The sequence below is a fragment of the Helianthus annuus genome, chromosome 6 (genome assembly GCF_002127325.2).
Source record: "Helianthus annuus cultivar XRQ/B chromosome 6, HanXRQr2.0-SUNRISE, whole genome shotgun sequence".
NCBI classification, from domain to species: Eukaryota; Viridiplantae; Streptophyta; class Magnoliopsida; order Asterales; family Asteraceae; genus Helianthus; species Helianthus annuus.
The window spans coordinates 112,307,507-112,379,595 of record NC_035438.2 but is presented as its reverse complement, the minus strand read 5'-3'; positions in this window follow the sequence as shown (position 1 = coordinate 112,379,595).

Here is a 72,089-nt window from a genome sequence, read left to right as displayed (position 1 = left end):
TACTATCAGCTAATTTTACTACATGCTTATTTTACTAGAGGGGCGGGAGTCAGTCCTAACTGACGACTGAACCCTAAGGCACATAACTCCAATCGAAACAAGAGTCAAACAAAACAGAAGCTACACGAGTGTTGATCAAGTTGGTCAGCTCAGCTTGGGTCATCGCGATGTGACCACGTCCATGTCCTCGTCCACTCATGATTCTATGGGGTGAGAGGGAAAAGGTTACGAGTTGAAATGAGGTACAGGTCAAGTATCACATTGAAATCTACAATCTACCAAGTTTACACACAATAGGGCAGAACCCTTCCCATGCTCGTTAAGCCTCACTGGGACTTGCATGCACCTCGCGTTATTATTATGTGTGCACCCATAATAATAAGGCGATTTGCATGCTTATCTCAGTGCCTCTTAACTTGCGCTAAAAGGCTCCCCACATTCAAATAGCATGCGAAGAGTTTTATATGATCAAGAATCACAATAGTCGAAGGGTAGTGTCGCACTAACAGTTCACATAACAGGGGTTGGTAATGTAAGGGCTCATGCTGTTGTGCCAAGTGTGCATTCACGTGTAATGTTATACATAAGTGTACACTAGATATACTATGCAATAGTAAATGAGAAACGAACCTTGCAGTCTGAAGCTGAGTGTCATGGTCAACGTTTGGATCAATTCGGTTATAGTCTGGTTTTATGAAAACATTTTTAAAACCGAGTTCTCTATAACCAGTGGCTCTGATACCAAACTGTCACACCCCCAAATTACCACCTAGGGCGTGTCCCTGATGGAGGTGTAACGATTTAACAAAGAGCCACCAATCATATCAAACACAAGTCATAATGTATTGAAATACCCAATTGGAATAAATATAACGTTTGAAAAGTTTAACCAAAACCAAAGTATTGAGCGGAAGCATAAAAGTATAAATGTATAAATGTGTCGAAACCCAATCAATATAAATGTTTATCATGACCATAACCACTCCAGCAGCATCAGACAGCAAGTTCCCAAGTTCCTTCAGTAATTACCTACAAGCATGCAACAAGTGTGTCAGACTACGCTGGTGAGTTCAAGGTTTTGTTAACAAGTTATGTTACCATATGTATGTTAATACGATTTAATGTTGCGTTACGATGTTGCTCATGTTAGATACCCTAGGGAGTGTGCCCATAAGTATCCGGGGAGTGGGTACCCCTTAACGATCGTTTGCTATGTTGCCATCGTTAGATACCCTAGGGAGTGTGCCCATATGTATCCGAGGAGTGTGCCTCTAACAACCATAGCCATACCCAGATAATTAGTTCACGCCCGTCCTTACGGCCCGGTGTGAGGTTTCCCACCTAATAGCGCTATCAACTAATTACCCCCATTGCCCTCCAGGCAATACCAAAACCGATTAAGTTGTTTACCCAAGGTTTCCCTTCCAATTGTTTACCCGTTGTCCCAAACCACCGGGACACATGCTTGAGAAAAGTGCAGTGAACTCACCTTAGGTTTGCTCGGTTAGATAACTTTCTTGTTTATCAAAAATGATCAATCAAGTCCTATGATAATTGCACATATCAGTCAGTATGCATACAAGCTCAGCACTTACCATTCCACATCTATTCATCAAATAGTGCACATGACATACAAGTAGTGACATTCATCTCTTCGTACACGAGTTTATTCAGTTAAGCATGATGTATAAAAATTCATTAACCAAGTTCGGCTCAATAAACATATAGTCTAAACAACTACCGGCCCAAAGGAAACAAGTCTCATCCCATTTAACCGGGCCCATTAAACAGTGTCAGCACTTGGGCTGCTCGATCCGAGTCCAGCCCAAAACACTCATGCTGCTGTCCAATACTCACATACTCTTTTATTTGCACCGGTTCCATCCCAATGAAACCCATCCGAGTGGGCTTAAGTACCTGCGGCTCAACTAGACTACTCAGCCCATCAACTACCCCTTAATCAATTTATTTATTTATTTTATTTTTGGCGACTACTGATCCGCAGCCCAAAGATAGTGTTGTTACCCAAACCTCTCGGTTCATTAGTTTTCATAATTCAAAACTCACACATATGGGTATATATATCATCTAATATCATCAGGCCCACAACTAGTCACACAACACAATTACTACCCAACCATATTACCCGGTCCAGCCCACATGTATTTCACACAGCCCAACCGTCAAGACCCAGCACCACCCACAAGTGGGCTGTGACCCGTGCGCCCCATACAAGCCCAACCCAAATTCGGTGTTATCTTACCCATTAATGCAGCCCAATAGAATATACAGCCCAATTCATCTTTGTGTGCTACGTAATTCAATTAATTGGTCCCCTCAAATCACTTATCAGCAACTTCACAATAATATACGAAAAAACTCATCAGCTCTTGTAAATCATTCACATGCTTTTAAAGGTTGGAAACTTATTTAAAGTCAGCAGCTCTCTTTATTCAATTTAATAGATATCATGCTTTACACAATTCGTTTACTAGCATTCAATACCCTAAATCCATTCATCTTATTAATTCTGCATGTTAGTCGATGATTACAACCATCTATTCAAACATTCATACATCTACACATTGGCTAATCATATATCAGATTGTCATATAATTCACTGCTATCACAAGTATTATCACCCTTAACAAGATATGCAAACCATCAATACGCACATAAGAAAACGAGATGTCATTATAACTCACCAGGCTACGCAAGACTCCAAGAACGACCTCCAAGAGGAAGGGTTTCGACAAGGGGGGGGGGGGTTTCTCTGCTGCCGAACGTAGATTAGAGAGAGAGAGAGAAGGGTAGAGTTTGTTATGGATTTAAACTAGATAGAATTCTATTTGGAATATAATACGTATTCCCCATTTGAAAGGATTAAGGTGTTGGGCTGGTTACACCATCTAGACAATAGACAACAGTTGGGCCGATTACTAATCATTAAGGATCAATACATATGGGGCGTTGGGCCAGTTAACTAATCAACGGCCTGTTGGGCTTATTATTCAGACGATACAAAAGTTGGGCCGAGACTACAAGATATACAAATTGTGAAAACATGCAAGTGTATAGTGGGTTCCGGATGTTGTGGGCTGATGCATTAACAGATTTTAAATAGTGAACTTGCGGCCCAAAGAGGTGCGGCCCAAAATGCCAATACCTAAAATAACAAGTTATCGTACGAGTAGACTTAACGGAGTTATACGAACAGAACGTTTAATACAGAGAGAAAGGAGTTCGAGGAGTTAAGATAACAAGATTCAGCGTTACAAACCATGAGAGTTCGGGTTGTCACAACATTGCACATGATTCGATGTAAGTGATTGCAAACAATTAGGGTTTACAAGTCAGGGTTTTGAACTCAGCATTATACGTAAACTCAGATCCCTATATCACATACAACCTCGGACCTTACATATTAACCAAAGACCTGGATCATGCATATCAACAAAGAACTCGGACCATGTGTGTATGCATTACAAAATTCGGACAATCAAGCATTCTTATAAAAGTTCGGACTACATGCCTTAATATCACAAAAGTCGGACATGGTGCACATATGCTAAAAGGTCGGACCAAGGCTTTGTGTTTGTAGCCTAAAACTCGGACAAGGGGTTATTCCCCTCTCAAAAGTCGGATAAGGGGGCTTGTCCCTTTTAAAACTCGGACCCCCCCCCCTTTGTGCCCTCAAAAGATCGGACAGGGCTCCAAGCCCAAAACTCGGACACCCCAATATATATAAAAAAAAATATTCGGACATCCCTTAATAATCAAAAAGGTCGGACCCCCTTGTATTTGAACAAAAGTCGGACTCCACATCAACATAACAAAAGTCGGACAAGCTTCACCCTTTACAAAGTCGGACTCTTACAATATACATATAATTCGGACCCTTTTAAATCATATACAAGAGTTCGGACTATACACAATCCAAAAGGTCGGACCCTTATATTCTTTGTAAAAGTCGGACAACATCACAATTGAAAATTCGGACTATTATAATTTAATTTCATTCACAAAACTCAGATCAACAATCAGTCATACGAATATTCAAGTTCATTGGAACAGTTACGTTCTTACGATCAAGAAAACCCTAATTTTATACTTCTGTATTGCGCAGTAACCATCATCAATCAAACATTCTATCATATCATGCATCATAACATTCAACAAGTGATTACACAACTGATTATAACCTATTTCACAACAATCAGAATCAATCAAACACAAAACTAGCATGTGAAGAACTAGGGTTTACATGAATCACATAATCAAGAATGGATAACAACAAACAATCATTAAACAATTACCTTAGATTGATTCTAGATAAAGTGCGGAATCAAGAGTGATGAAGAGCTTGTGCCAATGTTGAAGATGATGATTGCCAGAGAGGATTAGAGAATGTGAGAGTACGTGTTTTGATTTTGTGTGATGATTAGTGAAAGGGATTAGGGTTAAGAATGATTAGAATTTCACTAATTACACTACTCATCCCTAAATATCATCTCTTACACAAAACACCCATCACAATATAATTTTACAGTTTCACCACCAAGTTCATGCATTTGTCAAATCTTTCATAAGTAACACATAACCATGCTCAAATACAATATACTTTATTGAATCAAAACGTTACAGTTTCACAGCAAACTAATTGTGCAAGTGAACAATTAAACAAACAGTGAACGTGCAATAAATGCGAAAATGGAATCTTGGAAACTCGAGTTGTCACATATATAACCCTCACGAGACCTACTCGTCCTCCCGAGCTATCTGGAGGTTTAAAAGGGCTTGTTGCATAAGCTAAATGCAACCGTGATTCCTACGAAAGTGAGTTAGGTTTGTTGTTATTGTAAATTAATTTTTCCACATAAATCAAAGTAAATTAACGTATGACTTAGTAATATTTTCATAAAAATGGTAGAACTAGGAAACTAACAAATTTTGATGGTTGTGAGAAGCATGTTTCTACACAAAGGTTGAGATTTGTATGTACATCGTGTTCGCGAGATGACCATTTTGTTGAAGGATGAAGAGCACACGAGGAATAAGCTCAAAAATCAGGTGCATAGTTTCCTTTTACTATTGATTCTTAGTCAGTAATAAGTGGATTGTAATTGTATTTTAGTTTCGGGGTGAAATTTTAGGAGGTTAGCCGTGTCACATCCCTTGTGCGTTTTGAAAATTCTAGTTCTTACACATTGAGGACAATGTTTACCTCAAGTGTGGGGATGCGGGAGTAAAAGTGTTCGATTTTTGACCCGTTCATTTAAACACTACACATTAAGGACAATGTTTACCTCAAGTGTGGGGATGGGGGAAAAATTTCAAAAATTTTTCAAAATGTCTTTGTTTGAAGCGATCTAAAAAGCACAAGTAACTAAGTTAACGAGGGATGATACAACCCATTTGGTCTTTTGTCATGGTCAAGTTCAAGTTAATTAGCATAACAGGTATTTAGCGGGTGGTTATTTGGGAATAATCCGCCTAAGAAACTAGCACATCATGCATGTCACATACCATACCCTTTATATATGTGAGATTTTGAGCCACTTTTACATCATAGAATTACATATTTATGTTTTCTTTGTTTGAGTGGACCATTAGTCACGTATTGTAGAACTTGAGACTTTTGATACGTTTGAGATCATAGACCGAATAAATGCAAAAGAATGATTAAGGCATTAGGTAAACCTTTTCCTTTTACACCATTTATCTATCCTTACCCAAAATTTATCCCTTAGTAGCCAACTTTGAGCCTAATCCTTTCGTTTGACAACCCAGTTACCCATAACCATAAGCCATTTCTTTTTAAACCAGTGTGATGGAAATTCGATTATAGTAGTTTTGTTTGTATAGTTGTGCTTTACTTTTTGCGAAAAAAATGGAAAAATTCAGAAAAGTTGTAAAAAAGAAGAGAAAAATTGTTGAGAAAAATACAAAAATATGAGTAGTAGTTATTGAATAAAAGGCGAAACTCGTTGCCTCTTAGCTTGATGTTTATAGTTAATCATGTTAGATTAGTTGTTTTGTAATAAAAATCGAGTTTTCATCACCTTCGCCACTTAAAAATATCCTATTCCATACCCTTCACCTAGCCCCGCTACAACCCTTTAAAGACCTTTTGACTTGTGCTTAGTATTCGTGTTCGGTGGTGGAGAATGATTGAATTGCAAGCCTATGCGGATATGTGTTCTAATCGGTTTGAGTGATTATTTCAAAAGCGCTAATGCATCAATTATTTGCCAATTTTAAACTGAGTGGAGAGAACATTGTGAGGGATGTGCATGATTTATTGGTTTCAAGGGCGAGTTAATCTTGGATAACCATTTTATATGTGATTATTCACTTTACCGTTAGATGTTTTGTAAATTGTAAAAAGTTTGAACCGGGTATGACTTTAGACCTTAACCTTAGTTTCGGGAATGGGACGTGTGTTTCTTATTCGACCCACGTGAAAGTGAAAAACAGATTTGCTTGAGGGCAAGCAAAAGATAAGTGTGGGGATGTGATGGGTTGGTAAATTTCCAAAGCTTAACGTGTTTAATTTTACTGATTTGTGTGAAATTGAGTTTTAGAATACACTACTTTGAGATGGTTTGTATTTTGCAGGCCTTGACATGCTTAAGGTGTATTTTGGAAGCTTAATGGAGCTTGGGAATGAAGTTAGGAAGAACGGGAACGAAAAACGGAGCTAAACGGCGAAAACCAGACAAAGACTTCAGAGACCGGCGTCCCAGACGCTGATCCCCAACGTGAATTTGGGGGAAACTTTAGTTAAAACCCAATTTTGAATACCTAGCAAGATAGACTCCATTATGGACTTCCATAGGCAATTTGGAGATATTTTTGAAGGTTCTATTTGATCCATTATCATATTCCATCAAGTTTTGAAGATTAATCATCAACCATGAGTGGCTAATTTCTTTAAGATCATCCCCGGGTGAAAGGTTGTGAGTTTCTAGGGTTTGTTTTTCATGTTTTGGTTTGATACAAACATTTGTTAATCTTTGATTGAAATTGTGTGAATCATTTGTTGGTATTGCTTTGAACTCGAAATTGCTAAGTTTTCTTGCAACATTGACATTGAGAGATGATTGATACCATTAAGTTGTGATTTATGCTAGGGTTTGGTTTTTGTTCTTGATTAATAAAGCATACTATTGTCTCATATTGTGATGGATATCTTGCACCGGTTGCGTATGATAGACGATTGTTGATGTCTAAGATTAGGATTTTAAATTAACAAACTCAAGAAATCATTGGTGTTCATAAAATAATCAAACCATTCATGTTAAATAACTCTAGATACTTATTAATCCGAAACCCAGGCGTGATTCGTTTTCTCATATAGTATTTTTAACTAATCAATCAAGTTTTGCAATTTTAGTTAATAAACCGTTGTTTTGGATAATAGAAATTTGTCGGTTCACCCCGAGTCTTTTTAAATCAAACAAACAAAGAAAATTAGCAAGTTTATAATTAATTTGTACATTTGTGTAAATAGTCTAACTAATCGAACAGGTCATGCAATACTAACCACATGCTCTTCGTGGATACGATACTCGACTTACCCTAGCTACCTAGGTTTATTGGGTTTTTGACTGATCAGGATGACACGGTCACATCACAGATCCCTTGTCATGACGAAAATGTTCATAGAATGCGGTGCCAAGCCGCATCGCTATGCGTATACCCATTTTCATACATAAGGCAAGTCTTCTCATCCATTGACCGATTGGATTCGACCGCTGTGTTCGTGCGTGCCCGCATGGACACAGATAAGTTCTTGCCGGTGGGGGTTTTTTGATAAGGGTAATGGTCACTCGCGGCCATGCTGGTGCGAGATCTGGGACCATACCCCTTCAAGTCCCCCTACTCTAGTGTTGTTTCCTCATGCAAGTTGCATGTGGTAGGAATACTGGACTATGAGGTTGAGTAGGTACTTTATAAGTTGGAGAAGATTCTAGGCCAGACCAATGGCTCCTACTTCAAGTAAATCAAGCTGGGGATCTAGTAGAGTCGTGTGACGTGTCTTCCGTACCAGTGAGTGTGTTCCGTCTAATGCGGAATTCCCAGCCGAGTATTTTGATCCGGTAGTATGGTCTACCTTTTTCTGATGTCATTAGGGTTGGTTGCCACCTGTTGGTGTGCCAAACCAAACTTTGAGACGGTGACTGAAGATGTCAATGTCCACAACTCTAGTTGTAACATCTGCGGTTGCGGATGCAATGCTGTAAGTGCCTTGCTATCGCTTTATGTTTATCAACTGGACATGGAACAATGATCCCTATTTTGTGGGGTATTCGTGTTCTTCCATTTTAGCTCTCAAGTAACCGCACATCCTTTGCGGTTACCTCGTTCCCTTACATTGTTGGCCATGTTTGGTCGAACAATGTGGGGCATTTGCGTCATTGTTGGTCGTGTTTGGTCGAACAATGTGAATCGTTCACTTGAACTATGGGCAAATAAACATGGTCATAGGCATGGTAGTGCCCACTATTGTTTATTCTATGCGGTCCATAGGTGGGCAAACAAAGTCATAAGCAGACTTGTTACCACTGTTGCTTGGCTTGTTGCTCAAGGAGATCACCTTGGATAGTTAGGAATCTGTGTGAAACTCGTCCACATTCGTTCTGTAGCCACTTTCCTTCACGCTTAGTTGGAAAGCAGTTTTTCAGGAAGTAGCTTCGCTTATCCGTGTGATGACTTAGTCATGGCTCTTCCGTAGCTAACGTTCGCGTAGTTACGTTTCACCGTAGCGACACATGTGTGTCCGTGGTTTGTAACAGAAGACTCGCTTTAAAACAGTGTTATGCTGTGATGTAGCTCTTGAAGGATCAGGAGTCAGGGTTGCTGATGTGCGGTCGCTCATCATACTTATCCTTTTCCCTATGGAAAAGCTGTTTGTGTTCCCTCTGTGGTTATGAACCGGACGCGAGGGATTTGAAGCTTGAAGAAGCTTTAAGGGAATACGGTTCACTTGTTCCTAAGAAGCGGTTTTCGCAGTCCAAAGAACAACGCTGGTTCTGGGTATCTGACACACTTGTGCGGGCTCGTGTGTGTCATCTCTGCATATTCCACGTGTGGCAGTGGATATATGAAGGTGTTCATTATTCCCCTTTACATAGCGTTAATATATATTTTTCTATTTTTTGAGGGGTATGCAAAAAACGACATGCAGTCTAGGTTATGGTTTAAGAAACCATAAGAAACCGCATGCCGTGTACATGAGAGTTCTCTTCACTTGTCACTTTTTGTAGACGTTGTAGACCGCACGTGTGAGTTGGTAGAAGTTGGTGAGATTTACCTGGCATGTGCTGAAACGAAAGGACATTTGCACTGCCCAAGGTAATCAATGCACTGTAGTAGAAGTGAAAAAGTCTCTTTTGTCAGGCGCGTGGCGGCCACGCGCGCGTGGTAACCGTCAGCGGAACCGTCGCTGTACACGTGGCGATGCATAATTTGTTCCTTTCTTGCACGACGTTTCGGTTATTGTAGTGCATTAATTGCGATGAGTATAAAAGGGGAAACCCCCAACCGTTTGGGGTTTCCCCTCACTTCTTCGAAATTCAAAAAATTTTCCGGCAAGAGAAAGTGAAAACCTTCGTCTTCTCCGATCAACCCTTTGTTTTTCCCGTGAGGTTTCTTCAAAGTTCCCGAACTCATCTTATATTTTCTTTCTTCTTCTTTGTGATGGCTGAACCATCTAACCCACATTCTACTCCGGGTGAAAACCCTAAACCCTCGTCGCCAGCGTCGGCGGCGGAGGAGGAAGGTAATGCTCCTGGGGAGAATTTGCCGGTGCTTAGATGGTCGAAATCGTTGTTCGAAAATATTATGAGGGATTTCTAGATGCCGCCGAAGTATGGGGCTATCTATCCACAAGAGTGGGACACCGCCGCTGATGCTCCGGCGGGGTATGTCACGATGTGGTCTGAATTTTTCGGCGTCTGTAATCTCCGTTTGCCGTTGACTGTGTTTGTGGCTAAGGTCTTGGAGTGGTATAAACTCCACATTTCGCAACTCAGTCCTTTTGGGATGATTCGAGTTCGAAACTTTGAGTGCACGTTTCGTGCTCTTGGTATAGAACCCACTGTCGGAGATTTCCGGCGGTTCTACCAGTTGTCTGTGTCGATGGGTTTTTACTCCTTCCGTCAACGGGACGACACCCCTAAGTTGATGCTACCTCCCAAGGGCATGACGAATTGGAAGACAAAATTCTTCTACATTAAAGCTGCTGCTATTACTGCAAAGTTGCAGTTTAGAAATGTGGCGGACTCGATCATCACAGAGAACATAAGTGTTCCTAGAGCAGATACGGTGCACTGGTTCCCAAACTTGCGGATCATTGAGTGGTTTAAGCTAGATAATACGCAGTTACGGGTACTGCGGATGATGTTAGGGAGGATGAGCAGGAAGGCATGGCCCGTGGTGCGGGAGAAAAGTGGTGGTAAGTGTCCTTTTTCCCTGTGCGGGTTTTTGCTTCCTTGTTTTTGTCACTGAGTTTTTATAAATGTGCTATCAGAGGATGCTCCACCCTTTGGAGAATGTTTTGCCTGGACTTCAAGGGCAAAGTTGTAGTATGTGACAACACGCAATTCGAACCTATTTTGTGTAACGATACATGCTTATGTGAACTATTATAATTATTGATTGTTATGATTTTGGTGTTGTGTGTAATGGAATGTTATTTTGTGTGTGTTGTGTTATGATTATGTGATTATGTTACTTGATCCGAAACCGCACAACATGAACCAATCGCACAACACTACACACAACTACACAAGCCGATTGGGCTTTGCACTAGTAATCGGACAAGGGGCAGCCCAAGTGAGGGCCGGCCGACTTCTCTTGTACGTACAAACACCCACCTCTAGGGTTGTTCTCCCATTTTGTTACAACACTCGTACACACAAAACCCTAGTGCTTATCCTCTCTCTCAACACCCGACGGCAACAACTCTTGGTGATCGAAGATCTTGCCCTTCATTCGGATCACTTTCTCTTGGCTTGATTCTATCTCAATCGGTTAGTGTTATATCCTTACTTGATTCTAGTATGATTGATACTTGGTGTATGATAGATTGAATGATGTTTATGTGTTGATATGGATGTAAATCGGACACCATAATATCCATCTAAGAACCGAAGGAATGCATGTAACTGGCCATATGTTGTGTGTGATTTATATGATGAATTGATACTTGATTGCTAAATTAATCAACTGATCAATTATGTTACACGTGAACTTGAGGGGGTTGTTGAATGGGTATCGTTGAATTGGGTTGGTGAATAGAATGATTAGGATGTCTGTTCTTGATTAAGCCGGTTAGGGTTCATATGAAATACATAACAAAAACCTTGTTTGATCGAAAGAATGTTAATCAAATAGATGGAAATTATGTTAATTGATTGAGATAAAACAGGAAACTTGCTGCATGATGTAACCGATTGAACATAATTTCCGGAACTTAAATACAGTCGCACAAGGTCACATATAAATGTTACTGGTTGGGCCGAACCAGCCCCAAACACAAACGCACAAACTGTTGGGCCGGACAGCCCAAGTGTCAAGTCGCACAAGGCAACTGGATCGCACAAGAGCCCAAACGTATAAGCTAGTCGACTGCACAAGCTCCCTAATCGCACAAGCCTTGTCAGTCGCACAAGGTGTTTTCACTCGGGTTACTGGACCGCACATGGGTTGAGGTCTGTTTAACTGTTGGGCCTTAAAAGCCCAAATCACTAGCACACCACTCAGTCCAATCGCACAACCTGATCCTCCGTCGCACAAGGTGTATGAACCGCACAAGTTTTACTTACCTGTTTAGTGATTGGGCCGTGTATATCTGTTGGACAATCTTAGCTATTTGGGCCGAGTATCATTGGGCCTCAACGAGTGACTCGCACAAGGCTGCTAAGACTTGTGCGAGCCCATTCTTATGAACCGCATAAATCAGTGATGATATATTTGACAATTGTGTATGTGCCATGAACTATGTATGCTTGTAACTTGTTAACTCTATGTAACCATGCGTGCTTTACGTGAACCAAACCTGACTTGTATGATAAACGTGCTAGGACGTGGTTGATCACATTGTAGCTTAACTGAACTCTTCGTGTATCATACCGAGCAACCCCAGGTGAGTTCATTGCATTTCTCAAGCATGCGTCCCGGTGGTTTGGGACAACTGGTAAACATTTGGAAGGGAAAACTTTGGGTAAACAACTTAATCGGCTTTGGGTATTGAACATGGAATCTATCATCGGGTTGCCTGGAGGGCAATGGGGGTAATTAGTTGATAGCGCTATTAGGTGGGAAACCTCACACCGGGCCGTAAGGACGGGCGTGAACTAATTATCTGGGTATGGCTATGGTTGTTAGAGGCACACTCCTCGGATACATATGGGCACACTCCCTAGGGTATCTAACGAAGGCAACATAGCATCGGTCGTTAAGGGGTACCCACTCCCTGGATACATATGGGCACACTCCCTAGGGTATCTAACGTGAATGACATCGCAACGCAACATTGAATCGCATTAACATACACCTGGTAACTCAACACGTTAACAAAACCTTGAACTCACCAGCGTAGTCTGACACACTTGTTTGCATGCTTGTAGGTCGTTAACCTTGGAACATGGACTTGCTATCTGGGAGTGCTGGAGTGGTCATGGATCGCAGCTATTGGATTACTTATAATTGATACATTGGTTTTGAGTTTTATTATGAAACAATTGCTAAACGACTTATCATATGCTTCCGCTATATAACTCTTTGTGAATTGATATTATGTTTGACATTTAATCTTGGCAATTAATGACATGTTTTATTTAAATATTTATCATTGGTTCAATGTGATTGGTGGCTCAGACTCTGATGTGTAACACGCCTCGCGGGGTTTCCGCAGGTGGTATTTTGGGGGTGTTACAGTTTGGTATCAGAGCCACTGGTTATAGTGAACTAGGTTTTAAAACGTTTTGTAAAACCAGACTATAACCAAACAACTTCGAAGATCGATCATGATACTCAGCTCCAGATTGCAAGGTTCGTCTCTCTCACTTTATACATTACTTGCTTAGCAGTCACACACTCACAACGTATATGAACTGAAACATTTAACACTATAGTGACTTGATAGTGTGACACTACCCTTCGACTCATGTGAACCATAGACCTGTGATACCATCTGTTGTGTTGTTTGAACGGGGGAAACTTTGAGCGCAAGCTAAGAGGCACCGAGATAAGCATGCAAATTGCCTTATTATTATGGGTGCACACTTAATAATAACGCGGGGTGCATGCAAGTCCCAGTGAGGCTTATCGAGCGTGAGAAGGGTTCTGCCTTACTATGTGCGAACTTGGTAGTACGTAAATATCAGTATGATACTTGACTTCCATCTCGTTTCGAATTTCTGAATCGATTCATTTCCAACTATAGAATCATGAGTGGACGAGGACACGGACGTGGCAACATCAACATGACTCAGGCTGAGTTGACTGACTTAATCAATACCCGTGTGGCTGAGGCCTTAGCAGCCTATCAAGCTGGTACGGAATGTACCAAGTACTCTTTACTCTTATGCCACGTACATGTCTTTTCACTTCTATAATGTGTTTCCTTCCGTCATTTAGGTCAGCAAGCGCAACCTCAACCTAACCAGCCTGCGTGTACGTTCAAAATGTTTATGGACTGTAAGCCACAGACCTTCACCGAGACTGAAGGGGCTGTGGGACTTCTGAGATGGTTCGAGAAAGCAGAGTCTGTGTTTGCTATCTGTAACTGTCCCGCTGGGGACAGGGTGAAATACGCTGCGGGTACCTTGGCAGATGGTGCCCTAACGTGGTGGAACGCCCAGGTACAGTTGTTGGGCATCGAGGCAGCGAATGCCACAACCTGGGAAGACTTTAAAGAACTGATCAGGGAGGAGTACTGTCCTCGGGATGAGGTCCAGAAGTTGGAAAACGAGTACTACGACTTGAAGATGGTTGGATCTGAAGTCGAAGCGTATGTGAAGCGATCGTATGAACTGGCCGACATGTGCCCGAATTTGTCCCGGCCTATGTCTCGGAGGATTGAGTTATTCATCAAAGGGTTGCCTCCGCGTGTGAAGAGTTTGGTCACTGCAGCCCATCTCAATGATTTGACACAGATCGTTCGTCTGACTCATAAGATTGTGGACCAAGAGGTAGAGAGCAATTCGTTACCCCCGCGCATTTCAGCCACTGCTGCTGCGGCACCCACTACTACTACATCTGCTAATGATAACAAACGGAAGTGGAGCGACTACGACAAAGCATCCAGTGCTGGTCAGACTCAGAAAAGGCCAGACAACAACAACAACCGCAGCATCAGCCAGTCGTCTTCTGTCAATCAAGGCCAGGGAAGTGGCCACAGCCAGGGTTCGTATGCAGGGAAGAAGCCACGATGTAACAAGTGTGGCTATCATCATTTCGGGGCGTGTAGTCGGATGTGTAACAGGTGTGGTAAGGCGGGCCATGAGGCCAGGGATTGTAGGGCCCCACAGCCCAAACACCAGCAGCAACAAAACCAGCAGAACCAGAGACAACAGGGACAACCGCCCCAGCAGAACCAGGGTTTTAGGAGGGGGTGCTATCAGTGTGGGGATGAGGGTCACTTTAAGCGGGATTGCCCTCAGTTAAACCAGAACGCTAACGACAACAACCGCCCGAATAACAACAATGCTGGAAACAACAACAACAACAACGACAACAATGGGGGAAATGGTGCTCGAGGCAGAGTGTTCCAACTTGGAGCAGGGGATGCCAGGAATGACGGCAACGTTGTAACTGGTACGTTTCCTGTTAACAATCGTATAGCTTCTGTATTATTTGATTCGGGTGCCGATTGGAGTTATGTGTCCCTAGAGTTTAGTCAACGATTAGGGATAACCCCAACACCTTTAGAAATTAAACAAGTAGTAGAACTAGCAGATGGTAAAACGATAGAAGCCTCGAATGTCCTTTTCGGGTGCAAACTAGATCTCGTGGGTCAGGTGTTTGATATTGACCTCCTTCCCGTTACGCTCGGTAGTTTCGATATAGTGGTAGGCATGGATTGGTTGTCTAAGCACCAAGCAGAAATTTTGTGTAAAGAGAAGATTGTGCATATCCCTCTCCCTGATAGAGAGTCATTATTAGTGCAAGGGCATCGTAGTGGAACGATGGTTGGTATTATCTCGGCCATGCGTGCACAGCAGTACCTACAAAAGGGGTATCCTGCACTGTTAGCGTTAGTTACCAACGCTCAGTCTGAAGAGAGTAAGATCGAGGATCTACCAGTGGTGCGAGAATTCGCTGATGTGTTCCCAGAGGAGCTGCCAGGGTTACCTCCTCACCGTCAAGTAGAATTTCAGATTGATCTTGCGCCGGGAGCGGCTCCAATTGCTCGAGCTCCTTACCGGCTAGCACCTGCAGAGTTACAGGAGTTGTCCAATCAACTACAGGAGTTGTTGGATAGGGGTTTCATTCGACCCAGTTCGTCGCCTTGGGGAGCCCCAGTTCTGTTCGTAAAGAAGAAAGACGGGTCATTCCGGATGTGTATCGACTATCGAGAGCTCAGCAAGGTGACCATTAAGAACCGCTATCCGTTACCACGCATCGACGACTTGTTTGACCAGCTGCAAGGGTCAAGCTTCTATTCCAAGATTGACTTAAGATCGGGGTATCACCAGGTAAGGGTTAGGGAAGAGGATGTTCCCAAGACGGCTTTTCGAACACGCTACGGACACTATGAGTTTTTGGTCATGCCGTTTGGATTGACCAATGCACCAGCGGTATTCATGGATCTCATGAACCGCGTATGTAAGCCTTATCTCGATGAATTCGTTATAGTATTCATCGATGACATCTTAGTCTATTCGAAGAACAAGGAAGATCACGAGCGCCACCTACGTCTCATCTTGGAACTTTTGAGAAGAGAACAGCTGTATGCGAAATTTTCAAAGTGCGACTTTTGGATTCGAGAAGTGCATTTCCTTGGGCACGTTGTTAACGAGAAAGGGATACATGTGGATCCTGCGAAGGTGGATGCAGTTAAGAATTGGGCGGCACCAAAGACTCCGTCTGAGGTGCGACAATTTCTTGGTCTCGCAGGATATTATCGGAGGTTTATTAGAGAATTCTCGAAACTCGCTCAACCTCTCACCTCGTTGACACAGAAGAACACGGTATACTCTTGGGGAACGAAGCAGGAAGAGGCCTTCCAGTTGTTAAAGCAGAAACTTTGCAGTGCACCGATCTTGTCGTTACCAGAGGGTACCGAAGATTTTGTGGTTTATTGTGATGCTTCGATTCAGGGTCTCGGTTGCGTGTTGATGCAACGCGAGAAGGTGATAGCTTATGCTTCTCGTCAGCTGAAGGTGCACGAGAAGAACTACACGACACACGACTTGGAGTTAGGAGCGGTGGTATTTGCGTTGAAGATTTGGAGGCACAATCTGTACGGTACCAAATGCACCATCTACACCGACCATAGGAGTCTTCAGCACATCTTCGACCAGAAAGAATTGAACATGCGACAACGGCGATGGGTTGAATTATTGAACGATTATGAATGTGCCATCAAGTATCATCCGGGCAAGGCGAACGTCGTAGCTGACACCCTCAGCAGAAAGGATAATGCACCTAGGCGTGTACGAGCATTGCAACTCATGATCCAGTCCAATCTTCCTTCCCAGATACGAGACGCTCAGTTAGAAGCGTTGAAACCAGAGAACGTCCAAGCTGAAGCTTTACGCGGCTCAAGACAACGACTAGAGCAAAAGGGAGACGAAGCTTACTACGTAACCGGACGCATTTGGGTCCCATTCTTTGGCAACTTACGGGAACTTGTAATGGAAGAGGCACATAAGTCACGTTACTCCGTACATCCTGGATCAGATAAGATGTACCATGACTTAAAAACTACGTACTGGTGGCCTAGCATGAAAGCTCATATATCAACCTACGTCAGCAAATGTTTGACTTGTGCTAAAGTCAAAGCGGAGCATCAAAAGCCATCAGGTCTACTGCAGCAACCAGAGATACCCACATGGAAGTGGGAACAGATCGCTATGGATTTTGTGACAGGATTACCCAGAACTCAGGCCGGGAACGATACCATTTGGGTGATTGTTGATCGCCTCACGAAGTCAGCACACTTCTTAGCAATCAAGGAAACAGACAAGTTTTCTCAATTGGCAGCAATCTACCTTAAGGAAGTGGTTTCTAGGCATGGGGTGCCAACTTCTATCATTTCAGACCGAGATCCGCGTTTCACTTCAGAGTTATGGCAGTCAATGCATAAGTCGTTCGGTTCCCAACTCGACATGAGTACCGCTTATCACCCGCAGACAGATGGTCAAAGCGAGCGCACCATCCAGACACTTGAAGATATGCTTCGGGCATGCGTACTCGACTTTGGGAAAGGATGGGAGAAGCACCTACCGTTGATAGAATTCTCCTACAACAACAGCTACCATTCAAGTATTAAGGCAGCCCCGTTCGAAGCACTGTACGGACGGAAATGTCGTTCACCTCTCTGTTGGCATGAGGTGGGTGATAGTCAGATCACAGGCCCTGAGTTTGTTCTTGAGGCATCAGAAAGCATTGTGCAGATCCGAAACCGTATGGCCGCAGCTCGCGACCGCCAGAAAAGCTACGCTGACAAGCGTAGTAAACCGTTGGAATTTGAAGTTAATGACCGCGTTATGTTAAAGGTTTCACCCTGGAAGGGTGTGGTGCATTTTGGGAAACGCGGAAAACTAAACCCTCGTTATGTAGGACCATTCAAAATTTTAGAACGGATTGGAAAGGTGGCCTACAGGTTGGAATTACCTGCTGAGTTGGGTAATGTCCATGATGTATTTCACGTATCGCAGCTAAAGAAGTGTTTGGTTGATGAAACACTAGTAGTACCATTTCAAGAGCTGAAGATAGACGACAAATTGCAGTTTGTCGAAGAACCAATTGAGATTATGGATCGGGAAGTTAAAGTTCGGAAACACAGCCGTATACCGATTGTGAGAGTTCGTTGGAACTCAAGACGCGGTCCAGAGTTCACGTGGGAACGCGAGGACCAGATGAAACTTAAGTATCCACATTTGTTCCCCAAAGATCAGGCAAAACCTAGCAAAATTAATGCTGATGCAACTTGTGAATTTCGGGACGAAATTCCCATTCAAGTGGGGGATGATGTGACACCCCAGGAAAACTAGTGAACGATATAGATTACGTTAGTGAGTGCATACCAAATTTCGGGACGAAATTTCTTTTTAGTTGGGGATACTGTGACAACACGCAATTCGAACCTATTTTGTGTAACGATACATGCTTATGTGAACTATTATAATTATTGATTGTTATGATTTTGGCGTTGTGTGTAATGGAATGTTATTTTGTGTGTGTTGTGTTATGATTATGTGATTATGTTACTTGATCCGAAACCGCACAACATGAACCAATCGCACAACACTACACACAACTACACAAGCCGATTGGGCTTTGCACTAGTAATCGGACAAGGGGCAGCCCGAGTGAGGGCCGGCCCACTTCTCTTGTACGTACAAACACCCACCTCTAGGGTTGTTCTCCCATTTTGTTACAACACTCGTACACACAAAACCCTAGTGCTTATCCTCTCTCTCAACACCCGACGGCAACAACTCTTGGTGATCGAAGATCTTGCCCTTCATTCGGATCACTTTCTCTTGGCTTGATTCTATCTCAATCAGTTAGTGTTATATCCTTACTTGATTCTAGTATGATTGATACTTGGTGTATGATAGATTGAATGATGTTTATGTGTTGATATGGATGTAAATCGGACACCATAATATCCATCTAAGAACCGAAGGAATGCATGTAACTGGCCATATATTGTGTGTGATTTATATGATGAATTGATACTTGATTGCTAAATTAATCAACTGATAAATTATGTTACACGTGAACTTGAGGGGGTTGTTGAATGGGTATCGTTGAATTGGGTTGTTGAATAGAATGATTAGGATGTCTGTTCTTGATTAAGCCGGTTAGGGTTCATATGAAATACATAACAAAAACCTTGTTTGATCGAAAGAATGTTAATCAAATAGATGGAAATTCTGTTAATTGATTGAGATAAAACAGGAAACTTGTTGCATGATGTAACCGATTGAACATAATTTCCGGAACTTAAATACAGTCGCACAAGGGGACCCTAATCGCACAAGGTCACATATAAAAGTTACCGGTTGGGCCGAACCAGCCCCAAACACAAACGCACAAACTGTTGGGCCGGACAGCCCAAGTGTCAAGTCGCACAAGGCAACTGGATCGCACAAGAGCCCAAACGTATAAGCCAGTCGACCGCACAAGCTCCCTAATCGCACAAGCCTTGTCAGTCGCACAAGGTGTTTTCACTCGGGTTACTGGACCGCACATGGGTTGAGGTCTGTTTAACTGTTGGGCCTTAAAAGCCCAAATCACTAGCACACCACTCAGTCCAATCGCACAACCTGATCCTCCGTCGCACAAGGTGTATGAACCGCACAAGTTTGACTTACCTGTTTAGTGATTGGGCCGTGTATATCTGTTGGACAATCTTAGCTATTTGGGCCGAGTATCATTGGGCCTCAACGAGTGACTCGCACAAGGCTGCTAAGACTTGTGCGAGCCCATTCTTATGAACCGCATAAATCAGTGATGATATATTTGACAATTGTGTATGTGCCATGAACTATGTATGCTTGTAACTTGTTAACTCTATGTAACCATGCGTGCTTTACGTGAACCAAACCTGACTTGTATGATAAACGTGCTAGGACGTGGTTGATCACATTGTAGCTTAACTGAACTCTTCGTGTATCATACCGAGCAACCCCAGGTGAGTTCATTGCATTTCTCAAGCATGCGTCCCGGTGGTTTGGGACAACTGGTAAACATTTGGAAGGGAAAACTTTGGGTAAACAACTTAATCGGCTTTGGGTATTGAACATGGAATCTATCATCGGATTGCCTGGAGGGCAATGGGGGTAATTAGTTGATAGCGCTATTAGGTGGGAAACCTCACACCGGGCCGTAAGGACGGGCGTGAACTAATTATCTGGGTATGGCTATGGTTGTTAGAGGCACACTCCTCGGATACATATGGGCACACTCCCTAGGGTATCTAAAGAAGGCAACATAGCATCGGTCGTTAAGGGGTACCCACTCCCCGGATACATATGGGCACACTCCCTAGGGTATCTAACGTGAATGACATCGCAACGCAACATTGAATCGCATTAACATACACCTGGTAACTCAACACGTTAACAAAACCTTGAACTCACCAGCGTAGTCTGACACACTTGTTTGCATGCTTGTAGGTCGTTAACCTTGGAACATGGACTTGCTATCTGGGAGTGCTGGAGTGGTCATGGATCGCAGCTATTGGATTACTTATAATTGATACATTGGTTTTGAGTTTTATTATGAAACAATTGCTAAACGACTTATCATATGCTTCCGCTATATAACTCTTTGTGAATTGATATTATGTTTGACATTTAATCTTAGCAATTAATGACATGTTTTATTTAAATATTTATCATTGGTTCAATGTGATTGGTGGCTCAGACTCTGATGTGTAACACGCCTCGCGGGGTTTCCGCAGGTGGTATTTTGGGGGTGTTACACAGTATTTCCTTGTGAGGATGGTGAGGAAAGGTTCAACTACACCATCCATGACAACTTTCGGTTGCCTGAACGGGACGCAATGGAGGCGGTGCTGCAGCAAGGAAAAGGTATAATAATGAATTCTTCCCTTCGTGTTTTTGTAAACGAGTTGTCCTTGATAAATGTTTGTTGATGGTCAAAATGCAGGGGGTCTTGGGGCCTTGGGAGACCCTAATGCCACAGGTGTTCCCAAACAGCACGTGGAAAAACATGGTGATAAACGGTTTCGCAGACCGAAGAAACCGCATGTGCCGGTTGTTGTTCCTCCTTTGGTGCCAGAGGTGGCAGGTATCTCTCGTATTCGTTTACGCAAATACGATGATTACGTGGTAGTGTCTGACACCCTTGAGGGTTTGGGTGTTAATGGTGGTGGTGCGGCTGCGGGTGGATCATCTGCGGGTTCTAAACCCGCTGATGATAAGAAAAGGAAACGAGATGCCCATGCTGCTGGTGGGCAAAAAGGTCCTAAATTGAGAAGAACTCGGGGGGTTGCGATCTCGAAGCCAACACCTGCAGTTACAACTGGTATGTTGATAATTTTTTATACAAGTGTTTTGGCAGTTGTAACTGATGTTTTTTTTGTTTTGTGTAGAATCCCGGGGAGAACCAGAGTCTTTGTTTTCCACCCCTCCATCTTCCCCGAAAGCGGTGGATGTGGAAGTCCAGAAGGAGGATAGGAGGAGTCCTTCTATTGAGCGGGTTAGTCCACCACCTGTTCATGTGGAGGATACCGTGAAGAAGTCTGCGGGTGTATCTATTGCTGATACGTTGGATTCGTCCAACAACTTGATTTATCCCAATGATGCTGAAGTTCAGGGGGGCGAGAAGCCGAAGTCCCCTGTTACTGAGAAACCGAAGTCCCCCGTTGCTGAGAAGCCAAAATCCCCCGTTGCCAAGAAGGTTTCTGGTTCGACTGCCGCGGGTACAGGTTTTGAAGGTCAACATTCCATTCAGCCTGGTGAGACTGAATTGGAGTTTTATTACCGTTCTTATACGGTAGACCAGGGTTTGGATTATCATCGCCCTCCTTGGATTGTTATGCAAGGGGATGATGTTTCCAACGATCCCTCCGCTTGCAGGGATATCTTAAGCGGTTTGGGCACTCCTTTTGAGGTTCTTCGTGCCCGTGGTTTGCCTCGTGAGAACCGGATAAACCAGCTCCCCTCTATGCTTGTTGGAAGTTCTATAATTGCGAATGCAATTATGGAAGACTACAAGGTGTTGGGTCGCAAGGAGGAGGAAACCGTTCGCCTGCGGGCTGAAGCTGAGGCATTGGTGAAAGCTGCTCGGGAAGGTGCAGAGCAGCTAGAAAAAGATAAGGCTGCTTTTGAGAACCTGAAGCAGACTGAGACTTGTTACGCCCTAACCCGTTTTAACCTAAGATTCGCAGCGGAAACTACATACCTAGAAATTTCCTTCATGATATTCTTTCTTTCATTTAAATACATTAATCTCTTTTATAATTTAATCCAAAAACTAACATACATGTCTCAATTAAGTGACTACGTACACACCCACAAACAATCCGTGTCTTGACTCGATCTTCAACCGCGTACGCTTCTAGATGAAACATCCAAACATGTATAGCCTGCAGTCACCACATTCAAACACATTATTAGCAACCGGTGACATAATACAAAAATCTTAACACAAGCATAATAACGCGTCAACATTTCATGCTTTTTCTTATACTAGCCCCTTCATCCATCCATTCGATTACTCGCATCGGATTGTGGAGTCAGCCTTCACATCCTTTGTTATCATACCTATACTTCACATTAATTCTCAATAGAAAAACGATTAGTACATTAGCTTCCATTTATATGATCATGGCCTTAAATATACATAACTCATCTTATTCATTCAAGCATAATTTCATTATGTAAGTTCCCTTTCTTACCCAAACCTAATCGAATCTCTTTCTTAACCACTTCCAACCCATTCCATTAAAACTTAACTTACTACTTGCATCGATCCATATCTCCTTATATTGCATTCAACAATTAACACATATCATAAATACATTACCAAACTAAAGGGGTAAGTTCGGAGTTCACTTACCTTTGCGTGTTCGTATTCTCGTTCGCTTACTTGATTGAGTCTTCTTAGCCCGTTGCCTTCATTGCTCCCATCCATCTTGACATGATTCCTATACACTCATGTCATTACATTCACATTCTTATTAGCATATATGCTCATACATATGAACAACCATATCAAATTCACATCTAACATACGACCTACATGAAGCATACTCAACATCATTAATTCATTTAAACAAGCATAAGGTATACTCGAAATCATCCCTAGACAATCTTCACATGAACTATATCTATTTACCCATTTCTTGCATACAATTTCACTTATTATTGTCTTTTAGACATTTCATCAAACACCTGGCGCGCGTATCGCTTTCTAAGCGTAATGTACAAGTGCTTTAAGCATGTTCTTCCTTATTTCATTTTATGAACCATTACATTCAAGCAAAAATCTCACAATCATAAATTCCACATCAAGTTTATCTATCTTAGCCTATCATACAACACCCTATACATCACAAGATCACACTATAACATCTTCAAATTCATCACGATCATCATCTTCACACTCATGCAATGGGTTTTATGCTAAATCACCCAATTACTTGAAATTATTCATAACACAAGTTCTATTTGGTGTTTCTAACACCTCTACATACTTAATTTCATACAAATTCTTGGATTGATCATAACCCACTTCAAACAAGATCATCAAATCTGAGTTTTAAGACATACTTATGATCCCCTTGTGAAGGTGATCGTTAATTCATGTTCGGTTGTGAATTTGGACTTCATTCCACCCTTCAATTTGAAGATTTATCAAGAACAAGGGTTTGAACCCTTGTTCTTCTTCTTCTTCCTGATCGTCCGACGCACACCCAGTGTGTGTGTGTGTGTGTGTGTTTTTCCTTTATTTAATAAATCATGTTTCCCTTTTTAACGGTTTTGGTCCCTCAAATTTCGTTTCAATTAACAATAAGACTTACACTAATTATCTTGTTACTCAGATACATGTCACCACTCGGTTAAATATTCCTAGTCAACTTTTATTTACGGTTTCGCTTTTACCCCAAACGGTATTTTACCCGATTCCTTTATATTAACCGAGTTAAATTATCAAACCCATTTTGGGGTGTTACAAGACTTGGGCTACAACTGCTGGCCTTAAACAGGTTTGTACTCTTGCAAAATTGCTTTTTGATGAGGGCAAGGGTTGGAGGGAAGCTTGTGCTCGAGAGAACGAAAAACTTTTCCGTGTTCGCCAGGAGTTGAACAATCTCAGGGCCGTGAATGCTGCTTTGTTGAAGGAAAAGGCCGCAGCCGAAGCGGCTGCAAAAGAGGCAAAGGAGGCGGAGGCACGCGGTGCCAAGGCGCTTGAAGAAGCGGATGCTGACCGCAGTAAGTTGAACATAGCTGTTGAGGAATTCCAGGTATGAACTCTGATTACACACGAGTTGTTACTTTGTTTCTTGTATGTAAGATGTTGCCTGTTAATACTTCTTTCTGCCGATTGTCAACAGGCGGATGTGCAAAGTCGTGCGGCCATCCTTGAGGAGGTGACTGCCCGCGTTATTGAGGTTGAAACGCAGGCTAGGTAGGCTGAAGAGACTAGAGATGGGTTGACCACCTCTCTAAATCAGCTTAAGGCAGATCGTGATTGGATGCGTGATCATGGTATTGGGCATGTAAGTACCTGGTGTCTTTCCCCTCCTTAGATTTGCTTTTGTTAACCTTGTCACTTGTATTTTTGCAGATTGTTGGAACCATTCTTGATGCGCCTGAGAACACAGCTGCCGTTAATACGCTAAAGGAATGTGCACGGCGGGCTGGGTTTAAGGCTGGTTACAACGAGTGCATTGCCCATGTAAACCCCTTTTTTCCAGAGCAGATTTACTAATGAAAGATCTGGGTTCAATGGCATAGATACTGAAGGTTTGTATGCCGCAACTGTTGACGCATAAAACAACTTGTCCCTTTCCGCCATTGAAGATAATGAGAAATGCTTAGAGGCGGAAGATTACGTGGACCGTTTGCGGTAGTTGTATGAACGTCCTGAGGAGGAGGAAGCGGATGGTGGTGCAAAGGAGGATGCGGGCACCAGTGGTACAAAAGAAGACTAGGTTGGCCTGCATGCCCTTTTTGACTTCCTTTTTGATGTAAATGTTTAGAGGAAAAAACTTATGTAAAATTTCTTATGCACCGCATCGGTGTAGAAATCTTTTGGAATATAAAGTTTTATCCTTTTGCTCAATTTGTACAAGTGTTTCTACTTCTTGCTTTTTTGAACATGTGCGAGTTAATATTTTGTAAGGCCAATGTTTAAGGCCTTTGCAAATAACATTAAATCTGAATTTGCCATTTGCATGTCTAGGTGATATGCAAGTACGCGTGGCTCAAAGTGTGTAAGTAAAGAACATTTACTTTGTCTTTGTGTGAGCGCGGGTGAAATAGTGTTTATTTAAGGCCAATGTTTCAGGCGCATGTAAATAATACTAAGTCATTATTTGCCATTTGAATGTCTTGGCGACATGCAAGTATATGAATGACTCCGTTTTTATCCCGTTATGGTTTAGGAATTATGTAGGCTTTGTAAAAACCGTATGTGCGTATCCGGCCGGATAGACATTGATGTTTTGCCTTTGCTAGCCTATTACAATATTTGTGTGTGGTCACCACTTTGTGTGGGTATCGCGAATGAAGATTTTGCCAATCTGGTTTTGCAGATACCGCAAAGTGGAACACGCATTTGTAATAGAAAGGAAAAACAATATTGCATTGAATTGTTCATTTATTTATTAACAAATGGCCTTCGGGCCAGTAGGTTACATAGAAAATGTAAACGTAGCTTACATGTAACAGCGTCGAAGTTGCTGTGTGTTCCATGTTCTTGCGAAAGGTTCTCCTTCTAACGTTTGTAGTTTGTACGCGCCTTTGCCCAAGACCTCTTGGATGAGGTAGGGTCCTTCCTATTTGGGGGCAAGTTTCCATGGGCGTTCTGCGTTAGAGGCCTCATTGTCGCGAAGGACATAGTCTCCCGGGTTGAATGTGCAGATGCGGACGCGCGCGTTGTAGTATTTTTCCAGTTTTGTTTTGTACTTGGCCTCGTTGATTGCTTCGTTTTCACGCCTTTCTTCAAGGAGGTCCAAGTTAAGCCTGCGCTCGTCACTGTTGTCAATTTTGTTGACAGCTAACATTCGAGGTGAAGGGAGACCTATCTCAGCGGGGATCACCGCCTTAGAGCCATAGACTAGGCTGAAAGGTGTCTCCCCATGACTTGTCTTCGGGTTAGTCCTATGGGCCCATAGGATACTTGGGAGTTCATCGACCCAGCCGCACCTGGCTATTCCCAATCGTGCCTTTATGCCTTCGACTAAACTTTTATTGATGCTCTCAACTTGGCCATTCCCTTGCGGATGCGCCACTTAGGAGAAGACGTGTTCAATATTTAGTTCCTTTAGCCAATTTTGGAAATCCTCGGCAGCGAAGTTAGTGCCGTTATCGGATACGATGCACATTGGAAGACCGAAATGGCAGATGATGTGTTCGCAGACAAACTTCCTTGTTATCATAGCGGTGGTAGAGGCTAACGGTTTTGCTTCTACCCATTTGGTGAAATAGTCGACAGCCACTATGATAAACTTTACCGCACCTGGTGCGTCTGGAAATGGTCCCACCACGTCGATGGCCCGTTTTGGAAAAGGCCATGCGGTGGTGACAGAGACGAGGTTGTTCTTTGGGCGCAATGTCTTTGGTGCGTGTCATTGACAATTAAAACACTTGCGAAAGATTTTAACCCCCGTCTAGGTGCATGCCGGGCCAGTAATACCCAGCGTTCATGATTTTGGCCACTACCATGCGCGGGCCCGCGTGTATGCCACATATTCCGTCGTGTATCTCTCTAATTAGATACGTAGCGTCTTGAGGGTCGACGCATCATAGGAGTGGCCCCAGGTATGATTTGTGGTATAAAATACCATCCCCCATCTGACAGTGACACGCCTTGTATTGTAGTTTGCGTGCCTCTGCTTTGCTCTCGGGGGTAACACCTGATTGTAGGTATGCGATTATTGGCGTCATCCAGGATGTTGTACTGTATTGGATGATGTTAACTTGGCGCAGGGGTACTGAGGGGTTTTGTAGGATCTCAATATGTATTTCCTTTGCCAGATGCTGGAAGCTGGTGGATGCGAGTTTCGAAAGTGCGTCCGCGGGTTTGTTTTCACTCCTATTGATATGACGAATATTTAAGGAGGTGAATCGTGATTTTAGTTGCTTGGCTTGTTCGAGGTAGAGGATCATGATATATCCTTTTGCGGCATAGTCGCCCCGGACCTGCCCCGCAACTAATAATGAGTCAACTTGTGCTTCCAAGTGTTGGGCACCGAGCATGACTTCCAAGCGCAGTCCTGCTAGTAAAGCCTCGTATTCTGCCTCGTTATTTGTACTCTTGAAATCGAGGCGGGTGGCGTAAGTAAGCTCTTGACCATCAGGGCTTACGAGTCGCAGACCTGCACCCGCACCGTTTTCGTTGGAGGCACCATTGGTGTGTAGTGCCCAGATGTCTGATGAGGACGGTGGAGGTGTAGGGGTTGTTCGTCTTCGTATTCTTGAATGTGATTAACCGTACTTCCACGATGAAGTCAGCTAAAACTTGGCCTTTAATTGCTGGGCGTGGTTTGTAAATCAATGTGTGCGCGCCCAGTTCAATGGTCCATTTTTCTAGTCTCCCTGAGATTTCGGGCTTGGAGAGAATTTGCCCGATCATGTAGTTGGTTAACACGGTGATGACGTGATCTGCAAAGTAACGGCGTAGCCGTCTGGATGCGTGTACCGGTGCGAGTACCAAATTCTCCATGATGGAGTATCTTGTTTTTGGATCATTGAGCATTTTGCTGACATAATAGATCGGTGTTTGAACTCCCTCTCATTCCACTATGAGTACCGCACCCACCGCGTTGTCTGCGGCGGATAGGTACAGGATGAGTGGTTCTTTCTTGCATGGTGCGGTGAGAGTTGGGAGTTGGATCAAACACCCTTTCATTTCCCGGAAAGCGTTTTCTGCCTCTGTGGTCCATTGGAATTGTTCGTTTTTTAAGCAGTTCCGCAGAGTACTGATAAAAGGGTAAGATTTAGCCGCGTGGTTGGCTAAGAACCTGTTAAACGCGGCTAGCCTGCCGGCCAGTCGTTGCATTTCCTTCATCGTAGAAGGCGATGACATGCACTCGATCGCCTGAACTTTTTCCAGGTTGACCTTGAATCCATCTTTTATGACGATGAATCCAAGGAACTTGCCTTCTTCCATTCTAAACGAGCATTTCCCTGGATTGAGCTTCATGTTGACGCTTCACAGAGTTTGGAATGTTCTTTCGATATCTGTGAGCATGGTATCCTCCTCCATGCTTATGACGACTAGATCGTCCATGTAGATTCCGGGACTTTTGCTGATTTGATTGCCAAAAGTATCGTTCATCAGTTTTTGATAGGTTGCGCCCGCGTTCTGCAACCCGAACGACATTTTTATGTAACAGTAATTTCCCATTGGGGTGCGGAATGCCGTTTTGTCTTCGTCTTTGATTGCCATCTGCATTTGGTGATAGCCTTTGTAACAATCGAGGAAACACTTCCATCGGAATGGGGCGAGGTTATCGACTTTCTCGTCGATCTCTGGAAGTGCGTAACAATCTTTGGGGCAAGCTTTGTTGAGATCCTTGTAGTTGACGCACATGCACCAGCCTCCGGTCGCTTTTTCTACCATGACTGGGTTGGACAACCAAGTCTAGTATTTGACCTCTCGCAGTATACCTGCGAATAGCAGTTCTTTGACCTGCTCGTTCATCGCCTCGTTCTTTGCGGATCCAAGGTGGCGTTGGCCTTGGATCACCGGCTTGATACCTGGTAGGGTATTCAAGAAATGTTGCGCGACTTTACGTGGTACTCCTATCATGTCTGCGGGTGTCCATGCGAAAATGTCTTGATTCCTGAAGAGGAGTTGCTTTAGGCGCACTCTTGTGCTGTTAGACAAGGTGTGACCCAATGTCATCGTCTGTTCGGGGTATCTCGCGTTAAGTACCCATTTTTTTGGTTCGGTGTTGGGGGTAAGCCTTGCCGTCTTGGTCGGACGCAGTTCGTCCGTAGACATAACCTCTCTGCGGGTATAAATTATCGCGACCCCCGTCTCGGTTGGGAAACTGATTGCAGAATGGGGGACAGACGTAATCATGTTAAAATCACCCTGGGATTCCCAGCTGAGAAATACGTTGTACCGATCAGGTGTGGGGTAAAACCATAAAGTTTACCTACTCGGTCCGCATGTGCTTACCGTTGGTAAGGCACACGGGAAATGTGATTTGGCTCGGGGGAAAACTGTTTCCCCCGCAAATCCGGCCAACGGTTAGTCTACCGGCTGCAATCGATCTTTATCTTATTGATCGAATTTGTTGAAGCATTGCTCATAGATGATGTCAGAGGTACTGCCCGGGTCGATAAATAGACGTTCCGTGCAGTAATGAGCTAGGTAGCTGGTGATTACGACGGCGCACCTGTCGCGCGGTCCGCCTCGAAATTTGGGGAAAACGACCTGTTCGTCTTTTCAATCGTTATCCCCTCTTCTTGCCGCCTTGCACGGCCTTCCATGGCCTCCATTGATCATGTGGGTTGAGGCCACATACATGGTCTTTTTGCCTGTGGAGGTGCACTCGTCGTGGGGGGTGATGCGCTTGGTTTGCTTCTGTACGGCTGTCAGCAGATGCTGCAGCTTCCCTTCCTTTAGGGCTCGTTCAATCACCAACCGGAGATTGATGCAGTTGTTAGTTCAGTGGCCCGAGTCCTTGTGATACTCACAGTAAAGAGTGAGATCTTAGTTCTTCTTGGACTTCATCGGTTGGGCCGATCGTAAGAATTGTGCGTTCGTAAGGAGGACGTCTCTTGGCGACTTGTTGATCTCGGTCAAATTGCGGTCCCGAGATTCCTTCTTAGATGCCCGTTGTTCGCGTTGGTCGTTGATCGTCGCCCTTGCGTCGGGCTGGTAACCGCGCGGGACGTAAGGTTTGGAATCGTTGCCATGATTCCATGTGTCCCGGTTGCGCTTGTTGTTGCGCTTGGTGTCTTGGCGGGAGGATTGACCTTCCGCCTAGGGCTGCGTTTTGCTAGTGTGCGGTTTGAGAGACCGCTGACTTTGGGCGTACGTCTTGACCACGGCCATGACGTCGTCCCATTTTTCTGGCAAGCCCTCCTTGCCTGAGATGGTCATTACCATTTCATCATCCTTGACAGCCCGGATGAAATGGTTGCGGGCCATTTGATCTGCGATCCCGCCGATCTCGAGGCACTCTTTATTGTAGCGGATAACGAAAGATTCCAGGCATTCGTTTTCTCTGCGCCAGATGTTCATGACGTCCATTGAATCGCATTTGTGACGTCGTTGTTGGCTGAAATGTGCAAGAAATTTTGCTTGTAGTTGTTTAAATGAAGCCAACGATCCAACTGGAAAAGAATCGAACCAGGCCCTCGCTAATCCGGTGAGGGTCTGGGGGAAAAATGGCACCATGTAGCCTCGTCCCACTTACCCATGCACCCAGCGCCAGTAAAAACATTCATGTGGTCGTCCGGATCGGACAAACCACTGTATTTCCCAATCGTAAGTGGGAGTTTGGTTGTAGTTACTTCGGCGTGGGCGATCTCCGGTATGAATTTGGAGTTTTCGACCGCGGACCTTGGCCTGTAGGGTTGGGCTTGTCTGCGCTTTGCAGCGGACGTATATAGTGCGGGGTTGAGTGGGAGGAATGTAATTATATCCTCCCGGTCGGCTGTTAGCCGAGTGGGATTTGTTGGTGCATACATCTGTCGACTTCGTCTTGTATCGAGTCCTGTTCTAGTTTGATTAGATCAGGGCACGTTGTTCGAGAAAATAGGAGGTTATATAGATGATTTCACTTGAAAGTGTAATTGTATGTGATTCCGCTTGAGCATGTTCAAGCGAAATCAGATTGTTTTATTTCCGCTTGAGTGGTTTCGCTTGAGATGTTATTTCGCTTGAAGTTGTTTCAAGAGGAATCTAAAGTCTATAAATAGGGTTTCGAGCGAAATCAAATGTAACGATTGTAGATTTGGATACCGAGGTGCTGCCGGTTTTTCCAGTGAATGTAATCAGTGTTATATCAATATACAAGAAGTTTAAAGTGATTTGCAAGCTGTTTCGAAGTCTGTTTCTTAGTTTCCGCCTCCGAAACAGATTAAAACTCCTCTGAACGACTCGTTTGGGTCGCAACACGATCCCACAAGTGGTATCAGAGCTCAGGAGGAGGAGTTCTTACCGATTCAGCTCAAAATTTCTGTTTTCTACACCTTCTTTTCAAAATCAACAAGTTTTTACGGTTAAAATCGGCTAATTTTATCACATATAGTGTAAAACTGCATTTTAACAAACCCTTGAAAGTTTCAGACTAAAATTCGGCTTAAAAGTGGCTAAAATGGACTAAAAAGGTAATTCCGCTTGAACGATTATCTGTGATTCCGCTCGAGATTGATATTTCGCTTGGCTAAATTCCGCTTGAAATAGCCTGATTCCGCTTCAAAGTTGTAATTCCGCTTGAGAATTTCAAGCAAAATCAGTGATTTCGCTTCAATCTGATTCCGTTTGAAAATTGCTGGTGATTTCGCTTGAAACAGTAAGTTGGTGATTCCGCTTGAAGACATTATTCCGCTTGATTTGGTATTTCGCTTGAAGAGAGTATTTCGCTTGAACTTGATTCCGCTTGAAAAGTGCTATTTTTGAAAAACGTGTTACCGAATCATGAGTGAAGAATTTTACAACGCATTCGCCACATCTCCGACTACTCCGGCTGCCATTGCTCAAAATATGAATTTGGAAAACGAAACTGGAACAATGCAAAAACCCCCAAAACTAATGAGCATTGAGGAGTATTACGGATGGAAAGATAGGTTTGAAAACTGGGTTCAAGTTAACCATCTGAGATCATGGGAGTGTATTTTGAAGAAGTATGTTCTACCACGTACGGATTTGCAAGTTGAAAAAGAAATCTCAGAATTCAATGACAAAGAACGTGACATGTACAAAGCTGAAAAGATGATGATCAGTCTACTTCAGCAAGCCATCAAGGAAGACATCTTTGTATTGCTTCAACATGACAAAACTTCAAAATCAATTTGGGATGCACTTAAAATCAAATTTGAAGGAAGTGAGAAGATGATTAAAAGTAAAAAGGCATTATTTAAGAAAGAATTTGATCTTTTCACCAGTTTGCCCGGGGAAGATACAAAGAAATTAATTGAAAGATATTGCCATTTAGTGCGATCCATGTCAATGTTAAGCATAACCAAAGATCGTGAAGAATGGGTTGACAAGTTAGCTGACGCTTTACCTCAAAAGGAGTGGGGTACTTACTTGATGATCTTAAAGAACACTGGAGTGTATGATGGTTTGACAATTTCTCAGTTCATCGAGAAAATTGAGGGTCAAGATCTTGAACAGCAAAAGATTGCAAGGATGAATAATCCGAGTGGTCAACAAGACGTGAAAATGTATTACAAAGGCAGTGTTCAAGAGGTTGAAAGAAGTCCGAAGATTCAAACTGCGTTTCGTGCTGGAAATTCATCTGAAAATGTTGATCAAGGTTCAAACAACAGCAGTGGATTTTCTTCATATCCAAGTGTTAATCCCAAGAGTTCATCATCAAGTCTTCATTCTCAAAGTACAAAAGGTGGTGGTTGTGTGATACAGTGCAATATAGCTTTGAATCTTCCAGAGGGTCAAAGTTTTTCTGAAGAAATTGCAAAAGATCACATGTCTTTACTTGCAACTGTGCTACAATCCTATGAAGGTTTGGTTGCAAGGAGGATTGGGAATCCTATGCTTACTAAAGAGGATTACGATCAGATAGACGCTAAAGAATTGGAACTAATGGACATCAAATGGTGTCTAGCTAGTGTCCTGAGAAGAGCTGAAAAGTTCAAGATGATTACCGGAAGAAATGATTTTCTTGATGCACATGTTTCTACATTAGGTTTTGATAAATCTAAAGTTACTTGTTTTCGATGCAGGGAGAAAGGTCATTTCAAGAGGGAATGCAAGAATAGAGAAGCAAATGAAGCAAAGAATCCGTTTGGGAAAGATGATTACTACCGGAAAGCCATATATCAACAAGTTGGTCAACAACAACAACAAGAACCACAAGTGGCTCATGGTAGAAAAGTGATAGAGGATTCTTCAAAGAGAGCATGTTTAGTGAATCAAGAAAATTTTAGCTGGGATAAATACATTTCATCCGACAGCAAAGCGTACTTAATCAATCAGGATGATGAATGGTTACCTGAAGGTTTTAGCTGGGATATGTTTGTGGATGAGAAAGGAGAGTTTAAAGCTTTCATTGCTAAAATTGTGAAAGAACCAGATATGTTTACCGAGTGGATGAAAGCTATTGGTGTTAGTATGAAGAATGAAGAAGAAAAGTCTGTTTCATCAGATGATAGCTCACAAAGTTCAGATGAAAGTTCAGAAAAAGAAACTGTTTTTGATCAAACACCATCTGATTCTGAGTTTTTAGATGATAGTTCTGATAAATCAATTGAGTTTGATCAATCACCAACTGATGACAGTGGTGATGATGAAGAAGAATGACATAGTAATGTTGCAAAAACTCATTTATCTCCTGAAAGTTTTCATTTTTATTTTGCAGATCGCTTGGAGAAGCTGAAGGAGAGACGAGCAGCAAAAGAACAAAGGCAAATGAAGTCTGAAAGTGTTGTTCAAAAAGATGAGACTGTTCAAAATGAAGAAGTCAAAAGTGTTGCTGAGGAGATTGTTGAAACAGAGAAGGTGACTGAAGCTGAAAAAGTTGTTGAATCAGAAAAGGTTATTGAAGTAGAAAAAATTGTGGAAGTCATCAAGCCTTGTTTAAAGTGTCTAGAATCTTGCAAAGAATGTGCAGCAAAAGACGAGAAGTTGGCTGGGCTTGAGAAGATGAAGGAACAATTACTGTTCAATCTTAATTACGTGAAGGAATTTTATGATATATTGAATAGAACAGTAACTGGTCTTCAAAAGACAAATTCTGAGAGAGAAGACGCTTTGACCATGATGAATGCAACGATGATGACGAAACAAAAAGCTATAAACTATTACCTTGAGGAATGTGCCAAGCTGAAACAAGAGTTGGAGACTGAGAAAATTGAGAATGAGAGAATCAGACGTTTATTACAGAGTTATTCTAGTTCTGATTATCTTATTGATCGAATTTATCCAACTGTTGCAGGTTTCGAAGCATTTCAGGATGAGAAGCCAAAGAAGAAGGATACTGGTAAGAAACTGAATGTTAGCTATAACAAGTGTCCGCCTCCGATCTGGAAAGGTTATTCTCCCAGAAAACCAAATGAGGAGCAAGTTCAAAAGGCAGTCAATATAAAACTGAAGTCTGATATAACCGATGAATTACCAGAAAACATTGACGTTACTTTCACATCGTCTGACACCGATCATGAGTCTGAGTGTCACACCCCAACCGACGGCGGAAACATCGGAGTGAGACGAAAACTAGATTGCAAGAGACTTCATAACGCTATTTGTGTCAAGTATTTAATAATTACTTCTTTTTTTATTGATTGAACTAGAAATACCACAGGTTTGAAATAAAAAAAAATATATACAACAAGTATTCAAGTAAATAAATTTCATGATAATAATTTATTACAAGATTGGAAACAAAATACAACAGGTTTGAAAGTAAACTACAATTTAACACGTATTTAAATTTATATGTGTTTCTAGGTAATCCTACTAGATTCCTTGCATCATCAAACCTGCAATACATGTTAAAGCATAGTTCAATACAAAAGGTATTGGCGAGCATACAAGTTTGAGTATAAGTATAAAAATGTTTTAAATAGATTTTTCATGGCAATGACTAAGTACAAGCATATGAATTTAAACACGTAAGATTGCAAGTATGACACGTAAGATTGCAAGTATAACACGTATGAACAAGTATAGAGATTATTTGTATAAAAGGATTCTAGCATGTTGGTGTCTTTGATTCAAAGTACAAGTATTGCATCCCAAAGGAAATAAAGCGTAAAAAGGGATCGAGTATGCTCACAGTTTTCCGTAGAAAATACACGTAAACCGCGAGCGAAGTTGATAGAGTCTTGAGATTACCATCTTTAGGAATGAAGATTCCTTGTAAAAAAAATAACGCACGAATAAAAATTGAGAAACCGAAAGAACGGGAACGATTATCTTAAATGATAACGATATTGTTAATTTTCATAAGTTAAGTATAATATTTTTAGGTTTACAAACTATTTAATTAAGTATTATAATTATCTAATTAGTTAGTATGTATTTATGTTAATAATAAATTTAGAGGTTTGATTATATAGAAAGATAAAAATTGATTATTATTTATTAGATTTCCACCCCAATTTATATATGAGCCATCGAACCTACTCGAACACTTATGAGTATTGAATTGAACTAAAAAAAATAACAATAACTTTAACGTCACTCTCAATATGTGGGACAACCTAAATATGAATTTATTCAACACAAATGACATTTCAGCTTCATGGTCGTTTTGTATTGTATCAATTTAGGATTTACATTTAAATCACTAATGTTGAAATTGGAAGTTTAAGAAACATTTGTTAGCTGAAATATGTAAAATTGAAACATACACTGTGTAGGTAATTTAAACTATATAAAATTTGTGTATGCAAGCTAAATATATAATTAGTAATTTAAAAATCAAAAGTTAGCTTATATTAATTCAAGTTTATGTTGGAATTTCTAATTGGGCCAACAAAATCCAACGAAGACTTTATCCAAAGGTTATTATTTTCTTTTTCCCATCTATTTAGTCTTTTCCCACTAATTGGATTAAAATTAGTTAAAACCAATAATATCAGTAGATCATACCAGGAGGTGTAGAATAACAGTCATGTTCATTATTATAATAGAATGACAAGTACTGTTTGATTTAGAACTCAAAGTTTCAATCAGCTTTCTTTTATATCACTTTAATACATGTTCCACTATAACCACTTCTAAAAAAAACAAAGAAAACCCAACTGGTTATCCACTTGATTAAGTGATGAAATAAGAATGTGACAATTTTTAATTTGTGAGAAGGGGTTATCTTCCCTATTAAACAAAACCCAGTCAACTACTGTTCTTCTATTGTTCTTTGTTCCAAAACGGGATTGCAGAACTCCTTCCCCAAATAAGATAACTAACAAGAAAATAAAATGGATTCACATGAAAGAAAAAGTATACCGAAAGATGATGAGGTTCCCGTCACGTCCCTGGTACGTCTCCGGTCGTCTTCTCGATCTCCGGCGAAGCTCTGGTTGTCTGACAAGAGTGCGAAGTTATGTGAAAGGTGCTTTGGTAGTTGGGGGGGGGGGTGTTGTGGGTGTCTGTCTCGTCGGAGAACTCGTCGCCGGAAGTCGGTTATACATCAGCGGAGAGGAGAGGGAAACAAGAGGGTGGAACGGCTGAAGAAATGAGGATAGATTTAGGGTTACTTAGTCTTTTATAGATAGGTTTTATTTAGTTAGTGGGCTTTGGGCTTGGGCCAAGGCCAACAAGCTAAATCCCCGGGTTTAAGTGGCTCGTAATTCCTACGAGACCCGTTATTAAAACCCGAGCTCCATGAAACGTTGTAAAATAAAATTTTAGATTCAAAATATTTAAAATAATGTAGGTAGCCATTGTTGTCGTGTTTGCACGTCGGTCCCGTAAAAAGCGCTTAAGTTTTGTCTCGTTCCCCATTTTAATTCGTTTTATGATCCGGTTTCGACTGTGATTCCAAAAATAGAAAAAGAACATGTATTTTCTAAAAAAAAACATGGAAATACGGAAATATGAGACGTTACAGTCTCCCCTACTTTATGAAATTTCGTCCCGAAATTTATTTAAGAGAAAGACTTTTGGAGAAAGATGGTATTCTCGAAGTGTGTTTTAGGTAACCGAGAAATAGGTGGTGTGTGATCAAAGTTTGCATTCAATGAGGTATGGGGAAACACCGAATTTCTCATGGCACGTTTTTACGAAAGTTTGGTAATATGGTAGGAACACTTATATATAGGAAGTACCAGCGGCGTATCCACCATGTTCATATCATGTTACGTCCGTTTCGCGACTCGGTGTCATGTTACGTCCCGTGTTATGGTACACAGTAGAACCTACTATGGTTTTCATGCATCTACCAATATAATCACGTATGCATCCGCGATTATTTTGGTATGTGCATGATCCGCATAGTTTGTACTAGTAGTGTACGGGTCAGGGTACATTATCGTATTACGAGTATGAATGTGTGCGTGTGATAACGTATAAAGATTTAGGTATGTAAGCATGATTGTGTTAAAGTATGAGAGAGTATAGAGTAGGAGTGAAATCTTTGAACAATCACATGATATACTTAGTTAACCAAGATTAACGCATTACTGGCATGTGAGTAAACAGGTCAAACCATCGTGTACCGCAATGTTGACTACCCCACATCGTCGCAACGTAAAGGGTGTAATGTTGTTAACTTAACATGACCACTAGAATACGGGCGGTGCGCTGCTCCTATAGCGCTACACAAGCGCTATACATGTTAAGGTGTGGCTTCTTGCGAAGTTAATGACAGGTTTATCACATAAGAATGTTCCAGAAATCCCGAATCAAGTATAACTAGCATTAACATATGTAAAAAAAAATCATTGAACAATCCACACGACATACTTTAGTTAATCAAGATTAACGCATTACTGGCATGCGAATAAATAGGTCAATCCATCGTGTACCGCAAAATGTCTTAACATGACCTCAAGAATACGGGCGGGCGCTACTCCTATAGCGCTACACAAGCGCTATACATGTTAAGTTGTGGCTTTGATCAAAGTTAATGACTAATTGTCAATCCATCGTGTACCGCAAAATGTCTTAACATGACCTCAAGAATACGGGCGGGCGCTACTCTTATAGCACTACACAAGCACTATACATGTTAAGTCGTGGCTTTGATCAAAGTTAATGACAAGTTTATCACATAAGAATCACCCAGTAATCCCGAACCAAGTATAACTATTAGTATGTATGTATTGAATGGTTGGATGATAAATCGATTCTAGTATAACATTGGTTTTGAAATGAACGAGATAACAAGTATTAAATCGCATAGATATCGAGATAACATAAAAGAGGGGTTTGATAAAATATTGGAATGTTTCGGGTTTAGAAACTTCGACTATTCCAAAGTGACTCGTAAGTCCTTTCGAATTACGAAGACATGCTTTGGCCTAATAGGTAAAATACTCTCGTCGACAGGCGAGTAGCGGTATTTTACCCTTCTAGTTAATACATGTCCCTAATTCGATCGAAAATACGAAACTTTGGCGACATTGAAAATCGAAGAATGGAACCAGTCATCAAGGTGTGGATATCAATCCTAGCTTGACAATTTCGTCCCCAAAATGTGGTTTATTGAACGAAACAAGATATGATCTTGAGTCGTCAACAGGGATCCACAAGAATATGAAGTTGAAATTTCCATCAAGATAGGGATGTCACTCCTGACTTGGTGGTAAATTTCGTGCAAAATAACATGATGGATAGATTGAAATTCGTCACCAAAGGGGGATTCACCCCTATTTTGATGAGTCGTTTCGATTGTGGAATATGAGCATCTTCAAGTCCTTAGCGTGTAATTTGCGTATAATGCCTTAGGATGAACAAATCGTTTAATTATGACGGAAAAAATAGAAGAAGCAAAATAGGAAGAATTTGAGTGTCTTAAAAGCATGAAACAAGAATGGTCAAGTATAGGTACCTAAACTATAGACTAGGTCAAAAGCATAGCAATTTTCCTAATTCCCTATAGTTATGGCTCTGATACCAATCTGTCACACCCCAACCGACGGCGGAAACATCGGAGTGAGACGAAAACTAGATTGCAAGAGACTTCATAACGCTATTTGTGTCAAGTATTTAATAATTACTTCTTTTTTTATTGATTGAACTAGAAATACCACAGGTTTGAAATAAAAAAATATATATATACAACAAGTATTAAGTAAATAAATTTCATGATAATAATTTATTACAAGATTGAAAACAAAATACAACAGGTTTGAAAGTAAACTACAATGTCACACGTATTTAAATTTATATGTGTTTCTAGGTAATCCTACTAGATTCCTTGCATCATCAAACCTGCAATACATGTTAAAGCATAGTTCAATACAAAAGGTATTGGCGAGCATACAAGTTTGAGTATAAGTATAAAAATGTTTTAAATAGATTTTTCATGGCAATGACTAAGTACAAGCATATGAATTTAACACGTAAGATTGCAAGTATGACACGTAAGATTGCAAGTATAACACGTATGAACAAGTATAGAGATTATTTGTATAAAAGGATTCTAGCATGTTGGTGTCTTTGATTCAAAGTACAAGTATTGCATCCCAAAGGTAATAAAGCGTAAAAAGGGATCGAGTATGCTCACAGTTTTCCATAGAAAATACACGTAAACCGTGAGCGAAGTTGATAGAGTCTTGAGATTACCATCTTTAGGAATGAAGATTCCTTGTAAAAAAAATAACGCACGAATAAAAATTGAGAAACCGAAAGAACGGGAACGATTATCTTAAATGATAACGATATTGTTAATTTTCATAACTTAAGTATAATATTTTTAGGTTTACAAACTATTTAATTAAGTATTATAATTATCTAATTAGTTAGTATGTATTTATGTTAATAATAAATTTAGAGGTTTGATTATATAGAAAGATAAAAATTGATTATTATTTATAAGATTTCCACCCCAATTTATATATGAGCCATCGAACCTACTCGAACACCTATGAGTATTGAATTGAACTAAAAAAAAATAACAATAACTTTAACGTCACTCTCAATATGTGGGACAACCTAAATATGAATTTATTCAACACAAATGACATTTCAGCTTCATGGTCGTTTTGTATTGTATGAATTTAGGATTTACATTTAAATCACTAATGTTGAAATTGGAAGTTTAAGAAACATTTGTTAGCTGAAATATGTAAAATTGAAACATACACTGTGTAGGTAATTTAAACTATATAAAATTTGTGTATGCAAGCTAAATATATAATTAGTAATTTAAAAATCAAAAGTTGGCTTATATTAATTCAAGTTTATGTTGGAATTTCTAATTGGGCCAACAAAATCCAACGAAGACTTTATCCAAATGTTATTATTTTCTTTTTCCCATCTATTTTGTCTTTTCCCACTAATTGGATTTAAATTAGTTAAAACCAATAATATCAGTAGATCATACCAGGAGGTGTAGAATAACAGTAATGTTCATTATTATAATAGAATGACAAGTACTGTTTGATTTAGAACTCAAAGTTTCAATCAGCTTTCTTTTATATCACTTTAATACATGTTCCACTATAACTACTTCTAAAAAAAACAAAGAAAACCCAACTGGTTATCCACTTGATTAAGTGATGAAATAAGAATGTGATAATTTTTAATTTGTGAGAAGGGGTTATCTTCCCTATTAAACAAAACCCAGTCAACTACCGTTCTTCTATTGTTCTTTGTTCCAAAACGGGATTGCAGAACTCCTTCCCCAAATAAGATAACTAACAAGAAAATAAAATGGATTCACATGAAAGAAAAAGTATACCGAAAGATGATGAGGTTCCCGTCGCGTCCCTGGTACGTCTCCGGTCGTCTTCTCGATCTCCGGCGAAGCTCTAGTTGTCTGACAAGAGTGCGAAGTTATGTGAAAGGTGCTATGGTAGTTGGGGGGGGGGGTGTTGTGGGTGTTTGTCTCGTCGGAGAACTCGTCGCCGGAAGTCGGTTATACATCAGCGGAGAGGAGAGGGAAACAGGAGGGTGGAACGGCTGAAGAAATGAGGATAGATTTAGGGTTACTTAGTCTTTTATAGATAGGTTTTATTTAGTTAGTGGGCTTTGGGCTTGGGCCAAGGTCAACAAGCTAAATCCTCGGGTTTAAGTGGCTCGTAATTCCTACGAGACCCGTTATTAAAACCCGAGCTCCATGAAACGTTGTAAAATAAAAGTTTAGATTCAAAATATTTAAAATAATGTAGGTAGCCATTGTTGTCGTGTTTGCACGTCGGTCGCGTAAAAAGCGCGTAAGTTTTGTCTCGTTCCCCATTTTAATTCATTTTATGATCCGGTTTCGACTATGATTCCAAAAATATAAAAAGAACATGTATTTTCTAAAAAAACAAGGAAATACGGAAATATGAGACGTTACAGTCTCCCCTACTTTATGAAATTTCGTCCCGAAATTTATTTAAGAGAAAGACTTTTGGAGAAAGATGGTATTCTCGAAGTGTGTTTTAGGTAACCGAGAAATAGGTGGTGTGTGATCAAAGTTTGCATTCAATGAGGTATGGGGAAACACCGAATTTCTCATGGCACGTTTTTACGAAAGTTTGGTAATATGGTAGGAACACTTATATATAGGAAGTAACAGCGGCGTATCCACCATGTTCATATCATGTTACGTCCGTTTCGCGACTCGGTGTCATGTTACGTCCCGTTTTATGGTACACAGTAGAACCTACTATGGTTCTCATGCATCTACCAATATAATCACGTATGCATCTGCGATTATTTTGGTATGTGCATGATCCGCATAGTTTGTACTAGTAGTGTACGGGTCAGGGTACATTATCGTATTACGAGTATGAATGTGTGCGTGTGATAACGTATAAAGATTTAGGTATATAAGCATGATTGTGTTAAAGTATGAGAGAGTATTGAGTAGGAGTGAAATCTTTGAACAATCACATGATATACTTAGTTAACCAAGATTAACGCATTACTGGCATGTGAGTAAACAGGTCAAACCATCGTGTACCGCAATGTTGACTACCCCACATCGTCGCAACGAAAAGGGTGTAATGTTGTTCACTTAACATGACCACTAGAATACGGGCGGTGCGCTACTCCTATAGCGCTACACAAGCGTTATACATGTTAAGGTGTGGCTTCTTGCGAAGTTAATGACAGGTTTATCACATAAGAATGTTCCAGAAATCCCGAATCAAGTATAACTAGCATTAACGTATGTAAAAAAAATCATTGAACAATCCACACGACATACTTTAGTTAATCAAGATTAACGCATTACTGGCATGCGAATAAACAGGTCAATCCATCGTGTACCGCAAAATGTCTTAACATGACCTCAAGAATACGGGCGGGCGCTACTCCTATAGCGCTACACAAGCGCTATACATGTTAAGTTGTGGCTTTGATCAAAGTTAATGACTAATTGTCAATCCATCGTGTACCGCAAAATTTCTTAACATGACCTCAAGAATACGGGCGGGCGCTACTCCGATAGCACTACACAAGCACTATGCATGTTAAGTTGTGGCTTTGATCAAAGTTAATGACAAGTTTATCACATAAGAATCACCCAGTAATCCCGAACCAAGTATAACTATTAGTATGTATGTATTGAATGGTTGGATGATAAATCGATTCTAGTATAACATTGGTTTTGAAATGAACGAGATAACAAGTATTAAATCACATAGATATCGAGATAACATAAAAGAGGGGTTTGATAAAATATTGGAATGTTTCGGGTTTAGAAACTTCGACTATTCCAAAGTTACTCGTAAGTCCTTTCGAATTACGAAGACATGCTTTGGCCTAATAGGTAAAATACTCTCGTCGACAGGCGAGTAGCGGTATTTTATCCTTCTGGTTAATACATGTCCCTAATTCGATCGAAAATACGAAACTTTGGCGAGATTGAAAATCGAAGAATGGAACCAGTCATCAAGGTGTGGATATCAATCCTAGCTTGACAATTTCGTCCCCAAAATGTGGTTTATTGAACGAAACAAGATATGATCTTGAGTCGTCAACAGGGATCCACAAGAAGATGAAGTTGAAATTTCCATCAAGATAGGGATGTCACTCCTGACTTGGTGGTAAATTTCGTGCAAAATAACATGATGGATAGATTGAAATTCGTCACCAAAGGCGGGATTCACCCCTATTTTGATGAGTCGTTTCGATTGTGGAATATGAGCGTCTTCAAGTCCTTAGCGTGTAATTTGCGTATAATGCCTTAGGATGAAAAAATCGTTTAATTATGACGGAAAAAATAGAAAGAAGCAAAGTAGGTAGAATTTGAGTGTCTTAAAAGCATGAAACAAGAATGGTCAAGTATAGGTACCTAAACTATAGACTAGGTCAAAAGTATAGCAATTTTCCTAATTCCCTATAGTTATGGCTCTGATACCAATCTGTCACACCCCAACCGACGGCGGAAACATCGGAGTGAGACGAAAACTAGATTGCAAGAGACTTCATAACGCTATTTGTGTCAAGTATTTAATAATTACTTCTTTTTTTATTGATTGAACTAGAAATACCACAGGTTTGAAATAAAAAAAAATATATACAACAAGTATTCAAGTAAATAAATTTCATGATAATAATTTATTACAAGATTGGAAACAAAATACAACAGGTTTGAAAGTAAACTACAATGTCACACGTATTTAAATTTATATGTGTTTCTAGGTAATCCAACTAGATTCCTTGCATCATCAAACCTGCAATACATGTTAAAGCATAGTTCAATACAAAATGTATTGGCGAGCATACAAGTTTGAGTATAAGCATAAAAATGTTTTAAATAGATTTTTCATGGCAATGACTAAGTACAAGCATATGAATTTAAACACGTAAGATTGCAAGTATGACACGTAAGATTGCAAGTATAACACGTATGAACAAGTATAGAGATTATTTGTATAAAAGGATTCTAGCATGTTGGTGTCTTTGATTCAAAGTACATGTATTGCATCCCAAAGGTAATAAAGCGTAAAAAGGGATCGAGTATGCTCACAGTTTTCCGTGGAAAATACACGTAAACCGCGAGCGAAGTTGATAGAGTCTTGAGATTACCATCTTTAGGAATGAAGATTCCTTGTAAAAAAAATAACGCACGAATAAAAATTGAGAAACCGAAAGAACGGGAACGATTATCTTAAATGATAACGATATTGTTAATTTTCATAAGTTAAGTATAATATTTTTAGGTTTACAAACTATTTAGTTAAGTATTATAATTATCTAATTAGTTAGTATGTATTTATGTTAATAATAAATTTAGAGGTTTGATTATATAGAAAGATAAAAATTGATTATTATTTATTAGATTTCCACCCCAATTTATATATGAGCCATCGAACCTACTCGAACACTTATGAGTATTGAACTGAACTAAAAAAAAAATAACAATAACTTTAACGTCACTCTCAATATGTGGGACAACCTAAATATGAATTTATTCAACACAAATGACATTTCAGCTTCATGGTCGTTTTGTATTGTATGAATTTAGGATTTACATTTAAATCACTAATGTTGAAATTGGAAGTTTAAGAAACATTTGTTAGCTGAAATATGTAAAACTGAAACATACACTGTGTAGGTAATTTAAACTATATAAAATTTGTGTATGCAAGCTAAATATATAATTAGTAATTTAAAATCAAAAGTTAGCTTATATTAATTCAAGTTTATGTTGGAATTTCTAATTGGGCCAACAAAATCCAACGAAGACTTTATCCAAATGTTATTATTTTCTTTTTCCCATCTATGTAGTCTTTTCCCACTAATTGGATTAAAATTAGTTAAAACCAATAATATCAGTAGATCATACCAGGAGGTGTAGAATAACAGTCATGTTCATTATTATAATAGAATGACAAGTACTGTTTGATTTAGAACTCAAAGTTTCAATCAGCTTTCTTATATATCACTTTAATACATGTTCCACTATAGCTACTTCTAAAAAAGACAAAGAAAACCCAACTGGTTATCCACTTGATTAAGTGATGAAATAAGAATGTGATAATTTTTAATTTGTGAGAAGGGGTTATCTTCCCTATTAAACAAAACCCAGTCAACTACCGTTCTTCTATTGTTCTTTGTTCCAAAACGGGATTGCAGAACTCCTTCCCCAAATAAGATAACTAACAAGAAAATAAAATTGGTTCACATGAAAGAAAAAGTATACCGAAAGATGATGAGGTTCCCGTCGCGTCCCTGGTACGTCTCCAGTCGTCTTCTCGATCTCCAGCGAAGCTCTGGTTGTCTGACAAGAGTGCGAAGTTATGTGAAAGGTGCTATGGTAGTTGAGGGGGGGGGTGTTGTGGGTGTCTGTCTCGTCGGCGAACTCGTCGCCGGAAGTCGGTTATACATCAGCGGAGAGGAGAGGGAAACAGGAGGGTGGAACGGCTGAAGAAATGAGGATAGATTTAGGGTTACTTAGTCTTTTATAGATAGGTTTTATTTAGTTAGTGGGCTTTGGGCTTGGGCCAAGGCCAACAAGCTAAATCCCCGGGTTTAAGTGGCTCGTAATTCCTACGAGACCCGTTATTAAAACCCGAGCTCCATGAAACGTTGTAAAATAAAATTTTAGATTCAAAATATTTAAAATAATGTAGGTAGCCATTGTTGTCGTGTTTGCACATCGGTCGCGTAAAAAGCGCGTAAGTTTTGTCTCGTTCCCCATTTTAATTCGTTTTATGATCCGGTTTCGACTGTGATTCCAAAAATAGAAAAAGAACATGTATTTTCTAAAAAAAACATGGAAATACGGAAATATGAGACGTTACAGTCTCCCCTACTTTATGAAATTTCGTCCCGAAATTTATTTAAGAGAAAGACTTTTGGAGAAAGATGGTACTTTCGAAGTGTGTTTTAGGTAACCGAGAAATAGGTGGTGTGTGATCAAAGTTTGCATTCAATGAGGTATGGGGAAACACCGAATTTCTCATGGCACGTTTTTACGAAAGTTTGGTAATATGGTAGGAACACTTATATATAGGAAGTACCAGCGGCGTATCCACCATGTTCATATCATGTTACGTCCGTTTCGCGACTCGGTGTCATGTTACGTCCCGTGTTATGGTACACAGTAGAACCTACTATGGTTTTCATGCATCTACTAATATAATCACGTATGCATCCGCGATTATTTTGGTATGTGCATGATCCGCATAGTTTGTACTAGTAGTGTACGGGTCAGGGTACATTATCGTATTACGAGTATGAATGTGTGCGTGTGATAACGTATAAAGATTTAGGTATGTAAGCATGATTGTGTTAAAGTATGAGAGAGTATAGAGTAGGAGTGAAATCTTTGAACAATCACATGATATACTTAGTTAACCAAGATTAACGCATTACTGGCATGTGAGTAAACAGGTCAAACCATCGTGTACCGCAATGTTGACTACCCCACATTGTCGCAACGAAAAGGGTGTAATGTTGTTAACTTAACATGACCACTAGAATACGGGCGATGCGCTACTCCTATAGCGCTACACAAGCGCTATACATGTTAAGGTGTGGCTTCTTGCGAAGTTAATGACAGGTTTATCACATAAGAATGTTCCAGAAATCCCGAATCAAGTATAACTAGCATTAACATATTTAAAAAAAAAATCATTGAACAATCCACACGACATACTTTAGTTAATCAAGATTAACGCATTACTGGCATGCGAATAAACAGGTCAATCCATCGTGTACCGCAAAATGTCTTAACATGACCTCAAGAATACGGGCGGGCGCTACTCCTATAGCGCTACACAAGCGCTATACATGTTAAGTTGTGGCTTTGATCAAAGTTAATGACTAATTGTCAATCCATCGTGTACCGCAAAATGTCTTAACATGACCTCAAGAATACGGGCGGGCGCTACTCCTATAGCACTACACAAGCACTATACATGTTAAGTTGTGGCTTTGATCAAAGTAATGACAAGTTTATCACATAAGAATCACCCAGTAATCCCAAACCAAGTATAACTATTAGTATGTATGTATTGAATGGTTGGATGATAAATCGATTCTAGTATAACATTGGTTTTGAAATGAACGAGATAACAAGTATTAAATCACATAGATATCGAGATAACATAAAAGAGGGGTTTGATAAAATATTGGAATGTTTCGGGTTTAGAAACTTCGACTATTCCAAAGTGACTCGTAAGTCCTTTCGAATTACGAAGACATGCTTTTGCCTAATAGGTAAAATACTCTCGTCGACAGGCGAGTAGCGGTATTTTATCCTTCTGGTTAATACATGTCCCTAATTCGATCGAAAATACGAAACTTTGGCGAGATTGAAAATCGAAGAATGGAACCAGTCATCAAGGTGTGGATATCAATCCTAGCTTGACAATTTCGTCCCCAAAATGTGGTTTATTGAACGAAACAAGATATGATCTTGAGTCGTCAACAGGGATCCACAAGAATATGAAGTTGAAATTTCCATCAAGATAGGGATGTCACTCCTGACTTGGTGGTAAATTTCGTGCAAAATAACATGATGGATAGATTGAAATTCGTCACCAAAGGCGGGATTCACCCCTATTTTGATGAGTCGTTTCGATTGTGGAATATGAGCGTCTTCAAGTCCTTAGGGTGTAATTTGTGTATAATGCCTTAGGATGAACAAATCGTTTAATTATGACGGAAAAAATAGAAAGAAGCAAAGTAGGAAGAATTTGAGTGTCTTAAAAGCATGAAACAAGAATGGTCAAGTATAGGTACCTAAACTATAGACTAGGTCAAAAGCATAGCAATTTTCCTAATTCCCTATAGTTATGGCTCTGATACCAATCTGTCACACTCCAACCGACGGCGGAAACATCGGAGTGAGACGAAAACTAGATTGCAAGAGACTTCATAACGCTATTTGTGTCAAGTATTTAATAATTACTTCTTTTTTTTGATTGAACTAGAAATACCACAGGTTTGAAATAAAAAAAATATATACAACAAGTATTCAAGTAAATAAATTTCATGATAATAATTTATTACAAGATTGGTGTAGGATCGTTTGCTGACCCAAACGAGTCGCTCAGAAGAGTGCTTAGACTAATCCAGAGGCGGAATTCATTGAATTAGTCTTCGTAAAGCTTGATTTCACACTTTAACGTCTCCTTTATTGATCAATTGTCAAATTACAAGCACGTGGAGACAAACGGACAGGGCTTCGCCTTTACACACACATTCACCTCTACTGACACCTAGAACCGCTCATTGGACCCCTATATATAGAAGTCTTGGGCCGCTCATATGGACTTGTCCATACGAGCGATCCTACTAAGTGACAAATGAGCGATCCTACCTAACTGACACATAAGCGATCTACTCATCTACTCTATAAGCGATCCTATACAATTTTAGATTTCTCGTTTACCGTTCACTATACAATCAGCCCTATCCTAAGACTCGAACGAAGATGTAGTCGACAGACAACTGCACCAACAGACTCCCCCTTGAATGTTGATGGAATCTTCAGTGAGAGTCTTCAATCATTTCCAGCTCTTCACTCTTGTTCGGTCTTCTTCAGGAACTCAGCCTGGAATCAAATCTTCTACAGAAACTTCTTCCTGAAATCATATGCCTGGGTCTTTCTCTGGTTTTAACTTTCGTCAGACTCCCCCTATCATTATGCTAGGATCTCTGTCTGGAAATCGTTATCACCATTGAAATCAACTCCTGGCTTTCTCTGTAGCAACAGGATCAGAAGCCTGCAAAACTCAAACACTCTATCACAAATCAAAATAATTGTGATTCAACTTAACGAATCAACTAATCATTTGATAGCTTTTTCAAATTAAACACTGATTCACAATTTTGAAATATTTCAATTTCTGATTCAACCTAATGAATCATTTTAAACATTTCAAATGATTTAACCAACCCGTCTGTTCATCAAGTTTAGCCTTTGAGATTTTAAAAATCAGCTCATCACCATCAGTTGTCGAAAATCTTTTAGTTTTTTTTTTAAAAATATAAAACGTAAATGCGAAGACAGAAATTTAAATGCAAAACAAACATATTTTTGTGAGTTTGTGCAAGAGGATCATATCAGTATTTGAAACACATCACAAGCACCGTTAAGCTTCTAATCGTTTTAAGTTCTAAACGATTCACGTAGATTGACGATATAATTGTCCTCTTAAATTTTCATACAATTTTCAATCTATTCAGGATACTATTTAGGTATTTTATGAACTTAGTTCAATTCATGTGTCCCACCTCTTGAATATACTCCCGTATCCAGAATCCCAATATTCAGTCTTACAGGTATGAACACTACAAATGATGTCTGTATATAAATTAGGGGAAAGATGCGAGAACTGAGGGATCTCAGGTCAGAACTTCCGTTCAGCAGAGAGATATCAGCTTCGACTTAGCAGTGTGTCCCCTTTAGAGGATCTTTTAGCTACAACAGATGATTATCAATTTTATTGTTTAATCATTCTGAGGGCTATATGCTATATTTCAAGCATTTTGCGGAAAGTATTAGCCAAGGACTAGGTCAGAACTATCGTTCAGCAGAAGTCCCGGAATAATACCCCAGACATCATAGAGTATAAACACCTAGTATATCAGAATACGAGACCTTTCAAACGAGATTTCAGGGGTTACCTATATATCCAAGTAGTGTTCCCCACAAATTTCACAAGTTTGAAATTTTAGGTTTATATCTCGAATAAATCTACTAAATGTATAAAAACCTATCGTCACATCATCAGTGAGACCGTTTATTACATTTTGCATTACATTTCTTTAGCATGCTGTGATAGTCCAACTGATTTACTATCATTTCCTCTTGTTTTGCAAAAAAACTCATTTTTACAATTTTTCAATGTTTTTGACATTTTCAAATTTTCTAATTTTTTTTTAAAATTTTACTCCCCCTAAAATCAAAATATGTCTCAATTTTGATTTTCTGGGAAAATTTGAAACAAACTGTACAAAAAATGACAACATGATGAGAATCACATCAATTCTCCATCCACCTGGCATAAACAATCAGAACTCCCCCTCACAACAAACTAATTTCCCATTGTGATCTCAAAACACTTAAGTTTGTTTTAATCAAAATGATTTTTCTGGAAAAATTAGTTTGTGTTCAAACGATTTGTAGGTTCGGGGTTATATCTTCATCTTGTTTTCTTCAAACCTTTTAAAGATTTATCATTTCCAGTTTACCATAAACCACCTGTAGAAAATCAAGTACAAATTAATGTCCCTGATTTACCACATGTAAATCGAAAAATCACCAAAGTGAAATTTCTCAAGAAATATGCCGATTCATGATCCACGATACCATCTTGGGATCTCCGGCAAGTCAGGTTTTTCATTTAAACAGATTCACCCAAGCCTGACTAGCCTTGGGTGATTTCGAATTCTTGTTCAACAATGGTGGAAAATTTGCATCATCCATTGCTAAACCTGAATTCTCCTTTTTTACCTCAACCAATGGCTCCTCTGGTTTTAACGAACCAGAATCATTGCCTGCAGGTGGCTTGTCTGACTTTGACTTGTCAGATTCATCACAGACCATTTTCTTCTTTTTCTCTCTTTTTTCTGTCCTCAGATTTGTATCTGATGAATCTGTCTTGCTTGATTTTGCAATCGAGGAAGTTGATTCATCAGAGCTCTTATTCTTTCCAACAGATGAACCTGAGGACAATATCTTCTCAAGATATTCTCTCGCCTTCTTTCTCTTTTTCCTCAGTCTGTCTTTTTGCCCCTGTGAAAGTTTTACTTTCTTTTCTTGAGTTGACTGTACTGGAACTTTAGGTTTCCGAGCCTTCTGTTCCTGGGGCTTGACTTTGACTGGAATCTTTGCCATTTTCTGAGAATTAACCCTCAATCTTTCGCTAGACTTCCTTGGGCAATCTCTGGCAATGTGACCCTTGATATTGCAATTAAAGCACCTCCTGGTCTCATAATTCCAATACTGGCAGTTAACAGCAATGTGTCCATGATAGCCGCAGCTGTAACACACTCTGTTATCGTACCTATCACCATTTTGAGTCCAAACGCTCAGATCAAAGCATTGTTTGGCTTGGTGATATTCTTTTCTCAAACTTGCTGGATTTGGCTTTGAAGCACTGTGGTCCGACCTGCACCACTTATTACCAACAATTTTAGAATTTTCATTTTTTATATTTTTTAATTTTTTCTTTTGATTGAATGAACGATCTGATGAATTTTTTCTATCTTTTTGAACAATTTTCTCATTTTTAATCTTTTGATTCTGTTCTGCTTTCTTCTTCAAAGATTTTTGCTTCGAGCATTCACCCTTTTCAGTTGATTGCAGAACAGTTTTCTGAAATTTTTTCTTTTTATCATCAGATTTTTCATCACAATCTTTAACTTTGACTTTGTCAAAGTTTGTGACTTTGTCACTCATAGGAACAGAGTTGATTGGTTTTGGACAAGGAATATTCAACTTGTCAGATGAAGTCACAAAACCGATCAATTTCTTTTCAAGTTCATCAATTATGTTCCTCGAATTCTCAGCTTCACTTTCAAGCTGAGAGATTCTTTCAAGATGAGACTTGATTGAATTTTCATTTTCATTTTTTAAGTTTTCAAGAACAGATTTTTCATTTTCCAAAACATTTATCTGTTCTTGAAGTTTCACTTCATTAGCTTTCAGATTTTTGTTCTCCAATTTTATCCAGAAATCTTCGTTTTCTGATGATTTCTGTTTGCTTTCAAAAGCCTTTACATTTTCTTTCAACTTCTTGTTTTCCAATGCCAAACTGTTCAGATTACTTAACAGTTTGTCATTTTCAACTTTCAACTTTTCATAATTTTCCTGAACTATAAGAATCTGCTTATCATCAGTTTGCTTCACATCTTCTAGCTTCTTGACTTCCAATGTCAAACTTTCCGCATCCTTCAAGAGTTTGTCATTTTCAGTCTTGAAGTGGTCACATTTTGAACAAACTGATGCAGAGCTTGAAGTTTCATTCTTCACAGATTCTTCAACCTTCGGCACTTGTTCTTTCTCTATCTTAAACGTACCTGCACCAAAGATTGTAACAAGATCAAGAGAATTTCTATTATCATCAATATAACAGCCTCTTTTCATATCATACACCGACTTTCTTTTTGTTCCCAAACAAAAATTGATTCTTTTGTTTATTTCTTTTATCACTTCTAAACTCAAATCTTCCAAATTTAGTTTTATCTTATCCAATAATTCTCTCTTCTTTTGATAATTCTCATAATTGTGATTTTTAAGTTCGCTGATGAATTCATTCATAGTTAATTTTGAAAAATTAGAATTTTCTTTCAAATTTTTCAAAACTTCATCCCATTCAACTGATAAACCATTAGCGAACTTTGATACCATCTCAGCTTCTGATATCACTATTTGATTTTCCTTCAAATAGTCTATCAAACGATCAAAACGTTTCTCCAGATCATCCAATTTTTCATCTTTCTTACTCAAAAAGCTTTTGAAACGTTCATACCAAATTTCTTTTGATATTTTCTGATAAGAACTACTAAGATAACCTCGATACCAACTATTCATTCTTTCAAGATCATTGTTCTCTTGCACATCAAACCTCATTGTCATTTTTCAAAATATCCCGACAAATATTTTGTGAACACAAACGCGAATCAACAATTGGTCAGATAAGCGGCCCAGACAAGTTTGTCGAATAAGCGGTCCAAACAAACTGTCCGAATAAGCGATCCAAATGAATGTTGATTTGAAGCGGACCAGGTTATTTGATCAATAAGCGATTCAGGATTGTACGGATAAGCGATCCAATGTACTTAATTTGGAGCGATCCAAGGCTAATCCGTCCAAATGAGCGATCCAAAAAATATCCGGATAAGCGGTCCAAAGGTTTGTCCTAATGAGCGGTCCAACAACGTTAGTTCGAGCGGTTCACAACACTTTGGAGCGGTCCAAGTCAACCGATCGGATAAGCGGTTCTCAAATGTACAGATTAGCGGTCCAAAGATGATCAATTTCGAGCGGTCCAAAAAGCGAACACCAAATTTCACCCACTTAAACTACGAATTTTGATCTGAAACTTTCCAGGGTTTGTCACGTTACTATTGCGCACAATCCCTGAGATTTTCAGTAAATTTCGACCGTGAAATCTCTTCGAATTAGAAAAAGAAGGTGTAGAAGTAAGAAATTCGAGCAAAAATCGAGCTAAACAGCAAGAACTCTTCCTCCTGAGCTCTGATACCACATGTAGGATCGTTTGTGTTGGTGCACTTGTGTCTGTACTTTGTCTGTATTTTGTAATGTATAAAACGATGTCTTTTGTCTGTTGCGTTTACGTCTTTTGTTGTATTTGTTTAACTGTTTGACTATATGTTTGACCAAGTCAACCATCCTCCTGGTTTGACTTGGCCAAACAGTCAACATTATGTTTGAAAGATAATATGGTTCGAAGGATGTCATCGAAGGATGTTATGTATCCTTCGATGACCTCGAAAGACATCTTTCGTTGGAAACTTATGGACCTCGAAGGATATATCATCCTTCGAGGTACATATGGATCCTTCGATATCTTTCGATGGACTTTCTGGTCGATAGATGATCCTTCGACCAGAAATCCTTATCCTTCGTGCATGTTAACTGATATGGGTATATATATCCCATGTAGGTTTCACTTCACAGCAAGTTCTTTGAAAGTTGTTCAAGTTGATATTGAGAGCATTTGTGAGTGAACCAAGGTCCTGTAAGAGAGCATTTCAGTTTGGTCAAGGGCTGTAACCGTGTCCACTGAAATACAAGAGAAAACTTTGATATATTGCTTGTCTACTCTTTCTCTTTGTAATCTTTGCTTTCATCTAAACTACGGTTTGCACTCTAGCTTGGATTCCGCACTTGCTAGTGTGTTAAACATAACAAGGAATAGGTTTATCCTCAACCTCCGAGGGACCTACAAGTGGTATCAGAGCCGTGGCTCTTTTCCTTGTTAAAACCGGGTTTGTGCAAGACTTTGGTTGTGTTTGGACAAAAACTTTCTTGGTTTAGCACCCGTTTTTAGTGTGTTTCTTGCCTTTCTAACCATAAAAACGTGTTCTAAACTAACCGGGTGTGTTACGGGAAGGTTTGGGTAACTTAAAAATCTTGTTCCAGTTCGATTCTGGACTGAAGCTGTTGCCTCGGCTTGCTACACGTTAAACAGGGTTCTCACAGTGAAAAGACATGGGAAAACATGCTTCGAACTCCTACACAAGAAGACTCCTGACTTGGAATATCTAGAACCTTTTGGTGCACCATGTACCATGATTGAACCTGATGGGAAGTTTGGTGCCAAAGCTATCGAAGGTTACTTCCTTGGGTATGCTACTCCTAATCTGCGAGTATGGAACCTGACTACCAAAAGGATTGAAGAATGGGGTGAAGTAAGAGTTCAAAGATATTCTAATCCTCCGAAGCCTTCTGGAGATCCATGGATGTTCGATTATGATGGTCTTTTCGACTCATTTAATCTGCCAACATTTGATGATGACAATGCAATTGCTCAAATGTTGTCTGAAAGCAAGAATGCGACTGGCTCTCAGTTAGCTCGTCCAATCATTGTTGACTCACAAGCATCTTCTTCTGTCAACAATCTCGCTTCAAATGAGGTGTTTAATGATGCTGTCGATTACAATTTGTCATCGGAAGATGAGGAGTATGTTGATGCAAATGATGGTGAAGCACTACGTCCGGTTCAAGGTACTTCAGAAGCAACGGATCCAGTGTCTGCGCCAATTATCCAAGAAGAAAATGCATCATCTTCTACAACTCACCAGCTTCAGAATGATATCGGGAATTTAAATATCAATAACTTGAGGTCAAATGTTGAAGTTCCTCCAGTTTCTGAAACCCGAATTCATAACATTCATCCTCAGCAGAATATTATAGGTGATGTTCTCAGTGGTGTAAGGACAAGGAATCAAATCAGAAATAACGAAAATGCTGGCTTGTATGCTGAGATACGAGAATCGGGACAACAAAATGATTGGTCTTTCGCCTGCTATGTTAGCCAAGAAGAGCCTAAATCTTGGAAGGAGGCATTGAAAGATGATTCCTGGGTGGAAGCAATGCAAGAAGAACTTCAGCAGTTCGAGAAGTTGGGCGTATGGAAATTGGTTGATAGGCCCGACAACTACAAAAAGATCGGAACTCGCTGGGTGTTTAAGTGCAAAAAGGACGACCGTGGGATTGTTGTCCGAAACAAAGCAAGGTTAGTGGTTCAAGGCTTCAGTCAGATTGAAGGTATTGACTACAATGAAGTGTATGCACCTGTTGCTCGTCTAGAGGCTATTAGAATCTTTCTAGCCTACGCATCCTTTAAGAAATTCAAGGTGTACCAGATGGATGTTAAAAGTGCTTTTCTACACGGAGTAGTCGAAGAGGAAGTATATGTCGAGCAACCACCGGGGTTTGAAGATCCATTACATCCTGACAGGGCTTTACTACTTAACAAGGCATTATATGGTCTTCATCAAGCACCTCGGGCTTGGTATGAAACGTTGTCTACCTACCTGCTGAGCAATGGTTTTAGACGGGGTTTGATCGACTGTACCCTCTTCATCAAAGAAAAGGGTGAAGATCTTCTGTTGGTACAAGTGTATGTCGATGATATTATCTTTGGTTCTACCGATGATAAGTTATGCAAGGAATTTGAAAAGGTGATGCAAGATCGATTCGAGATGAGTGCGATGGGTGAAATGACGTTCTTCTTGGGTTTGCAAGTTAATCAGTCCGAATCTGGAATTTTTATTCATCAAACCAAGTACGTCGGAGACATCTTGAGCCGGTTCCAGATGTCAGATTCGAAGCCAATTTCTACTCCTCTTCCGCAGAATCACGGGATTACTCCGGATGAAGAAGGGGATGATGTGGATTCTTCACTTTATCGTGCTATGATTGGATCCTTAATGTATCTCACCGCATCAAGACCCGACATTATGTATCCAACTTGTCTTCTCGCTAGGTATCAAGCGAATCCGAAGGTCTCTCACTATGCTGCTGTCAAAAGGATTTTTCGTTATCTGAAGAGTTACCCTGACACCGGGTTATGGTACCCTAAGGATGATAACTTCGATCTCAAAGCTTTCAGCGATTCTGATTTCGGCGGCTGCAAGAAAGATGGAAAATCAACTACAGCAGGATGTCAGTTCTTAGGCAATCGCCTAGTCACTTGGCAATGCAAGAAGCAGACATGTGTAGCTACGTCTACATGTGAAGAAGAATACATTGCTGCGTCTAGTTGCTGCTCCCAGGTTCTATGGATCCAACAACAGATGCGGGACTACGGTTTTGAATTCCTAACTACTCCTATTTATGTTGATAATGAGGCTTCCTTACAGATCACTAGAAATCCTGTACAGCACTCGAAAACGAAGCACATCGATATTAAATATCACTTCATACGTGATTGCTTTGAAAAGAGACTTATCGATGTGGTTCATATTCATACCGACCACCAACGTGCCGATCTTTTTACCAAAGCATTTGATAAATCAAGATTTGATTATTTACTTTTGGTAAACGGCATTAAGGTGAAGCAAGAGTAGTCGACATCAGGAAATCGTTTTTGTAAATATTTTTCTAAAAACCAAAAATCCAAAAATATTTTTACTTCACTTTATTTTTGAATTTTAGGGGGAGAAAGTTTCAAGAAAACTACAAAAACATTGAAAAACCACAAAAGTACAAAAATATGTCTTTAATTTATTTACTTTCTGCATTTAAGGGGGAGAAAATTCAGAAAAACACAAAAACAATAGAAAAACAAAAATGAGTTTCTTGGTAATATAAGAGAAAGTGATATTACATCAGAGGTCGGTTGAAACATGTTTCTAGAAATCAAAAGAAAAGAAAATGATAAGTAGCTCTACTAATGATGTACCGGTAGACTCACGATCATTTTAAAGTATGCAGGAGATATAAACATAACAGACTGAAAACCGCGTGGGAACCGTTCATTGGCATATGGTCTTGGTACCGAAATTTCGTTTGATAGATTGCCGAGGTTCTGAGATATTCGGGGTTTATGCTGTTTATCATCTGGGTATCATGGTTGTTTCTATAAAAGACAAAGTCTAAGTTCTTCCATGATACCATACATACGTGTACATATTTCATACTGCATTCGACCTCAATAAGTGATAAACAATCACATGTCCATTCAAAATAAGTGATAAAATATCACATTTATCCGGGAGTCAAGTTCGTCTCTCTGCTGTACGGAAGTACTGACCTGTTCACGGACTTGCTCCTGTGCCCTCATGCATTGAAACTCAAGTTCCTCATCAATAAGTGATTCTATCACATAGAGCTTGTTTTCAACTCAAATAAGTGACTTGTTCACATTGTATATATATACGTTAAAAACGGATGATAAATGGTATACTCCCCAGTAAGATGAACTCTCGTGCATACCTTGATACGGGAATGTGTCGTGAGTGGATGAACACTGGTCGGTAAGTATAAATCATACCTTAAGCGTATCTCATTGTATTATGATTACACTTGATTGTTGAGTTTAAGTGGATAACAATATCGGTAATTGTGGTAGAATACTTATCCGCTTCTGTAAAAGAATTTAAAAGGAAATGTGTTTTGACAAAAGACCGCAAGCTGATATGATTCTCTTAGCCAGAAACTCGCAAAAAATATTGTTGTGTTTGTACATATTTACTTACTGCTTAATTTTTACTGCTTTATTTTTTTAAACAGTTTTTGTCGTTTGGTGCATATCAGCACGACATTAGCGGTGATGTCGTTTGATAACATTCAAAGGATATTAAAATTGTTGCCTTTCATTTTATCAAACCACAAAATCCAAAAAGATTTTTCATTTAATATTATTTTTGATTAACTGATGTTGGTGCTCGATTCAATACCTGACAAGCCGAGATACTTCATAAAACTAACCTTTGCAGAACTTCATAACGGACAACTTTTCAAAATGGTCATTTCTGAAAACCTCCAAAATTTGAAGGGTTTAAATTGAAATTCCCAAAAAATCCAAAGTGTTGGTGGGAAATATGATCCTTCGAGGAAGCAATGGCCCTCGAAAGATCAGATGGTCAAGAAAGTCAATGAAAGTCAACTGTTTCAGTCGAAAGATGTTTTGGTCAACGAAGGATTTGACCAATTGATCTTTCGAGTTGATCAGATCTTTTGAAAGATGGTTTAGATCGAAAGATACCTTTCGAAGGATTCCAAAATATCTGGTATCCTTCGATCCAGATCTTTCAAATATCTGGATCCTTCGAGCCATATATGGATCCTTCGAACCAAAAGTCATCTTTCGAGACACATTTACATCTTTCGAATGGTCTTGAGTCCTTCGAGGCGGTTGGACTTTCGAGGTCAGGGTATATAAAGGGTCTTCTTCTTCATTCATCATTATCAGTTTCAAAAAAATTCATCTCAAAACCTCTCATCCTTCCGAAACTCTGCCGAAATTTTCTAAAAATTGTTGATTTCAGGATTTGTAAGCATCACTCGGTAGGATGATCGTGTCTTAATCCCTTAACAAACATTAAAACATACAACTTTATGAATACTTCATTGATCATGTTATTTAGTGTTCTTATTCTCAGTTTGTGAAACTCTAAATGTTGTATGATGAATGTAGTGAACAGATGTTATAAACATGATAGTTATAAGATTCTTATGATTGTAATGGTTATAACAGGTTTGTGTTTGAATATTGTTGTCAGAATGTTTGGTTTGGGTTAAACAGGGGATGTTTAGGGTTTATGATCAAATTGATACACATGTGTTTGTGTTCATGTCCGGATTGGGTAAAAAATGTTGATGGTATGAAATGGTTGTAGTGTGGTGTTTGTCTGATATAAAAAAAAACACTTGAATCCAGTTTAAACACCCACCGGAAAAACACTAAACACCCACCGGAAAACATACCGTTGAACAGTGATGCCGGAGATCAAAACGAAGGATGATGACTCATCACCTCGATAGATGGGCTGAACAACATCCTTCGAGGTGAGTCTCGAAAGATGTTAGATATCTCGAAGGATCATCCTTCGATTGATCAATCCTTCGAATGATCAAGATATCTTTCAAAACTCTTGATTATTCGAAAGATGATCCTTCGATAAGGTTGTCATCCTTCAAGATAAGTGACATCTTTCGAGCTTGACTAACATCCTTCGAACCATCTGTCATCCTTCGTGCCATGATCAATCCTTCGATGGATAGATGTGATCCTTCGAGGGTTCAACACTTAGAAAATTTTCAAGAAATTGAAATTGTTCTAAGTATGAAACCCTAACTTGACAATTTGACTTTTCTAATTACGTGTCAATGTGTTATTATACAGAAATGGCACCGAAAGTAAGAAAAGAGCGAGCCAAGCCAACAAAGAAGGAGAAATCGGAAGTTGAGGCTATGTCTGAATCTAGACATAACATGGCTGCGTATTTACAACCGGAAGGCAGTATCAGTCCTGAGTTTACTGGAATCATGGAGTATCTTCATAGGGCGCGCATCAATTATGCTATCACAACACAGCACGTTGCCTATGAGTCGCACATCAAGGCGTTTTGGAGTTCAGCTGTGATTGAAACGGTGGAAAATAAGGAAGTGATCAGGGCAACAGTTGCTGAAAAACCCGTGGTTATTACAGAAAACACTATCAGAGAACGTCTACGGCTTGGAGATCAACCGGAAGATCCTACTTCTATAGATTTACAATGTCAACGGGGGTTACTGATGAGGCTGCGGTACAGCGACGACGTTCTTGCCAATCAGATCAACAAGAAGTATATGCCGCTGCGATACAAGTTCCTGTTGCATATTCTTATTCATTGCCTAAGCAACAAGCGTTCTGGGTATGATCTGTCACCGATCGATTTGACTGGATTGTTTACGGCGCTGATTCTGAACAAGCCGTTCAACATATCTCGGTATATCTTCGACAATCTGAAGGAAAACGCTCGAAGGCCACTTCCGTCTGCAACACAGCGAACATCCACCAAGTTCTGGTTATATCCCAGATTTCTGCAAATGATGATTGACGATCAGATTCCTGATCTTCCAAAGGCTGAAGCAGATAAACTACCTGTTAATCCAATGAATGAGCGTACTCTGCTGATATTCAAGTCCATGGCCGCCTATAAGGAATCAGATCCAATTAGGAAACTTATTGGTCATCTTGATATTCCTAACTACGAGGCACCACAGAACCACAAATGGTGGCGAGACGCAAGTGACTCTGATAATGAAGAGCCAAGATTGATCGCTTTGGCAGACACGCAGCTTGGGGCTAAACATGGAATTAAAGCATCAAGGAAGTCTGCTGGGAGTTCTAGTGCTCCAGCACGTGTTGAAGTGGATGTTAATATTGCAACTGAAGAAGTTCAGGAAGAGTTTGTAGATCCTGATGCTAGTATTGGTGCAGGTGGTGATGGTGGTGCTGTGGTTGTTGAAACAGGTGTTAGTACAGGTGGAGATGGTGGTGCTGCAGGTCAGTCTGGTATTGTTGCGACTGACAAGGGTAAAGGCAAGATAGATGAGGCGAGGAAGCTAGTTGATGAAAGCAGTTCATCTTCTGAAGAGGAAGGAGGTTCTGATGATGGTGGTTCTTCGTCTGAGGATGATAATCCTCCTCCTCCAGGGATGATGAAAGTCTTTGATAAACGCGGGAACCCCCGATTTGTGCGTATCAAGAAGACAGGTGATACTGGAGACTCTGACAAGGATGAAGATTATACGCTTACTTCTCCGGGTTTTCTTAGGAAGAGGAAGGCAAAACGACAGGGTGTTCGTTCATCGAAGAAAACTGCTGATGACACCTCTGTTCCTGTCTCTGTCCAGCCTTCATCTGCTCCTGAGCAGCAGTTTCCTCCCTCTGGCGATCAATTGACTGAAAAAGAGACGCTGGAGTTAATGTCTTCTCCTCAGAGGTCTTCTGGGACACGACAGGTGACTGTTGATCAATAGCCACCTGAAACTCCCGCCTCAGGTACACATGCTCGACCCCCTCTCACTATTACTGGTCCTACAGGTGCTTCGGGTCAGGCTGGTCAGTCTGGTTCTTCAAGACCTGAGCCTTCAAGGCCAACTCTGGCAGAAACCTTATCTGGTTTTTCTGAAGCTGACAAGATACAATTCCTGATTGAACAAGTCAGTGAATTGGGTGATATAGTTGGTCGACACACAAGAACAATTGAAGAATATCGTGTCCTGCGAAAACAAGATGTAGTGGCACACAACCAGCTGTGTAAAATTGTTGAAGCTCAGAATATTAAGATCAAGGAACAAGCTGAGGAAATCGAAAGGTTAAAAGAGGCAAACAGGGCACGAGATAGGGAGGTGGAAATTATGAAGAGGCATAGTACTAACTTGGAGACTCAGGCGAAGGCGTTAAGGGAAAAGGTTAGTAGTCGTGATGATAGACTGATGGAAGCCTTCAAACCCATGTATACAAACTTCAATAAGGTTCATTCGAAGGTTGGTACATTGTGGAATGAAAGGTGCAAAACCTTAGGGATAGTTCCCCCAAGGCGTGAGGATGATCAAGATGATGATGCGGCTAATCCAGATCAAACAACTGCCTCAGGTTCCGGTGCAACTGCATCCGGTGCTGCAGGTGGATCTGGTACACCTCAAGACACTCCTTCTGCTCCTCCAACAGCTACCACTGGGCCATCTGAGCAGACAGAGACACTGGAAACATCTACAGGGCCTGAACATATTAGTATTGAAGCAGAAACGTTTACAGATCTCCTTGAATCCTCAGGTGCTCAGAAGTTTCATCCAGTTACGGGTGAAATGTTAGAAGAGGGAGAATATGTTTCTGAAATGTCGGATGAACAGATACTGGCTCTGACGGAATTGGATGATGTTGCAGTAAGCATGATTGATAACACTCCGTTAGTTCAGGATCAAACCGATTTCTCTTCAATAGATGAAATCTTCATCGGCTCGGATCCTGATCGTCCTGTATATGTTGGAAAGGACAATGCGGAGGTGAATGCTCTTGATGATGATTTTGTGGCTGAAAAGACTGCAGAGTTCGCCAATCTTTCTTCTGATTCGCCATCAGCTCAAGAAAACCGTGAGAAAACCGTGAATGAATGGCGAGCGGATTTCCTTGCTAGGAATCCTCCTCCGCTCGCTCCTTTGGAACAGGTTAACTATATGATGCTGGAGAAGAATCGGGCTCGGGGTCGCATTATTAGTTGGATGTTTGTCAAAGATCTTCACTGCATGGTCGTGAAAAGAGAAACGGGTCTTCAGTATTTCAGAACTCTCCTCAGTATTCTCACACTTCCATATTATGATGTTGCAGTGTTAGCCCAACTAGATGTCATCAATCGGAGCGAAGAAAAGATGGTGGATCTGTTCGCTAAGAAAATTAGGTTGGAAAGGAGATTGGGTTGGAAGGATCCTCTGTACAAGCCACAGTTTCCCAGATACGAGCAAATCAGGTTTACACTTGATCCAGAGACAAACACAGCTCGTTATCGTTTGGTATATGATCCTCCCAAGGTGATGAAGAAGATACCCTTGCTGAAGATGAAGACCGACTTTCTTGGAAACTTCCGTTGTTGGGTTTACGATGTTGATACTGGAGAAGCGGTGATTCTCTTCAGAGATAGTCAGGAGAACTTCAGGATAATAGATCAGATGTGGATTACTAACATGTCCAGATCGGATATTATTGTTCTGAAGGATCATGAGATAAACTACTTAGTTTAGGATCGAGATCAAGCTATGAAGTTTCAAAGGATGGCCCGATACTGCTTCAATCTGCTGGTCAACGCAGGAAGTGCATGGTCATCACATCATCTGACAGTGGAAAGGACGTCCGAGACTTAAGACACGAAGACCGAGACAAAGCTACAGCCAAGGGGGAGTTTGTTGGTGCACTTGTGTCTGTACTTTGTCTGTATTTTGTAATGTATAAAACGATGTCTTTTGTCTGTTGTGTTTACGTCTTTTGTTGTATTTGTTTAACTGTTTGACTATATGTTTGACCAAGTCAACCATCCTCCTGGTTTGACTTGGCCAAACAGTCAACATTATGTTTGAAAGATAATATGGTTCGAAGGATGTCATCGAAGGATGTTATGTATCCTTCGATGACCTCGAAAGACATCTTTCGTTGGAAACTTATGGACCTCGAAGGATATATCATCCTTCGAGGTACATATGGATCCTTCGATATCTTTCGATGGACTTTCTGGTCGATAGATGATCCTTCGACCAGAAATCCTTATCCTTCGTGCATGTTAACTGATATGGGTATATATATCCCATGTAGGTTTCACTTCACAGCAAGTTCTTTGAAAGTTGTTCAAGTTGATATTGAGAGCATTTGTGAGTGAACCAAGGTCCTGTAAGAGAGCATTTCAGTTTGGTCAAGGGTTGTAACCGTGTCCACTGAAATACAAGAGAAAACTTTGATATATTGCTTGTCTACTCTTTCTCTTTGTAATCTTTGCTTTCATCTAAACTACGGTTTGCACTCTAGCTTGGATTCCGCACTTGCTAGTGTGTTAAACATAACAAGGAATAGGTTTATCCTCAACCTCCGAGGGACCTACAGTTTGCTGACCCAAACGAATCGTTCAGAAGAGTGCTTAGACTAATCCTGAGGTGGAATTCATTGAATTAGTCTTCGTAAAGCTTGATTTCACACTTTAACGTCTCCTTTATTGATCAATTGTCAAATTACAAGCACGTGGAGACAAACGGGCAGGGCTTCGCCTTTACACACACATTCACCTCTACTGACACCTAGAACCGCTCATTGGACCCCTATATATAGAAGTCTTGGGCCGCTCATATGGACTTGTCCATATGAGCGATCCTACTAAGTGACAAATGAGCGATCCTACCTAACTGACACATAAGCGATCCACTCATCTACTCTATAAGCGATCCTATACAATTTTAGATTTCTCGTTTACCGTTCACTATACAATCAGCCCTATCCTAAGACTCGAACGAAGATGTAGTCGACAGACAACTGCACCAACAATTGGAAACAAAATACAACAGGTTTGAAAGTAAACTACAATGTCACACGTATTTAAATTTATATGTGTTTCTAGGTAATCCTACTAGATTCCTTGCATCATCAAACCTGCAATACATGTTAAAGCATAGTTCAATACAAAAGGTATAGTTCAATTCAAATGGGTTCTTTTTCTTCAAGTTTGAAGATAGAAAGGGAATGGACGCTGTTCTTAAAGGGGATCCTTGGATGATCCGTAACAAACCCTTGTTTCTCAACATTTGGTCCCCTACTAACACCCTTAAAAAAGAAGAGTTGAAAAAGGTTGCAGTTTGGGTGAAGTTTCATGACGTCCCTCTAGTGGCTTATTCAGATGATGGGTTAAGCATGCTGGCTTCAAAAATTGGATCTCCTGTGCGGCTGGATTCGTATACTGTTGATATGTGTAATGAGGCTTGGGGACGGAGCAGCTATGCTAGGGCTCTCATTGAAATTTCAGCTGATCAGAATTTGAAAGGCACTGTAACCATGGCTATTCCTGAATTGGATGGAAACAAATATGTTACCGAGACTATTCGGGTGGAGTATGAATGGGAACCTCCGAGATGTGCTCACTGTTGTGTGTTTGGGCATGACTCTGAGGATTGTCCTACACGTATTGGCTCAACATCCAAAACTCCTATTAACAGGCCAATAGTAGACGAGGATGGTTTTATTGAAGTTCCGGTTAAGAAGAGTGCAAAGAAGAATGGCTTTCAAGTTAATAACTAGAAGCCTAAATTTGAATACAGACCGGTGGATAGGAAGAAAAAGGCCGCTCAGCAGGTTTCTACTTCCCATAAAATCCAGACTCATAATCCGTTTTCTGCTCTCGAGTGTGTTGGGACAAGGGATGTGTCAACTCAAGAGAAAAATAAAAGGGGTAGACAGGTTCATGTGGATTTAGATGAGGACGGGGTTGAAGTTGTCTATGATGAAACCAAAGATTCGGGTACATATCCTTCGACTTCTAGTTCAGGGGCAAGCACCTCTTCCACAAAGATCTCCAATGGTTAGTTTGTCATTGGTTCGTCTAAAGGGGCTGCCGGTTCGTGGCAACTTCGTCTTCGATGACGGAGGTTGAAGATTTTGGTTATGTATTGTTTTGTCTGCTAGATATCTTTGCATGATGTGTAGTAGGCTAGGTTTGATGTCATGTCATAGGTTCTTTTATGATTGTTGGCTTACATATATGGGGCATGTCCTGTATATGAACTAGTGTGGAATTCATCCTCACTACTTGTACTTATTTGCGGTTTATAATAGATTCACCGGGGTAACCCTTTACCCCAAAAAAAAAAAGTTTGAGTATAAGTATAAAAATGTTTTAAATAGATTTTTCATGGCAATGACTAAGTACAAGCATATGAATTTAAACACGTAAGATTGCAAGTATGACACGTAAGATTGCAAGTATAACACGTATGAACAAGTATAGAGATTATTTGTATAAAAGGATTCTAGCATGTTGGTGTCTTTGATTCAAAGTACAAGTATTGCATCCCAAAGGTAATAAAGCGTAAAAAGGGATCGAGTATGCTCACAGTTTTCCGTAGAAAATACACGTAAACCGCGAGCGAAGTTGATAGAGTCTTGAGATTACCATCTTTAGGAATGAAGATTCCTTGTAAAAAAAATAACGCACGAATAAAAATTGAGAAACCGAAAGAACGGGAACGATTATCTTAAATGATAACGATATTGTTAATTTTCATAAGTTAAGTATAATATTTTTAGGTTTACAAACTATTTAATTAAGTATTATAATTATCTAATTAGTTAGTATGTATTTATGTTAACAATAAATTTAGAGGTTTGATTATATAGAAAGATAAAAATTGATTATTATTTATTAGATTTCCACCCCAATTTATATATGAGCCATCGAACCTACTCGAACACTTATGAGTATTGAACTGAACTAAAAAAAAATAACAATAACTTTAACGTCACTCTCAATATGTGGGACAACCTAAATATGAATTTATTCAACACAAATGACATTTCAGCTTCATGGTCGTTTTGTATTGTATGAATTTAGGATTTACATTTAAATCACTAATGTTGAAATTGGAAGTTTAAGAAACATTTGTTAGCTGAAATATGTAAAATTGAAACATACACTGTGTAGGTAATTTAAACTATATAAAATTTGTGTATGCAAGCTAAATATATAATTAGTAATTTAAAAATCAAAAGTTAGCTTATATTAATTCAAGTTTATGTTGGAATTTCTAATTGGGCCAACAAAATCCAACGAAGACTTTATCCAAATGTTATTATTTTCTTTTTCCCATCTATTTAGTCTTTTCCCACTAATTGGATTAAAATTAGTTAAAACCAATAATATCAGTAGATCATAGCAGGAGGTGTAGAATAACAGTCATGTTCATTATTATAATAGAATGACAAGTACTGTTTGATTTAGAACTCAAAGTTTCAATCAGCTTTCTTTTATATCACTTTAATACATGTTCCACTATAACTACTTCTAAAAAAAACAAAGAAAACCCAACTGGTTATCCACTTGATTAAGTGATGATATAAGAATGTGATAATTTTTAATTTGTGAGAAGGGGTTATCTTCCCTATTAAACAAAACCCAGTCAACTACCGTTCTTCTATTGTTCTTTGTTCCAAAACGGGATTGCAGAACTCCTTCCCCAACTAAGATAACTAACAAGAAAATAAAATGGATTCACATGAAAGAAAAAGTATACCGAAAGATGATGAGGTTCCCGTCGCGTCCCTAGTACGTCTCCGGTCGTCTTCTCGATCTCCGGCGAAGCTCTGGTTGTCTGACAAGAGTGCGAAGTTATGTGAAAGGTGCTATGGTAGTTGAGGGGGGGGGTGTTGTGGGTGTCTGTCTCGTCGGAGAACTCGTCGCCGGAAGTCGGTTATACATCAGCGGAGAGGAGAGGGAAACAGGAGGGTGGAACGGCTGAAGAAATGAGGATAGATTTAGGGTTACTTAGTCTTTTATAGATAGGTTTTATTTAGTTAGTGGGCTTTGGGCTTGGGCCAAGGCCAACAAGCTAAATCCCCGGGTTTAAGTGGCTCGTAATTCCTACGAGACCCGTTATTAAAACCCGAGCTCCATGAAACGTTGTAAAATAAAATTTTAGTTTCAAAATATTTAAAATAATGTAGGTAGCCATTGTTGTCGTGTTTGCACGTCGGTCGCGTAAAAAGCGCGTAAGTTTTGTCTCGTTCCCCATTTTAATTCGTTTTATGATCCGGTTTCGACTGTGATTCCAAAAATAGAAAAAGAACATGTATTTTCTAAAAAAACATGGAAATACGGAAATATGAGACGTTACACTGAGTTAATAAAAAAGGTGGTCGATCAGGTGTTGGATACAGATGAGGAGTCTGAGTCAAAGTCTGAGTCTGGAGGTTCAATTTCGTCAGTCAACAGTCCAAAACCGTCGGTTAAAAGGGCTTACAGTAAAGAGTTTTTGTTATCAAAATCGAATTTGAATGATGAAACATTCGAAGTAGCATATACTTTGAATGATTCTGACAAATTATATTCTGACAAAGAGTTTCCAATAAGAAGTGTTAGATTTGAAATGATCAAAAAGGTTTTCAAAATGACAGAAATCAATATTTCTGAAATAAAAGATTGAAATCTTACTGGAAAACCTAAAAAATACACTTCAAGAGTTCAACAACGGTTAAACAAAAAAAAATTACAGTTCTGGTTCTGGTTTTCAAAAGAAACCAAACCATAACGGTAATTTCAAAAAGAAAGGTCTAAGTTTTATTTCATCAGAAAATGATAAAAATGAGAAAATTTCTTAAACCAACACAAAATTTGTTTCAAGAGGAAGTGCTGAAGAAGAACAGAAGAAACCATTCTGGAGAAAATCTAACCAGGAGTTTCTTGCTGAGAGGAAAGGAACTGGATTTTTTCACATAAAAGAGACTAGAACCTGTTACAAGTGCAATGAAGTTGGTCACATTGCAAGGAACTGCTCTCAAGCTACAAAGACAAAACAGGGAGTCTCTGAAAAACTTAAAGAAAAAGTTGTCGATGTTGAACCACCAACTGAAAAGTTCAAAATTTTTGAAAATTCAACTTATGAAGTTGGTGAGTGTTCAAAGAAAAAATTTTACAAAAAAAGAGCCAAGGACAACCAAATGTGGGTTGTTAAGAAATTTTCTGAGAAAACTGGCGATGATTCTGGTTCCACAAAGCCAGAAGAGCCACAAGTTGAGGTTAAAGAAGAGAATTCAGTGCCTTTAGTAGATGATGTTGATTTTCCATCTTTGAAGGCTGAAAATATTAAACAAAAAGTTGGTAAGGTTGAGATCTCAAATCAATTCTATTATGATAAGAAGGAATTTGATGTTGAGAAAGCTTTTAATGGCAATGTTAAAAAGATTTTTGAGAAAATGGTCGAGGGAAAGGCCAAAGGGGTTAAAGATTTTTATGCTACAAAGAAGGCAACTTATAACCCAACTGAATCAGAGTTAAAATCACCCAAGGTTGGTCAGACTTGGGTGGAAATTCTTTTCCCTTAAAAATCTGACTTGCCGGAGATCCCAAGTTTGTAATCGCGGATCAGGAATCGGCATCATTCTTGTTAAATTAGAGTTTGTGAAAGATTTTAAAATTGTTTAAATTTTACAGATTGTGAACTTGCCGGAGCTTCCAGGTTGGTAAGTGTGAAGCAGGAATCGGCATCTTTATTGGTAAAATGATTTTGTGTAGATGTGGTATTCCTACAAATGGTAAATCAGGGACATTAAGTTGTACTTGATTTTCTTACAAGTGTATACTTGCAAGTGGTACAGAGGTTTGTTCTTACAAAGTGATTACTCAAGGTCATTAATTTGAACTTGATGTAATCATCATATAAGTGATTGAAAAACAATTTGATGAAGTTTACCCCGAACGTACAAGTGGTTAAAACAAAACTTATTTTCCGGAAAAACCATTTTGATTAAAACAAACTTAAGTGTTTTGAAATCTAAATGGGAAAATAGTTTGTTGAAAGGGGGAGTTCTGATTGCTTATGCCTAGTGGATGGCGAATTGAAGCAATTCGATATCAGTTGTCATCTTTCTGTATATTTTGTTTTCAATTTTTCTTTAAATGTGTTTGCATTTTTGGGGGAGTAAGAAATTTCAGAAAATCCAAAAACATTAGAAAATTTGAAAAAGTCAAAAACATGATAAAATCAAAAATGAGTTTTGTTGTATAAAAGAGGAAATGATAGTACATCAGTGGACTGTCACAACATGCTAAAGAAATGGAAAGTTAAAATGTGATAAACAATCTCACTACGGATATGCCAGTAGGTTTTTGCACATTTAGTAAATTGTGACGAGATATAAACCTAAATATTCAAACTTGCTTATATTGTGGGTAACATTTCTTGGATATATGGGTAACCCCCGAAATATTGTGTGAAAGGTCCCTCTTTCTGAGATACTAGGTCTTTATGCTTAGTGATATCTGGGGTATTATCCCGGGACTTCTGCTGAATGGAAGTTCTGACCTAGTCCCCGTATAATACTTTTTGCAAATTGCTTGAAATATAGCACCGCCCTCAGCAAAAATGATGAAACAATAAAATTGATAATCATGTGCTGTTGAAGAAAAGATCCTCTAAAGGGGACACACCTAAAGTTGAGCCGTCATCTCTCTGCTGAACGGAATTTCTTACCTGAGCTCTCACGGTTTCGCATCTAACCCTTTACAGATATCATCTAGGTATACTCACCTGTAAGACTGAATATTGGGATCTGGATACGGGTGTATATTCAAGTAGTGGGACACGTGAATAAGTTTAAGTGCTTAAGACACTAATATCGTATCTCGAAGCAGTTGAACTTTGTGTGAAAATTTAAGGGGATCAATATACGGACAATCTAAGTGAATTGTTTAGAACTTAAAATGAAATGAAGCTTAACAGTGTTAGTGATTTATCTCATAAACTGATATGATCCTCTTACACAAACTCACAAAAATACTGTCTGTAAATATTCTTTACTGCATTTCATTTAGACTCAAAAATCCAAAAAGATTTTCAATGTGTTTTAGCATAAATTTTGAAAAATTCAAAAAGATTTTAGACAACTGATGTTGGAAAGCTGATTTTCAAAATTCCGAGTGCTAAACATGATGACTATTTTGTGAGGGGAGTCTGTTTAAATCTAAAAATATTTGAATATTCTTCTGCAAGTAGTCACAGATATTCTAGTTGTTCTGAATAGGAGAGTCTGAGTTGGTGCATACATCTTAATATTGAATTGTTAAAATTTATGGAACTTATGTTTATGGAAGAGACTGTGCAGCTTTGAGTAAGAGATGGGTTAATCGATCCTGAGAAGCTTGTGATTGAAGAGAGCCAGGTTTCGATACCTGAGTAGAATGAGAACCAGATTATGACCCTGAAGCTGATGATGTTGATGAACTTAAGGAATGCCAGCACATCGAAAGGGGGAGTCTGAAGTCATTCGAGAAAAGGATTAGATCGAAGGGAGCATGTTGGTGCTGATTGATAGAGTTAAGACCAAAAGACTGATAAAGACTGAAGATGCGAAGACTCGACACTGAAGACTTGTCAACATCTGAGGGGGAGTCTGTTGGTGCATACATCTGTCGACTTCGTCTTGTATCGAGTCTTGTTCTAGTTTGATTAGATCAGGGCATGTTGTTCGAGAAAATAGGAGGTTTTATAGATGATTTCGCTTGAAAGTTGTGACACCTGTGTCACCGCGACCATCAAACAAATACCAAGCCGATGAAATATTGTATTTCATACTTGGGATCTTGTATAGATATGTGTATGTTTTGCACATATCAATTATTGTTCAAATTCAAACTCTACATCGCTTTCTGGAGCATTATACGCAAACTGGTGCGTAAACGTACTCAGTTTATTGCGACAAATACTCCGGAACATCAACATATACTCAACATACCTTAAATAACCTTTACATAACTTAGAAATAAGTTTTGAAGGCTTTGGTATAGCAAAAACAAGTTAATTCGCTTACAGGGACTAAACTTGACAAACTGCGAAAGTATGCCAATTTGAACTGTAACGAACATTCCGGAACATGTCCATAAGTTAAACATACCATAAATATCCTTTACATAGCTTAGAAATAGGCTTTGAGAGGTTTGGTATGCTAAAACAAACTTTTGGATCATTCAGGGACTAAAAGTGTCAAAAAGTGCACAAGTTTGCACTTTCGCGCATAACTTATGTTATGAATACATCCGGACATCCAAAAATTTATGTAAGCATCCTTATATTATGCCTTAGTGTTTGGCATGAGAAAAATCCATTCGTCGCGTCATTTGGATCGTCTTTCACACTTATGCGCATTCCGTCGTAATTAAGCGAACACCGCGATCGTACGGCCAAACGAACCAACATCCGACACATTTTTGGGCATGTTTCATGTCCACAATGTTTAGGCATCATTTTAGGGCCTTAAAGATGGCTTTACAGGTCTTAGAAGGGCTGGAAATAGCTTAAACACGCAACAGGGACCAAATGTGTAAATTCTGCAAGTGGTGCAGATCAGAGAGGGCCAGGCGGCCCGCGTGAGTTTTGGCCAAATGTGAGGCGGGCCGTGTGAGGATGTCTGACAGAAAGATTTTGCATTAAATGCAGAATCTGGCCTTTCGTTCGATCAAGAGGCGATGCCTTTTCACCCAATGAAGGGCCAAGAGCCAAGTTCAGTGAATTTAACCCCTGGACACATGTACGCACGAGATCAAGGCACGATATTCGATAAAACGATCCTAACGGTTCCACTTTTCCTATAAATACCCCCCCCTTAGTGTAAAAATCACAACAATCTGATCTTGAAGCTCTAAGTTGAAACCATTGTTTCATACCTGAGCTATTTGATCTAGATTAGCACTCGGGGACCCTCCGTAAGTCTTCTTTCGCTCTTTTATTCGCTTTTTGAGTCCGAAAGTCAACGTTTTGTTGACTTTCTGCATTGACCAGCTTATGGTCGATGCGAAGTTCATGGAACTTCATAACGTGAGCGTGATCACGATGGTTATGGTCCGTAGTGACCATACCTACTGATTACCCCGTTATCTAGGCTCAGTGACGTGTCGTGGTTTCGGCCAGAATGTGCATTCTTGCATATTTTGTAACCAAACTACTCGTGAGCATCAAAGCCGTTTGTTCTGATGTCAAACCTGTTTTCAAACTTAGTTAAGCATGTTCTAACATGCTTAGCTCGTCACTTTTAGTTTAGTGCTTATATAGGGTCGTAAGGTAAGCGATCTAAACCATCGCTTATACTTTCGAACCCGACCCATTTGGTTGGTCATTAGGACCTGACCAAACACACTAGGTGACCATAGCTATAACCTTCCGAGGTTATACCTTGTGGTCACGATGTTAGGCGTTCCAGACGCGTTCTACGCGAACGACGCGTAAGGTAGCATAAGCTACC